The sequence below is a fragment of the Abramis brama genome, assembly GCF_963993115.1.
Source record: "Abramis brama genome assembly, chromosome: 20".
NCBI classification, from domain to species: domain Eukaryota; kingdom Metazoa; phylum Chordata; class Actinopteri; order Cypriniformes; family Leuciscidae; genus Abramis; species Abramis brama.
This window is the reverse complement of record NC_139982.1, coordinates 14,801,751-14,873,839: the sequence shown is the minus strand read 5'-3', so window position 1 is coordinate 14,873,839 and position 72,089 is coordinate 14,801,751. Positions and strand designations below refer to the sequence as shown.

Sequence of the window (72,089 nt, the reverse complement as noted above, 5' to 3'; positions counted from 1 at the left end):
TCCTACATGGATATCTACATAAAATAAGGCTTCTAAGCCGCCATACTCCTGTCCTGGTCTAAAAGCACCACGGAGGAAACAACCAAAGGCCCCCCCCCCCCCCTCAGGGAATTACCACCAAAAGGGACATGTGGGCACTAAGGCCGCCACGTACACCTTCAGTGTGGAAGGGGATAACCCTGCGGAAAAACAAACCAGCAGTAACTCCAGCACTGTACCAATCGGGCAGTAACTGGGCCCCACTGTCCACAGACCCGCAATAAGAAGGGAAAACCCATCACTAAATACATAGAGTTTCCTCGTGGAGGGAGCTCTGGAGTGAAATATGGTCTCCACAACCTCAGTTGAGAGACCAAAGTCAATGAGTTGGGCCCCCTCAGAGGCCAAACCCACAGGTTCCAAATCTCTGGGCTGGGGTGAAGGGTCACCCCTCCCACTTAAAACCGAAGGTCCCTCCTGACTGGAATCTCCAAGGGAGAGCCATCGAGGAGAGACACCGGGTCTGAGAACCAGTCAGCCCGGCCAGTAAGGTTCTACTAGTAGTAGACTTATTCCGTCCTGGCGGACCTTCTCCAGAACTCCTGGGAGCAGAATAATCGGGGAAAGATGTACAGACGTAGCCTCGGCCATGTCCATACCACAACATCCAGCCCCAAGGGAGCTGGGTGTGTGAGGAAGAACCAAAGTGGACCGTGCGTCGTATCCTGAGACGTGAACAGATCAACTTGTGCCTGGCCATAAACCCCCCAAATGTGCTCCACCACCTCGGTGTGAAGCCTCCATTCCGCGGGCCTCAGCCCCTGCCTCAACAGGATGTTTGCTCCTATATATTTATGTAAGAGGCCACTGATGTGTTGTCTGTACGGACAAGCACATGATGGTCACTCAGGACTGGGAGAAATGTCTCAACGCATTGAAGACTGCCATCATCTCCAGGCAATTTATGTGCCAAAAAGATGATGACTCCTCCACAGGCCCTGGGATGAGCGGCCTCCCATTACTGCTCCCCAGCCTGTGAGGGAAGCATCTGTCGAGATAGCAACTCGATGGCAAAGAGCTCCCAACACCGGAACCTGGGAAAGGAACCAGTATTTCCTCCATATAACCAAGGCGCGGAGACACCGCCGCGTGATCTTGATTGTACGAAGTGGGTTTCCCTTCGGGGAGAACCCTCTGGTTCTGAGCCACCACTGCGAAAGTCTCATGTACAGTAGGCCAAAGGGTATCACATTGGACGCTGCTGCCATGAGGCTCAACAGTTTCTCTAACTGTTTCACAATGTGTGACTGCTCATTTGAGATAGGAACCAGTATTTCCTCCATATAACCAAGGCGCGGAGAAACCGCCGCGTGATCTTGATCGTACGAAGTGGGTTTCCCCTCGGGGAGAACCCTCTGGTTCTGAGCCACCACTGCAAGGGTCTCATGTACAGTTGGCCAAAGGGTATCAGAATGGACCTGCTGCCATGAGGCCCAACAGTTTCTCGAACTGTTTCACAGTGCGTGACTGCTCATGTGGGATAGGAACCAGTATTTCCTCATATAACCAAGGCGCGGAGACACTGCCGCGTGATCTTGATTGTACGAAGTGGGTTTCCCCTCGGGGAGAACCCTCTGGTTCTGAGCCACCACTGCAAGGGTCTCATATACAGTAGGCCAAAGGGTATCACATTGGACGCTGCTGCCATGAGGCCCAACAGTTTCTCGAACTGTTTTACAGTGCGTGACTGGCCTAGCTTCAACTCTTTTGTGGCTGTGAGGATAGCAGCTACACGAACGGGCAATAGTGTGGCTCGCATCGTGACTGAATCCCATACCACACCAAGGAAAGTGGTTCTCTGTAAAGGAGAAAGCACACTCTTCTTGGCATTGAGTCTCAACCCCAATTTCTTCATCTGAGCGGGGATGACATCTCGATGCTGAACCGCTAACTGCTCTGATTCCGCCAGAATCAGCCAGTCATCGATGTAGTTCAGAACGCGTAGCCCTGCAGCCTGACGGGGCCAGAGCTGCATCTACGCACTTTGTGAACGTGCGGGGTGATAGAGCTAGACCGAATGGAAGCACCCGATAATGGTATTCTTTGCCCCCAAAAGAAAACCACAGGAACTTCCTTTGTAGAGGGAGGATGGAAGTAAGCGCCTTTTAAATCTATCGTGACAAATCAGTCCTCGGAAATGATTTGAGTCACGATCTGTTTGAGTGTGAGCATCTTGAACTTGAGTTTCATGACTGCACGATACAACAGACGGAGATCTAAAATGGGACGCAACCCCCCATCCTTTTTCGGAACAATAAAGTAGCGCTGTAAAACCCCGATTCTCTGTCTACTTCTTGCTCCATTACCAGAGCCTGCTTGGGATGTACTAACACGAGTAGCACCCGTTGTAACAAGGTGGAGGAGAACGAAACTGGATTCTGTAACCTCTCTCTATTATCTGCAGGACCCATGGAGATATATTCGGCAGATTCTTCCACTCTGTCAGAAAATCTACTAAGGGTACCAGTCTCTCGAGACTGGCCTCTGATGTTATTGTAACAGCCACTTCGGTGACCTGAAGCATCCTGGCAGGAAACAACCGAACTGACTGTTTTTTAACCCCCCTAAGAGGGTGCGAGTTTGACACGGTGTCGTGGTGACACTGAGCCATGTGCTCGCTGGAGACCGCTGCGCCCCGAGACCAAGGGTGCGGGGTTGGCAGAACGGCCTCCTGAGGGCACCGAGGTGGGGCGGGCACCGTATACTGAGGTGAACACCGCTCCAGCCCGGTCAGGGTTGCCCCCAGAGGTCTGACACCAGTGGCATCAGGACCTTGGCCGAAGCCTTTTTCACAGAAAAACAGTCCTCAGATCCATCTTCTGCTTTAAAGGCTTCTGTTGAGAATGCCATTCTGGTCCCCAATCTTTCTGAGGGGGAGCACAGGAAATGACACTCTACCTGTACAAGGAGTTTGTTAATGGCTAGTGCTGCTCCGCCCAGCAGCCCCATTTATGAAGTTATAAACTCCAAACTCATTGTATACAGGAGATTGAGATGGTTTTTAGAATCTTCAATTCCCTTACCTCAATGCTCAGCACATAATTTTACCATTTAATTCCTCCAAATAAAATGTAGTAAAAGATCAACCAGACAAGGTACACAGTCTGGATGAAATACTGAACTTATACATGAATCTAACTAATGAAAGTCAGATAAGCAAATTTAAATGCAGCCCACTTATTTAATTCCTCAGAATCAAACAGCAAAAGATCAACCAGACAAGTTAATAGTCTGTGGCTGAATATATATTTATATATAGGCCTAAGCTTATATATAAAAATAGTTTCAACATACAATAAAAGAATCATAAATTCGTAGCTTGCAATACACCATGTATCTCTTGCATTTGTATAACCACTTAACTCTTATTGCAGTCTTTCTTTTTTTTAATAAAAAGTAGCATGGGGAAACGCTTGATAGTGAACACAATGTTCATGAATGAACGTATCCAGTCCACTATTATTGTTATTGCAGACCCCGTAATCTACGCGCTGCCTCAGCACACGCGAGATCCGAGATCGAGTAACAGAATCTTTATTGCAGACCCCGTAATCTACGCGCTGCCTCAGCACACGCGAGATCCGAACCAAATAATCTTTATTGACTTTCTACCCTCGAGAAGAAAGCCATCGGGAGCAGAGCTAAACTCTCGATAGTGCAAAAGATACACGTCGGGAATTTATGAATGTCAGTCCCCTTATTTTACTAGAGCTGACCGTGCATGCTCCACTCCCAAACAAGTTAACACATGAATCGCGTGTGTCCCCACTCGTAATGAAGCGAGGGCAGGGAGGAACACACAATCCAAAGCTGTTTGCTCCCCATACTCCTGTCTAGATATATATAATATGCTTGTGGTTGTGGACATGTATCGATGCTCAGCACTCTACCTCCTCAGAGATAGACTGCTGAAACACCGGGCTCTCTAACCAGGACGGAAGAAGCCGTGGCGCGGGCTTCCGATCGCAGAGAGAGAGCGCTGGATCCCCCGGATAAAAGCAGAGAAAAGGCGGAGCCCGTCTCTAACCTCTCTGCGAGATCCATTTGCGAACCCACAATACCAACTTCCGTGCTGCCTCAGCAACACGGGGTCGGTACAGCGAGGAACGCGAGCCTGAACACCCTCCTCAAAGAGTGACAAGCGGGAACGGAGCGAGTACGATAGTAACTCGCAATGCTCGTAGTCAGCACCCTCGAGCGCTGACAGAACATGCTCCGTTCCAAACAAACAACACATACATCGTGTGTATCCTCACCCGTAAAGACAGAGGGCAGGGAGGAACACACGATAAGGTTGTTTTGTTCGCCATAATATCTATGCTTGTGACAGACAACAATAAATAACACAGACAGTATAACACAGAGCGCTTGCTGAGGCACAGAAGCTAGCGCGGTTCTAAACCGGATGTCCTTTATCCTTTCCTGGTCGTCACGTCACCCGCCCGTGACGCCCACTCTCGCCATTGGACTAGTTGACATAGGTGCTTCAGACGCAATCACGCAGGAGCGTTCCCAAAGCGTCATTGACGCATCGCGAGTTCCCTCGAAAGGGAACTGCACATTTCTTGTCTATACCACCCACTGCCACTTATACCAACGACGGAAATAAGTGCAGTTACCATAGCTTAATATTTGTGGGAGAGCATTGCTATAGATAGTGACGATATTGTATTGCAATATGTAGCACTTCAAAGTCAATACCAAATCAAAACTAGTTAGTACATTAGTTGCAATTGAAAAGGTTTAATGACAAATTATGGTTATGGTTACACTTAAAATAGTTACAAAATATATGTATGAAATGATGATAACTTATATTATTAATTGTACCCAGCATATATTGAAAATGTTACCTGAGAAAGAGAGAGAGAGAGAGAGAGAGAGAGAGAGAGAAAGAGATTTTGATTTTTCAAAAAACATTTATTACAGAAATATTTAAAAATATAAAAACATTAAAATGTAAATCACATCATATTTATAAAAAATGTGAAAAGTAAATTTCATTTTCCATAACAGAACACAATGCCCATCTATGACACCATATCTTTTCAAACACTTCTAGACAGTTCGTAGCTTTATAAAAATAAAAATCAAGTAGCAGTCTAGATTTGATCATAGCTGCAAACATCATTACAACATTATAATCGCCTTCTTGTTCAACTTTTTTCTTTCTGCTAACATATATTGCCATTTTTGCCTTGCCTACAATAAAATTTATCAATTGGCATTCATATTGTCGTCGGTATATTTAAAAACCAAAAATGAAAACTGGCACAGTAAATTTTTCATCAAAACAGATGAAAATTCTCTTCAACAAATCAAATAAAGGCTTAAGTCTTGAGCAGTTCATAAACACATGAAAAACAGTTTCTCTTTGAGAACAAAAAGGGCACTTTTGACTAACATTTGGATTTAAGATAGAAATAAAAGAATTAACAGCAATTATACCATGTATAATTCTCCACTGTAAATCTCCAATCCTTTTTATTAATGGTGGCTTGTAAAGTTAGCCTGGTAATACCAGACTCTGCTACTTCACTTTGCTTCGTAGACAGAGTCTGGAATAGCATAATAGAGAAGTGTTTTCTCTCTCGCGGGGGGGCGCTTGTCTGAAGTTTAAAATCATTGGTTACCCGTAAGCCAATCACATAACGTTTGGTTATGGCGTGTGTTATGCGCATGCTCAGCAGCATCTAACTTCCACTGTAAACACATGTATGATGCAAAAACAAAACCATTGAGCGAAATACCGGAGTGAACATGGCTGTGCGCGACTTTTGCAGATTATGTGAAGTAAAAATCTACGCATCCACGGTACAATCAGCATCTACGTCACGGCTCTCAGCCCGCCCTCTGTTCGTTGATTGGCCCGGCTGTTTTCAGGCCGGTGGAAAACTGAAAGATACGCTGCTATCTCAGATTGACTACAGAAGCGAAATGAAATTGAGCGGAAGTAGGAAGTCTGACGTAGTCAGGCTATTGTAAAGTGCCCTCCACTCTGGTTTTACATCTTTATCAACTTCAAAAATGGTGCGCCAAGGTGAGTCAACTCTTTCATGTAAACCTTTTTTGTTGAAAACTTTTACACAAGAATTGTACATTTGTTTCCCCACAACTTCATATAAATCCATATCTGATACATTTTCCAAAAAAACTCCCGAATATTCCCCTATATCTGGGGACAAAAAACACTTTGGAAAAGCATCTTTATCATTAGGCACAAGTTTATCAGCAAAACAATTTTCAAGCATGTTCAACTCTTTTACTGTAAATACAGATTGCAAATTCTGAAGAAATTTTTCAACAATTCGGACTGATTTAATACCTAATGAGGCAACCACATTTTTCACATTTTTAAAACAGGGACCAGTCACATTAATTAAACGCCCCAGTGTTACAATCTTAGATTTAATAAAAGCACCATATAATAGTCCACATGTACCTGATATATCCAGAAGAGCACCGTAAATCATGGGTTCTTCTAGGAATAGGAACCAAAAAAGAGAATCTGTACTCTCAGTTCTTTTCACTTTAAAAAGGTCCCATATTTTAAACAGATTTCTATAAAAAACAGGAAGCTTCGATGTGTTGATTCTTTTTGGATCCATAAAAAATAAATGTTTAATAAACAGAGTTCATCAACGGATTTAAGTATAGCACAGGCCACTAATTTCCAAGCCAAGTTCTCCAAACATAGAACCAGAGAACAGAGAACTTTGTGCGGCATTCTATATCCGCATAAAGGGTTAAAATATAAAATATACATTTTAGCGCTATTTAAAACTAGGACGGTATAATAATGTGGCGAGCAGGACGAGGCCGAGGGCCGTGAGAGAGCGGCATGAGGCCGGTGGCGTGATTACTCTGATGAGCGACACCTGCGAGACGCACCGGTCTCGAATCTCTCACGGAGGAGCGGAAGCATAAAGGAGGAGCGACGACAGTGAAGAGAGAGAGAGGACAGGCCTGATTTTATGTTGTGTTTTGTTTTTGTTTTGTGTGGCCAGCAGTCGTCCGTGAGGGGCTGCTGGCTTTTACTTTCATTTTGTATTTGGTTTATTTTTGTCATTAAAATATATTGAATGTTCGCCGGTTCCCGCCTCCTTCTTCCCATAACTATTGAACCTCGTTACAAATAATATAATGTAAATGTCTCACGTGAAGATGATGGTTTAAACCATCATTTTATCAAATCAAACCAATTCATGCGAATACTGTCGTATATGAACAAAGAGAAGACCTAGAGTTCACTAACATTACAGCTAACAGTAAGAAACAGATATCCGGGGGAAAGTGTAAAGATCCCATGCGTGCCAAACTATCTAAAATGGTGCCTTCGAAGGGCACTGAAGTTTTTAATCATTATCAACATATTTTTGATAAAAATAACTATAAAGAGTTCCAAATGACACTTATTTTTGAGCCCCACACTTTTAAGCGCTCCAAAGTTCTAACTAGAGCAGGGGGCAGAGTTAAAAAGGAACTTTGTCTAGCCATAATTTACTGAAGGCTATGGATGTTAGGTAAATGTTTATTAAATTAATTGACAATATGTATACATTCATTATTAATCTTATGCCTAATATGATGAAAATGGCTGTTATTTGTTTCTTCCCCTCTCACATTAAATCACATGTATTATATAGGCCTATTTTAAGTTCAAAATGGTGAAATAAGAAAAAAAGTTGATTAGTTTGCCTGATTATTTTTGTCATTGTTTAACATTTCTCAAAACAGCTGTCAAATATGAAATGTGTACTTGCACCTTATTTCGCACTTTATGACCGTTATCAGCTGGAACTCGCTCTCAGCGGCTCCTGTGAACATACTATTGTCCTAACATAGACTATTATTGTTATTGTCCTAACATAGACAATTGTTTTAACTCTGGTTTAACCTGCTGTGCGTCTGTTCACCGTCCATCATGTGCTACACCTGCAGCATCAGCCGGTTCATTGACTTTGAATTGGCATATGAATGTGTCTACAGGTGTATCTAACCCTAACAACTAATGACCAACATTATTTTTGCTATTGTACATACATTTTATTCTTCTAACTGCTTGTCTTTGGTTAACACAGCTGGAGAAGAACAACAGGGAGGTTGGAAGACACAGTAGAGGTACTACAGAATAAATATGGAGAGAAAACAGCATTAAAAAGGATCAAGTCCATAGTGAAAAAAATCAGAAAAAAGAATATCAAACGTAGGAAAAGATTTATATTTTACTTTGTTAGTAGTCAATATGTTTCTCAATCTTCAATAAGCTTTACTATAATGTTTACATGGTTTTGGTTGTGTATTTAATTGTTAATTTTTTAACAGATGGTGACGTTCAAACGCTGAGCGTTCAAACACATTCTGGAAACATGACAAATCAACAGCCTAACAACCTTCTACAACGACAGCATAATAATAATAATAATTCTACATCATTCGGACAGCCATTAATTCAGATCCCTAATCAGCTTAACTTAACAATTGACCAGAAGAATGGTGGGACAATAGTTACTACAATCATGGTAGAAAACACAATATATGGTGATGTTAACATCAGTGTGGTGAGTGTCTGATAATTTAAGAAACAGTTGCTTAGTTAAGAAATGATTTGTGTATGTTATATATATTTATGTATGATATATATATATATTTTTTTAAAAGTTAGTCCATAGGGTGTGGAACTTTGCATCACTCTGGTGTCTAAAAATACACCCACAGATACACCCAAATATACTATGAGATGGTATAAGTTAAGATACTATAAGTATGAGAATATCTAACTGTATATTGTGAACATTCCATTATCTGTTTATTTGGGGTCAGAGAACATCCTCAGCTCATACATCTCTTTAATTCTGTGCTGGATGTTAGTTAAAAGATGAAGGTATTAGTTAATAACAAACAAACAAAAACTTTAAATCAACATAATATTAATAAATAAAATATGGTATAATTACAGTTTGGAAATGACTTCCATAATATTTTATTTTAGTAAAGGTATGCCTGGATCACCCAACACAAAGTTGTGCGTTGTGAGTGAGACATCGCAGTGTTAGAGAAATCTAACATTGCGTGGTTGCGCTACGTCTGAAACTTAGTAATCAACATGCATTTATGAAGGACTGTCAAAATTTTAAAAATATTTTAATTTTGTATTTTTGATTGTATTTTAAAAAAAATTCTTAAAAATGTTGTGTCAGACGTATTGGGTAGCATGATTATCTTGTTTAATTGTGTATTAAGTCCATATTTATCAGGTTGATGTTTATAGAAATAAGCTAAATACATTTATAAAACAAAAAGAACAAGTTAATGTCAGACTTTGTGACACTTAACTTTTTATTCTAACTAGATTATCCTTTGAAAAGTGTAATACAGTATTTGATTTTTACACGCGCAGTGTTTTCGCCAACTGGCCTCTCATGTGTAGATTCATTCGGTTGAAAAATTTTGTCATTTAAATATCTGAAAAAATAGACTGTGCTTAATATCTGCTAACTCTTTATTGTGATGCTCCCCAACAGATATTCTAGTACTGACTATAATTAACTCAACTATATATAGGTAAGTATACTCTACTAACAATAATGAGAGTTTACTTTACACACTCTGACTCTCACAAGCGAGTATAGTGGACATGCAGGTGCAATACTACTATAGTCAACAGCACGTTCAAAAGGACCATCAAAATAGTGCTACCAAATTATGACTTAAAAACGTTTTAAGTATTACATTAAAAAGGCGTAATTGACAAAAATTGTAATTCTGAATTAAGTAATAATTATGACTTAAACAGTTGAAATTATGACTTAAAAAGTTGAAATTATGACTATGCGTCATAATTATGAGATGAAAAATTTAAATGATGACATACTAAATTGAAATTATGATAAAGTAAATATTCCATAGTGAAATTTTCTGAATTCAATATAATTGTATTTGTGAAAATGATTCAGTACTGAAACAGCATTTATGAGTTTTTACATATCTTCTGCTTGTTTCTGCAGTTCGTGTAGGCCTCTAAGACTATGAATAACTAAAAATGATTATTGATGAACTTGAATAACTTGAATTTATTGGCAATATAAAAAAAATTGTCTTCCCATACCGGGAGTCGAACCCGGGCCGCCTGGGTGAAAACCAGGAATCCTAACCGCTAGACCATATGAGAGGCGTTGATACTGCCCCGGCACATTTGAAAGGCTGCACTGCACGGTACAATATAATGCTGGATCATAGTTATGCAGGAGAAAGGAATCCTCGTCGCCAAAAAGCAAAAATTGTATTTATCGGGATGTAAATAAATATCGGGATAGCTTTTCCCAGGTGGAAAGAGCTAATGAAAGGGTGCCTGCTTTCTTCTCGACAGGTAAGTCAAAGTTACGGTCTAAATGATAAGCTTTTTTGTATTGCTTGGCTGTGTAAATCATTATATAGGCAGCATAACGGTAGAACATGTATAGTTAAACACGATGATGTGCTACCGCATTTGAAAAAGCGAGGCGCTAGAGAGCACTATTCGTTTAAATGCAGAATACAATTTCACCGCTAGATGGGAGAAATTCTTTTGGGAGAACTAACTTGTAGTAGGGTCTTTAACAAAAAAAAAAAAAAAAACCTCCACAATCGAGGAGGTCAAAGGGCATGATTCCTGCTATAGCTCTCCCCAAAGTCTGTTCATGCAGCCACCAGACAGATTTTAAACACCGGATATAAACCTCTACATATATTTTGAGTATATAACCGATAGTATATTCTCAGAAATATTTCCGCACTGATTAAGGAGATACAAGTAAAATGATCTTATACGTGTAATAGATCATAGCTACAAGTAAGATCACGCTTTGAATTAAGACGAGTAAAATTAAATATTCGCTCAAGACCAGCTTTACTTATCACGCATTGCGTCTCTGAAAATGTGTGGTGATTTTCCAAATGATGCAACTTAGTCTAAATAAGAGCAATGTGGAGTCCTCGGATTTCTTAAAAACAACACAACAACAAAACATTGTGACAAACTTTGACAACATGTTGTATGGACAAAAGATATAAGATCTAAGACGCCTAAGTACAGTTTTTCAACAATCTAAAGTTTTTGAACAGACGCTGTTTAGTAAAAATAATACATAAGTCTTCTAAGAAGATAAATAGAAAATATGATTTTAATAAAACTTTAAAGATTTGATTTAAACAGTCTTTTAATTTTGAATTTGAACAGTCTTTTAAATTAATTTAGTATAAAACTCTGGATGTACTCTGGAACGCAGACTAGATTTACTGTGACATTGTCACCCTATATCCTGAAGCTTCAGTTCATTCACCTCTCTGGAAATGCAAGTTTTTTATTTATATATTTATTTAGCTAAAACTTTGTTTACATTTTATTCAATTATTTATTTACTTATTTCATTTTTGAAAATGTACAAATGTAGTTTTCTGTGACGGTTATGTTTAGGTGTAGGCCTACGGGATTGAATATGCAGTTACGGTACAAAAATCATTATGGCTATGGAAAGCCCCCACCATAAAAATGTAAACCCCGCATGGACAAAAAATGCTGATTGAATCTTTTCATATAAATGAGATTTAAGATGCCTAAGTACAGTTTTTCAACCATCTAAAGTTTTTGAACAGACATTGTTAAATAACAATTATAATTTAGGTCACCGTTAAACAAAATCATTACAGTAATCTTCTAAAAGATAAATAGAAGATGTGTATGTATTCAAACTTTAAAGATTTAAACAGTCTTTTAAAAGATCATATTTAAACTTTTACGATTATGCTTTGAAATAAATTCAGAAAGATGGCGGCACGCTAATTTACCGGAACCTGACACACACATGCACACACACACACACACACACACCATTTGGCTGGTGCTTCATGAAATCTTCAGTCAGCAGACTTAGGCTAGATGAATTTTATTTTTATCTAAAACTGAAATTTCAGTAGATTTTTTATTTTATATACTTTTAAAGAACAGAATGTTTTTCAACTTTAGTTAAATTAGCAAGATAACCATTTTATTTTATACACTTATAATAAAGAACGGAATGTTTTATGTAATATGATTTTTATTCTTTTGTTTATCTAAAACAATTGGATCAATAAGATATTTATTTTATAAGCATTTCATTATAAGCATTTCATTATATACTTTTATAAAGAACTGAATGGTTTTCAACTTTAGTTAAATTAGCAAGATAACTATTTTATTTTATACACTTATAGGCCTTAAGAACGGAATGTTTATGTAATATGATTTTTTATTCTTTTGTTTATCTAAAACTGAATTAAATGGTTTCAGTAGATTTTTAGTAAGATATTATTCTATATTATTTGTGTGAAATATAAAACATGATTAGGGCAACTCTCTTTTTCTCACTTTCACTGTTACCTCAGGAATGTGGAGGGGATCATGTCAGAGGACGCGCGCACAAACTCAAACACACACACACACACACACACACACACACACACACACACACACACACACACACACACACACACTACTCTGGCTGGTGAGGCATTCAGGAAAAACAGTCTTTTTCTTCACACTTTTCCAAAGGGGTCCACAATGCTCTGGAATGCGGAGGATATGCTGACACATATCCTATATATATAAAACAGCGCCTTCAAAACCATCAGCAACATCACAGTGACAACATATACCCAGACAGAAACCCATATAACTGAACCTGACACCAACTTCAAACTTTCTGTCATACAAACACCCATCAAAATCACATGATCTAGGGATAAAAAGGTTCAAATAGGGCAAAACTTTCTGTCAAAATCACATGATCAAAGACTAGCAAGGTCTATAGGGCAAACCATAACAACATAGGCCGGAAAGACACCGGAAGGGCAACCTGTCAAAACACATGATCGAAGGGATAGGTAGGGTCAATAGGTCAATCCATAACAATACAGGCCGGAAGGGCGACCGGAAAGGTCAATGACAACCGGAAGCCATCAATCATTTTGACGCATGGTATAGCATAATAACTACTCACGGGGGCGGGAGTGGCGTTGTTATTTTTTTTATATGCTTTATTGTCAACAACAGGTAGCATGTACAATGCCATATCTCGTATAACAAAAAATATTTCCCATGCCTCAAAAAAAAAAAAAAAAAAAAAAAAAAAAAGGATAAGTGGGTACATAAGCATCAGTTTACAAACAGATATACGTTATACATATAACAGTTCCATAGGATATTACAATGTAATTTAAGTACAGAAAATATACTTTTCAGGTCAGCCCCATTCATTACATTTTATTTTTTATATTAAGTAAAAATGTTAAAAAAGGAGCATATATTAGGCTAATCGTTTTAATTGCTTTACTATTTTTAGATTTAGACATTGCATCTATATACATTTGAATCTCCTTTTCAAGCACCATAAAAAGAGGTTTGCCTTTTGTAAACTTGCATTTATGAATGTGAAATTTACATAAAAATAAAATAAAATTTATAATAAAACCAACGTCCTTTAAAGAGCGATCCTTGATATAATAACCCATAATAACATGTTTATAAGATAAAGAAAATGTTCTTAAAATATTATTAGCAATGAAAACCTCCACATTATTCCAAAAATTCTGGGTAAATTGGCAAGACCAAAACAAATGTGAAATTGTTTCAGTGGAGCATTCACAGAAAGAACATTTTAAATCTATATCAATTTTAATTTTTTGTAGGAATACCTTTGTGGGATAAACTCTATGAATTAATTTATATGAGATTTCTTTAACCTTATTTGTAAGGAGGAATTTTTGAGGTAATGACCAAACCTTAGTCCAATTTACATTATTAAAGAAACTGTTCCAGTAGAAAATGACATAAGGCGTAAAGATAATCTCTCTTAAAAATAAGGATCTAATTTTATAATTGTTAGGTTTTAACCCAGAGAAACAGATAGTGCCGACAGAGGTATGTTCAGGTCTAGGAGGACAGACAGAGAGTGTGGATTTACATACACTGCTTTTGAACAGCATATGTATACCTGCAGGTATGGCCTTAGTAAGCACCTTGAATTCTTTTAATGTAATAGGTATTTTGTATCTTGAGATAAAGTCTGCAAACGCAAATAAATTCCCTTCATTATTAAAAAATAAAAAATAAAGACTTATTTCTATTCAAAATATTAGCATTATTCCAAATAAGAAAACTATGAGGGGAGAAATTGTGTTTATAGATAAGACTCCAGGTAGCAAGTACTTGTTGATAAAATTTAGAAAGTTTGACTGGAAGTTTTTCAATTTTATAATTACACATCAAAAGAAATTCTAAGCCACCCACATGAGAAAATATAAACCGAGGAATTATATTCCAAATAGATAGAATTTTTAAGATATTGTCTTATCCAATTTATTTTAAAGTTACAGTTTAGAGAGCTAAAATCAATAAAATTCAACCCACCTTTATCATATGTATTCAGTACTGATTTTTTAATATATAGTGAATTTTGTTTTTCCACAGGAATTTTGTCAACATACTGTCAATTATAAAAGCTTTATAATAGTCTAAGAAGAGAATAAGAGTATCATTAGAGAGAAATTCAGAGTAATCTATAATGTCTAAGATGTGCCTTTTTTGTAGAAAGCCAGATTGACATTCATCAATTAAACTATTCAAAACACATTTTAATCTTTTTGATAAAACCAAAGCAATAATTTTATAATCGTTATTTAGCAACGTAACTGGCCGCCAATTATCAATTAACAAGGGATCTTTATTTGGTTTTGAAATTAAAGTTATAAGTCCTTGACACAAAGTCGGAGGAAGCAGGGCTCTTTCTATACTCTCTTTGAAAACTTCGAGCAAAAAAGGGGATAAAAGTTTGCTAAATGCTTTATAAAACTCAGCCGTTAACCCGTCTGTTCCCGGAGACTTATTATTTTTCAAAGAATTAATTGCATCAATGATTTCTTGTAAACTAAAAGGGGCTTCACATATATTGGACTCTTCATTATTAATCTGCTTCATATTATGTAAGGACTCTAAAAACTCAGATGTAGATTGTTGACAGAAATTCGAAGCATACAAATTACTATAAAATTCAGAACAAAAATTTGCAATAATTTTAGGGTCCTCCACAATATTATCTTTAATCCTCAATTTTTTCAATATGATTATTTTTAGCTTGTTGCCTCTCAAGTCTAAAAAAATAAGCAGAGCTCTTTTCGCCCTCTTCAAGCCACTTCCTGCGAGACCTAATAAAAGCTCCTTCAGCCTTTTGTCTGTAAATCTCCTCTAGTTTGAGCTTCTGTTCAGTAAGTTCTGCTTTATCAAATTCTGATAGTTCTTCTACTCTTTTGGATAATAAAGTAGATATTTTAAATAAAATGTTATCCTCTTCAGCTTTCCTCTTTTTTGGTTCTCAAGTTCCCAATTGCTACAATATTTTTTTTTCAATTTTTGCTTTATTCCAATAAGTCAAAATATTTTTTTTCTATGCCAGTGATTACTTCTTTATGTTGAAGTACTGATTTATTTAATTTCCAGTATCCAGACTTTTGAGTTAAATTTACAGAAGAACTAAAGGGGATACTTATTGAAATAGCCTTGTGATCCGAGAATGGAGATGGTAATATATCAGTAACAATATTAACTAAATCCTTAGATGTAAGCCAATAATCAATCCTGGACTGACTAGATAAAGAATTATTACTCCAAGTAAAGCATTGTTGTGTTGGGTGAGATTTTCTCCATGTATCAATTAAGGAAAATTTCTCCATAAATGTAATTACATAATCTGGACTTATATTTCCAGCCTGAGGAGGCCATCTATCTAACCTGTTGTCCAGGACGACATTGAAATCACCTCCAAAGATCAGATAAGAGTTAGGATATATGGCTAACATACGAGTCACCCGATCACCTAATCTGTCAAAAAAGGCATTATTTTCTTTTTGTAAGTTGAAACCATATACATTAAGAACAATACAGGTTGAATTTAAAATTTCAAGGACAAGTAAAATGTAATGTCCAGACGTATCACACTCAGAGCTTATTATTTTCCCTTTAAAGCGATTTTTCAAGATACAAACCCCAGCAGAGTGAGTAGTTCCGTGAGCTAACCATAAATCTAGTCCCCATTGTGACCTCCAAAAATGTACATCTTGACTATCCGAATGGCACTCTTGCAAAAAACAAAAATCTGTATTAAAGCGCTTCAAATACAAAAAAAAATGGCTTTCCTCTTAACAATGTTACGTAACCCTCTACAATTAAGAGAAACAATAGATAACGACATAAACCAAAACTCTATAGAAAATACACAGTTAAACCCAGAAGATTCCTATAAAAATAATTATAGCAAATCTTAGACGGTTGCAACAGGTGTATACCGGGATGAGAACAGCAATCCCTTTTTAATGCAAAGAATGTTTTTTTTTTTTTTGTTTTTTTTTTTTTTTTTAATTGCCTCTTTTATAAGTGTACAAATCAAAACATTTTAACTGGAGTTTCAGTCTTAATCAAGTCTTTAAACAGTATAAGGAGAAGAGTATCTCCCTATTTAAAGCAGAGAAGAAAAAATAATAATTTTGTATTGCCTCATTTATAAAATTACAAAATAAAACACTTGATCTGGAGTCTCAGTCTCACTCGAGACTTTAAACAGAAAGAAGGAGAGTACTTTTGCACTGAAAGAGGCCATAAACATTTATTTTCTTCCAGTTTCATTCACCTTAGCCTAATCACAGCATCCCTCGTAGTTTCAGTGGGTGGATGAATCTCAACGCCGTCAACAAAAGCACGGCCACCGACAAAGAAAGCTTTCTTGTTTTCCTTACGTGCTTTTTCGACAGCAGGCCATAATTTCATCCTCTTTTCTTTGTCGGCAGGAGACAAATCCTCAGAGATCCTCAGGTGGTTGTTCTTCAGAAAGTCTGCATCTTTGGCAGCACGCCAGACAGCATCCCTGAAAAAACGTGATGTGAACTGAAATATAATACCTCTCGGAGTGCTGCTTCCAGGTTTGATACGACCGAGGCGATGTGCAACATCCACGACGTCCGGCAGTTTATCTTTATGCTGCGGCAAGAGACACTGACATATTTTAATGACCTCGTGACGAACATCTTCTCCATTTTTCTCTTGAATCCCTTGAATTCTTAAATTCCATCTGCGGGAATAGCCCTCCAACAACGTTAGACATCTTTCATGCTCATCGGCACACTTTTCAGCTTGTTTCAATCGAGGTTTCATGGCATTGACGTCTGCGCAGATAAACTCAATCGTTTCCTTTAACTCTGTGATTTGTTTTGTGTTGCCACTGACTTCTGTTTTCATTTCATTTATTACCTGTGAATTTCTTTCCACCAACTTCTCTAGAGTGTCCGACCTATCCTTCACCAGCCGAGAAAGGTCCGAAATCTGCGAGAGGATGACTGATGTATCTTTATCCACAATTTTGCGTTGTTTGGGGGCTGGTGATTTACAGGGAGTTTCGGGGAGACACGGAAATTCCTCCTCCACCAGCATAAATTCTTCTGGATCATTACCCTGTTTAAAATAGTCATGCAAGTTGTCTTCAATCAAGTCGCTAGAGGAGACTTTAATCGCACTTTCGGTCGCCTGCAAACTGCTGCTATTTTTACTAGCCATGTTAGCATGTACAGTCGGTTCGGACTTTCCAGCCTTCTTTCCAGAACTTTTCCTTTTCTCTGAGCCCCCCATTGTGGTCTTTGGTGAATCACTGTAATATCAATTTGAGTTAACTTTCAAAATTTTCTTTGCAGTAACGTTATGAGGGTCCGTTTAAGTGATTAGGATTGCGAGCTCATCGAAACGCGTGCGTTCAAGGAGCCATCTTGAAAGTCCCCCCCAAGTCTTTCTCTCTATGGCTCCCAAGCTGATACTAAGAATGGGTCCTTTGCAATTCTGGCCACTGGGGGCGAATATACAGGAAGATTCCGGTTCTACACGGAGGCTATAGAATCTAGCGAACGTGTTAGGTGTCGCCCAGCCCGCAGCTCTACATATATCTGTCTGCGAGGCACCTTGAGCCAGCGCCCAGGAGGAAGCAACACTTCTAGTTGAGTGTGCTCGCAACCCGAACGGGCAAGGCATGCCTTGGGCTTCGTAAGCCAAGGCGATGGCATCAACTATCCAGTGGGCCATCCTTTGATCAAATTTCTTTTTTCCACATCATTACTCCAGTCTTTAGTGTCACATGATCCTTCAGAAATCATTATAATATGATGATTTGATACTCAGGTATGATCAATGTTGGAATAATATTATTTATCTTAATATTAGGTCTTAATATTTTTTTATAACCTGTGATACTTTTCTCAGGATGCACTGATAATTAGAAAGTAAAAAAAAAACAGCATTTATTAAAAATAGAAATCTTTCATAACAATACAAGTCATTACATACAGGTAGTGTAGACTGTTACAAAAGATTTTAAATAAGTTTCTTTTAGGATGATAAATGGCTTTACAAGCATGATGAATAGTGTCCATGAGAGGTTTGACCCTGAAAAGACGGTCATGTTCAGCTGTGCCCCTCTTTCTGTCATTATCCTTATCTGCTTCTGTGTGACTCATGTGCACATTCCATGAAATGGTGCGGTATCTTTCCCTAGACATAACTGTAGCTGGAAAGGGTACGGAGAAAACACTGCTTTGCCGCCAGTAGTCCCTGATGGAGCTTCACCATGGCCATGTAAAACAGCAGCCCAATGTAGCGGTACATCTCACTGATGCTGACATCTGTCTATTTATGTTTGCAGCCCTTTGCAGTTGCCTTGGCAGCCTGAGCATTGGTGTTGTGGCACAGAGTTGACACAGCATTTTCTGAAGAAAATAGTTTGAAAAGACTCATGGGCGAATGTGAGATGTAATCTCCATTAAAAATAATTACTGTCATGACTTTTGCAAGACATTGCACCATTTCATGCTTTTTATCTTCAGAAAGATCTTTCTTCCTCCTTGTATTGCATAATTGTAACTTGCTTAATAAGGTGGACTAACCTCTTTCGGTAGGTTTTGCATTTACCTAAGACCTGACAAACTGCTTAACAAACCTTTCTGAGATTGATACTACTTTTCCAAAAGGTATGAGGAATAAAACAAAAACACTTTCTTCGAAAAAACTAAAATCTAAGAGTTTTATTTCACTGAAACCCTACTGATATGTCACTTGCATAATAATAATTTGGAACACAATGTACACATTTGACAAAGACAGAACTTTTATTTATAAAAAAACAAAAAACAAGCAAGCAGCCCAGGTGAGAAAAAAAGTAATGCAAAAGTAACTTAATGCATTACTTTCCATAAATAGAAACTAGCACAATATATATGATTTTATTCTATTTTTTCCGTTCACAGAAGCGCTGCAGGTGCGTGATGTGATGATGAATCCTCATGATCTTCTGGAACTTTAAAAGGGACCTGGTTCTATTATCAGATGAAACTAAAAAATAGCTTTTTAGCAGGATAAAAAATACCCCATGTCCACGGTTAAATATACTGCTGGATCTTTAATGTTGTGGGGCCTATTTTTTGCTGAAGGTCCTGGATATATCTTGTTCAGATACATGGTATCATGGATTCTAGCAAATGCCAATAGATAGTGTGATAGAAATATTTTATGGAATTGGAATTTTCAACATTAAATGTACAGAGAAATGCAGACTAAGGATGCTCAGGTCAAAGGCCATATATACTTATCCAAAAAGTGCTTAACACAGTAAAACTAACAGTCATATGATTAGCTTAGATCATTACAAACCAATCACCAGAACAAATCACAGTGAGGAAGACTTGAGTGACATTGCTTTTTACTCAACTGTATGATATAAATGTACATATATCTTTCTATTCAGGAGACTCACTTGGTTGTTGTGGCCAGTGATCCCCCGGCCGTGAATAAAACTTCATTTCTGTCAGGACCACTACCGTCAAATATAATTGACAATTAGCATACAGTTTGGATTGGCGGTATGGTTCCGTTCTGGGCGAGAACTCCCTGCGCATCCATGCAGCCTAGCATGGATAAGAGCAGGGAGAGCAGCAATAATCCCCCAAAACAAAACCATATGCCAATATCCCCCAAAACCAACTGACAGCGCAATCTGGATGCTTTTGTAGTTACCGGAGTGAGCCAAGGCAACAAGCATGTTGCCAATACCTGAAAAGCTTGAGCAACAGCATGTTACCAACAATACCAGAAAGCCTTAAGCAACAAGTATGTTGCCCTTACCTAGATGGCCTAAATGAGTATGATACCAATACCCACATAACCATAGCAACAAGCATGTTGTCAATACCCGAAATGTTCATCGGTAAACATGCATATTGCAATGAATGACATACCACCTGAAATGAAGAAGTGAAAATTAGATATCAAATATGAATCAGCTGCTTGCTTGTTGTATATCCGCAGTCCAGTTCCAGTTTCTTTGAGTGATGCCTGTGAGCTAGAGATGAGAGATGGAGATTTAATTTTCAATTATCTTTTCATTGGAAATAAGTAGCCTACTGAAGTACACAATACTGAAGTAATCCTGGTGGAAACTTCTGGTTCACACAGAATTAGCAACACTGAATTAGAATTAGCTGGATGGTTTAATGCAACAAGCGTGATGCTGATGCTTGGATACATTTACTCACAAATATGTAGATTTGAATAAATTCCAATCACTAGACAAGTTATTTGTTGACGTGTACTGCGTACACGGTCACCTGTCAATGACGTCATAACCTTGTTATACTTGGTTGTAGTTTACTTCTGTAGAAAAGAGAAAAATTATAAAAAATTATATATGTACACACATTTTGTTATTATAATTTTTACACACTACCCCCACCATGACTGAGGCTGATAGAATGGTTACATCCTGATTTTAGCATCATATGTTGAGCACTATAGATTCAATCTCATGGGGGAAGCATCACCCCAAGCTGGAGCAAGCAAGGACACATGGCAACAAGCGTGTTGCTGTAGCCAATTTAACAATTGTATGGGATCTATTGGGGGAAGCTTACACCCCTAGCGGCAGCAAAATCTAATACAAGCATGTTGTATAATTGCGGAAATATTGCTAAAACTAGTGTAATTTGGCAGGGGAAGCATACACCCTAGCAATAGCTCCGACTAGCGGCAACAAACTAATACAACAAACATGGTGTGTAAATCACAGAACTATTGCTAAACTAGTGTAGTTTGGCAGGGGAAGCATACACCCTACAGCAATAGCTCCGACTAGCGTCAAGAAAACTAATACAACTAGCATGTTTGTATAAACATAGGACTAGTATTAGTGTAGTCCGGTCGGAGAAGCATATGTAACCGGCAGAATAATTGCCACAGCATGTTTGTCCTTCTGTTCTTACCGTATCCCTCTTCCTTTCAGCCACGCCCTCTAGTTAGCTTGCAAGTGGCTAGTCATTCATTAGCGTCAGTGGCATGTTGTATAAAACCGGCATATCGGGTGGCAAACAAAGTAATTTCTCGGCTCGTACATCCTCTTTACACTGGGTACGCTGTGTTGTTGCATATGAAAGTTATGTGTCAATACTCCATTTTGATCGCAAACATGTTTTTGTAGCTGGCTGTGTGTAAAGTGTAACTGTTTGACAACAGATGTCTGACTGTGTACCAGACGCTTCCGGGTAGCATATGGTTGATCTACCAAAGGTCTCGGCCGAAGACACTGTGTGCGCACAGTCTGTTATTGTCTATGGGGATACGAGTTGAGGTAACAGTGGCTGTATGCTCACAGCAGTATAGTAATGTTTGCCATGTAACGTGTTTGTGTATGGATGTTTATAGTAAGTTGATCGGCTATAATATGACGGTTTACTGTAAATCCTGGAGATGTGACTAACCAATAACCTTAATGCCTATGGGCTATTTTTGATGTGAACTATGCTTGTGTGTGATCATTTCATATAGGTTTTCATACGGGGAAGGTAACCAGGGTGTCCCATTTCCATGTATGTTGAGTGTGACATTCCAAGAGGTAAAAGGAAATCTTAGTTATTCTACCTGTATCACTTATTATTGATTGTATATGCATGTTTGTATATGGATGTTTATAGTTGATCTACTAAAGTTTTACTGTAAATCCTGGGGATGTGACTAACCAATAACCTTAATACATATGAGCTATTTTGGATGTGAACTATGCTGTGTGTGATCATTTCATGTAGGTTTGCATACGGGGAAGGTAACCAGGGAGTCCGATTTCCGTGTATGTTGAGTGTGATATTCCTAGAGGTAAAAGGAGATCTTGGTTATTGTACCAGTATCACTTATTATTGATTGATACCAGTTTAGGATATTTACTGTATATAATGGATTTTTAATTCTGTATTTAATGGATTTGTTTCTCCATTCAGAAAGATTGTCACTGCTGCTTTGCCTCCTGTGAATTTAATGTAATTGTAGCTTTTGCCTCATTTTGTTTTCTTTTCTTTCTTTTGTTATTTTGTGTTTCAGTAATAGGTGTGGTATTGGCTGCCCCAGTAGTTTGCTGTGGTAACGCTAACATCAGTTTTGCTTATTTCTTTATCTGGTTTAATAGTAACATCAATCCTTTCTTCTCTGTTTCGGAGAACCAGAGTGTTGAAGCTGTTTCGTGGGATAGGTCGCCGGATTGAGCCCTCCTCTTCACGCATTGCGCACAGTATTTGTAGTGGTAACGTGCACTTCACTATTTGCAGTGATCACTCTTTGTAGTATTTGTGCCTATGAGTGTGTGTGTGTGTGTGTGTGTGTGTGTGTGTGTGCGTGTGTGAATAGGCCGCAGATTCAGCAGCACGGGTGGTGTCGACCTCACTCCTTTTTCAGGACAGGTAACCTCTCCTAAACAGCTGATCCATTTAACTATTTTTTGCTTTCTTTTATATTCCTGGTGGCAGCCACTACCTCCCTCTGGCTGGTCTAGGGGGCTTAATTTGTATCGCCCCATACTATTCGGAGAAACAAACCCCAGACTGTTTTATTGAATTATTTGTTAATAAACATGTTTGTACTTTTATATTGAAATACTACGTCTCTGTCATTACTTCAGTATCTGTGTGTCAGAGCCCTCTTGTCTAAATCAAGGTGCTGGAGGTCTAGTTAAAGTACATCTTGGTGTGAAAGGCCCCAGGTGGCGTAGTCGAGAACCCTAGAGTCAATACCTTTGTCATATGACACCCGTAGGTCACACATACACCCTCTAGCTCTGAGTCAGATGCAGTGTGCACTGCGCAGCTAAGCAATGACATACAGTGTGCTTCCTCATTAATGAACATGATTACTGCTCCCGTCCTACGGATTCCTTCGGGTGTGGAGGTGAAGATGACGACTCGCATGATTCCACACTCCTTCACAGGACCATCAAGCTACAATGTTGTTAGTGTTGAATACCAGACCTCTGCGGTGAATGTACTGTGTATTTTGCACAAGTATGTTACCGATATCTAGATAGCTTTAGCCACAACCATGTGGTAACTTAAACACATTATGTTGCAATAATCAGATAGAATAAAGCACAGGCATTTTTCCAATGCAACCAGATAGCATAAACAATGCTTGATTACTATAGCATGTTGCTGAGGACAGTATGCACAAGCCGAAGTAACAAACACATATTCGATAACATTGATCTAGCAACCACCATACAGTACTAACAGTGTTGGGGTAGTTACTCAAAAAAAGTAATTAGTTACTAGTTACTTCTGTAAATTGTAATGAGATTACTTTACTAGTTACTGCATTTGAAAAGTAATTTCACTACTTATTACTTTACTTTCCCATTTCTTAATTTACCCTGTAGATACGGACAAACATCATAGCCCTATCATCACTTAGCCTGTCCACATAGTGTTTATAAATGTAGCCTATACAAAATGGCATGTAAAACCATATGAAAGAACAATTTCCATGTCTGCACAAAGAAATATGCCTCACTGTAAAATCCACAAACAACAGGATAAAGGACAAATGTCCGCGGTGGTAAGACACATAATCAGGGCTGGACTAGCTGGGACAAAAAAAAAAAAAAATCGGCCCTGGCATTTTGGCCATAATAATAATAATAGCACACTAATAGACATATATTGTAAAACAAATGCACTGAAAAATAAAGTAAACTTTCACAATTAGTTTTGTACTAATTTCTATACTTGAAAGAGATATAAGCACATGATCTTTTATTTTGACGGAAACTGCATCAAGCTTTTATTTTGGTGGAAAACATGGTTTACAAATGCGTCTCATTAAATTTATAGTAAATCAACTATGCAGATGTGGAAATAATGCGTTACTGGGTAAAGTGTTTTGAAAGTAACTGTTAGTTCTGCTTACCGCAGGCTCTACACCAGGGATGGGCAACTTCGGTCCTGGAGGGCCACTGTCCTACAGAGTTTAGCTTCAACCCTAATCAAACACACCTGAACAAGCTAATCAAGGTCCTCAGGATTACTAGAAAATTACAGGCAGGTGATTTTTTCAGGGTTGGAGCTAAACTCTGTAGGACAGTGGCCCTCCAGGACCGAAGTTGCCCATCCCTGCTCTACACTCTCTCATCTCTGTCCAGATCCTCCTCACTATCCTCATCATCAGCCACAGGAGCTGATGAAGGTCCTGCTGCTGCAGAAAACATTTTGACACATTTTACAGCGTCTGCTTGAAGGGCCTGTGTCTATTTTTCACGCTATTTCTCTGCACATTCCTTGCGTTTCTTCTCCATCTCTCAGACTATTTTGACAGATACACACTGACACACTGCACGCTCACTCAAAGCCCAAAGGGGGAGGTGTTTAAAGATGTGATTGGACCAGCCCAGTGTCAATCAAAAAAAGTTCCAATGGGCCAAGGTGTTTCATGGGCCGGTCAGCTATCAGAAAAAAAAAAAAAAAAAAAACGCAGACTTTTTTTTTAACTAATGCATTACACCGGCACGCACTTACTTAACCCAGCGCAGCGCCGCCAATTAAGCAAAACGAATGGGCCGCCGATGTACGAGTTTTATGGTCCATTAAGACAAAAAACAGAAAAAGAAAAAAGTATGAGATGTCAGCCCAAAAGGCACGTCAGCCCACTGGGAATCTCCCGGAAGTCCCGATGGCAATGTACTTGCTGCCTGGGCATAGAGTGCATTTCACGCGAATATTTTGTCCTTTCGAGCAATAAACTGAAAGTAATGTGAATATCGCCACTGGCCGAAACCCCCCTGTCTCCGTCTCCGTCTCCATTTCCCGCTCCCCTTCGCACCAGCAGCTACGTCACTCAAATCGATCTCTATGACAACGGTGCAAGCACACACACACACACACACACACAGGCATGCACGCACCACTTAAACAGATCAGAGCTTTACACGCAGGCAAACACGGCTTGGGTAACGCAGGAAAGCGCGTTCCTATAGTCTAGTAAGGTAGTGTAGTTACCGATATTTTTAGTGTAATGCGTTACTTTATTTCGTTACCCAAAAAAGTAATATTGTTACTGTAATCCGTTACTTTGTAACTCGTTACCCCCAACACTGAGTACTAATAGCAATGTTGCTGAAATGACAGCATATTACTGATGCCTGAAAAATTTAGCACAGCATGTGACAATGACACCAGGTATAAGCCTAAAACAAAGCCATGTTCCAAATAACGACTGGGCTAAATAACCTTAAAAATAAAATAACCATGTTTCAATAGCAACATCTTTTAAAGCAAGCAGTTCTCTTACGAGAGGTCTCTCGTACTGCGTAAGTATCTTACGCTAGGGGAAAACCTCTTTTCCACGAGATATTGAAGCCAAAAAATTATCCTATAATTTTGTATTAATGCAAAACGCGTTGCAGCAGCATGCAGACGTGGGCGAGACAGCTCGCGCGCCCATTGGCTGCTCTGCGGCAACTGCATCAGCCTACCGAGCGAGGCCTATAGTGACGTCAGACCAATGAGGGCGCTTCGCGCCCTAAACGGGCGTGGCTTAGGCCTATAAAAGGAGGCTCGGGGGCAGCTGATCCCTGATTTTTCATCTCTTCAGCGAAGCTCACGCATCGCTGGATCCGGAGAGAGAAGCCGCGCCGTCTGAAAAAGCCTTCTCAGCGGGAGGAGCCATTCTCTGAAGTCGCTGGCCGCGCCGCCTTCTATCGCCGTTCCCGCTGCGCTATCCGGCACCAATATCCTTCCTCTGCTTTGTGTTTTGTGCATGTGTGTGTGCGCTCGCCGCCGCGACACACACTCTCATTGCACTAAAAGAGCCGGACGTCTTTTTCAAGACGCCCCTCCCTTTACCTCCCCCAACCCGCAAGGTCTGCCGCCATTTCCGTCGTTTCCGTCGTGGATATCGACCAGAAGCCGTGGGGGATGATACCTGCTCTCCCTCTGTTCGAGCCGCGCAAACCACGCAGTTCACAGGGGATGTCAGGAGCGGACGGTCTCGGGGCTAGCTTTCTCTCTCCCTCTGTTCGAGCCGCGCAAACTGCGCCGTTCACAAGGGAGGCCGGAGGTTAGTTTTTCTTTACGTTACAAGAAAGCTACCCTGCCCCTGCGCCCCATTCACGCGTCACTCACCGGCGAAAGGAGAAAAGAGTGTTTTAGTCCCACCTAGGCCGGACTGACCTTCTATTTCTCACATATTTCCCAGTTCCCTGAATCAGGCGACTGAAAATATCAATACTGCAGCAAACAAGCCTGTTTTAATACAAGCACGCCTGCAAACAAACGCCGAAGAAAGCATGTTGACGCTCTCTTATATGCATGAAAGCATGTTGACGCTCTCGTGCATCTGGAAGCCTTTGGCCCAGTGGCGGAATCTTAGGTTTTTCGCACGAGAGACCGGTGTTCGAATCCCGGTCTGACGGCGGATAATTATGCCGTCAATGCTTCGCTCTGTCAGTTCCCTGAAAGGCGACTGCAGATGTGTATTTTGCAGCCAACGAGCGTGTTGTACAACCCGCCCGCCTGCACCCAAACACCGTCTCTACGGTTCCCGTGCGTCACTGGCGAAAGGGGAAAAGAGTGTTTGTAGTCCCGCCTCGGCCGGACCGACCTCCTTTTTCTCACACATTTCTCATTCCCCTCTGAAGTTCGGGCGACTGGAAATGTCAGTATTGCAGTGAACGAGCATGTTGTAATACACGCACGCCTGCAAACAAATGCCAGCATGTTGACGCTCTCTGATAATACTCGCGCTAAAAGAATGCTTATATGTCTTCCCCTGTAGCCCAGTGGCAGATTCTTAGGCTTTTGCGCGAGAGACCCGTGTTCGATCCCGGGTCTGCCGGCATTGAAAATTATGCCGTCAATGCTTCGCTCTGTCAGCTCCCTTGAAAAGCGACTGCAGATGTGTATTTTGCAGCCAACGAACGCGTTGTACGACCCGCTCGCCTGCACCCAAACGCCGTTTCTATGGTTCCCATGCGTCACTGGCGAATACTCGCGCTAACTGACTGACTATGTATCTTCCCCTGTGGCCCAGTGGCAGACTCTTAGTCTTTTGCGCGAGAGACGCGTGTTCGATCCCGGGTCTACCAGCAGTGAAAATTATGCTGTCAATGCTTTCATTATGTCAGTTCCCTTGAAGGCGACTGCAGATACGTATTTTGCAGCCAACGAGCATGTTGGACAACCCGCTCGCCTGCACCCAAACACTGTTTCTATGGCAACTTCTCGCTCGTTCAGTTCCAGATAAATGCGACTGTTCCAGTGTATTCTGCAGTAAACAAGTCGGAGACACAGCCCACTTGCCTGCACACAAACGCCGCTTTTACGGCTACCCAGAACCGATGGTGCTATAAGTGTAGAAAAGATGCCCACTGCCCAGTGCCCATCCCTACACACAAGCACAGCCCTTCACATAGGGCCCGCACTCATAAAATCGACTCAGGTCGATCGCGCACCCAACATAGTAAACGTGCTCACTGCCCAGTGCCCACAAACACTATGTTCTGCATGTCTCACGGTTTCTGTAAAAACGAAACCTGTGCGCATTCACTCTGCTCAGGCAGACAGTGCGCTCGAAGCAGTAAATGTGCCCGCTCCCCCGCGCCCACACTTACTCACAGACATTATAAGTCCTACGGGACTCGCCCAGCCCTCCCTCACTCGGTTAAACACCGTAGCGGGCAGCCGTTCTGCCCGCAGCGCTATTCACTACAGTTCTGTCGACGCCCTCGCCGTGTGACGGCGCGCGTCGAAACCACGGTAAAAACAGAAGTAGCACACCTACTTCGAGCCGAAATATCAAAACTGTTGAGCAAAGGGGCAATAGAGCCTTTATCTCAAGCTCAAAGCGAAGGGGGGCTGTACAGCAGATACTTCCTGGTACTGAAGAAAGACGGGGGTCTCAGACCCATACTAGATCTAAGACAGTTGAACAAAGCATTGGCGAAACGCCGATTCAAAATGCTCACGACCAGAAAAATCCTCGCGCAGATTCGACAGTCCTACCGTTCGGCTTGTCCCTAGCACCCCGTACATTTACGAAGTGCATGGACGCAGCGCTCGCGCCCCTCAGACTCCGGGGCATGCGAGTGTTGAACTATTTGGACGATTGGCTGATTCTAGCTCAATCTCACTCAGAGCTCGTAGAGCACAGGACCGTTTTACTCGAACACCTCGAGAATCTAGGTCTAAGAGTCAATTGGGCGAAGAGTTCTCTGATCCCCAGTCAGATGATATATTTTCTGGGCACAGAACTGGACTCGCAGTCTATGATAGCGCGGCTGTCATCACAGCGCGCACTAGACATTCAGGATGGGGAGCGCTGCTCGAGGGCAGACCGTTCTTTGGCCAGTGGTCAGAACGGGAAAAGCTTCAACATATAAACTGCCTAGAAATGCTGGCAGTGGACAATGCGCTGACGCGCTTCTGTCCTCAGATAAAGGGCCACCACGTCTTAGTCCGCTCGGACAACATGTCGGTGGTGTCCTACATAATCGCCAGGGCGGTCTCAGATCCCGAAACTTATACAGGCTGGCGGAACGCCTCCTGTTATGGGCTCAGCGCAACTTGCGCTCGCTGAGAGCAGTGCACATGCCTGGGCTACAGAATTTGGGGCCAGACAGACTGTCCAGGAACAACCTTCCGGCGAGCGAATGGTCTCTACACCCACAGAGCAAAAGTGGACCTGTTCGCGTCTCACGAAAACGCTCACTGTCCGGAATTTTTCTCCAAGAGCAAGAGTGCGTTGGCCCAAGCGTGGCCGCGCTGCCCGCTCTATGCTTTTCCCCCCGTCTCTCTCCTGCCTCAGGTGATAGAACGGATCAGGGAAGAGAGATGCTCAGTGCTGCTCGTAGCGCCGCTCTGGAAGAACCAACCATGGTTCCCAGTTCTGATGCAGCTAGCGGACACTGCCCCATGGCCAGTGCCAATGAGGAGGGACCTCCTCTCTCAGCCCAGGGGTTCGATTTGGCATCCTCACCCGGAGCTGTGGTCCCTTCACGTATGGGCGCTCAACGGGTACCCGCTGACCTCCCAGAGGGAGTGCTAAATACTATCACTCAGGCTAGAGCCCCGTCTACCAGACGGCTCTATTCCTCAAAGTGGTCGGTGTTTTCCGGCTAGTGCACAGCTCGGGGCATTTCACCCTTAAACTGTGGGGTGACGGAGGTTCTCTCCTTCCTTCAAGAGCTGCTGGATAAGGGCAGGGCCCCCTCCACGCTCAAAGTCTTTGTGGCGGCCATAGCATCGTTTTCTAAATCAACGCTTGGTCAGTCAATAGGAAGGAACGATTTAGTCATCCGCTTCCTCAGGGGAGCTAGGAGGCTGAATCCTCCCAGACCCCCTTCAGTCCCTGTGTGGGACCTTTCTACGGTGTTGGAAGCCATGAAAGGTGACCCATTCGAGCCTATCCAAACGATTAACTTCAAACACCTGTCTTTCAAAACAGTGTTCTTACTGGCTCTCGCTTCAGTGAAGCGCATACTGTAGGTGACCTACACGCGCTCTCTGTGAGCGCGGCGTGCATGGAGTTTGGGCCGAATGACTCGAGAGTCATACTCAAACCTAGGCATGGTTACGTTCCAAAATCCCTCAACACACCGTTTCGGGCTCAGGTCATTTCCCTGTCCGCCCTACCGGTCTCTGACGAGGAAGGGGACGCAAGCTTTCTTTGTCCAGTTAGGGCGCTAAGGGCTTATGTGTCTCGCTCGTCTGCTTTTAGACAGACAGAGCAGCTGTTTGTTTCGTTCAGCGGGCGTTCCAAGGGACTGGCTGCTTCGAAACAGAGCCTATCCAGATGGATAGTTGATGCCATAGCGCTGGCATACACTGCCAAGGGCTTACAGTGCCCGTTGGGTGTCAGAGCGCACTCCACGAGAGGCGTGGCCTCTTCGTGGGCTTGGTCTAGCGGGATTTCCTTGCAAGACATATGCATGGCGGCGGGCTGGGCCTCACCGTCTACATTTATAAGGTTTTATAACCTGGAGGTTCCCGCCTTACAGGCCAAGCTGTTGTCGGTGTAAACGAATCAGTGCTGTCTGTTTCGCTGATTCAGGACACTGAGGACGCTGAGCGCTGCACGCTGCCGACTGTATATGCTATGGGCAAATGCGTAAGACCCGCATCTTCCCACATCAGTTCAGGCCGGATCCCGCCCTGTCTGTGTGATGTCACAATAAACACTTGCGTCTATGAACGCTGCTGTATATGGATAGAGTGGTTCCCCCTCCTCTTTCCAGGACTCTCTTTGAGTTCCCTTGGTGATTATGCACTGTGAATCCTGGGCTTCGCCTTCAGGTTTATTAGTGTTAGATCCCAGCATGCACGACGTTTTGCATTGGGTCCCCTAGCGTAAGATACTTACGCAGTACGAGAGACCTCTCGTAAGAGAACGTACTCGGTTACTAACGCAACCTCGGTTCTCTCTAGAAGAGGGAACGAGTACTGCGTATCTTGCCGTGCATGCAACACACTCTGGTTCGCTTCGGCGATGAAAAACCAGGGATCAGCTGCCCCCGAGCCTCCTTTTATAGGCCTAAGCCACGCCCGTTTCGGCGGGACATGACGCAGTGGGCGCGAAGCGCCCTCATTGGTCTGACGTCACTATAGGCCTCGCTCGGTAGGAAGAGCAGTTGCCGCAGAGCAGCCAATGGGCGCGCGAGCTGTCTCGCCCACGTCTGCATGCTGCTGCAACGCGTTTTGCATTAATACAAAATTATAGGATAATTTTTTGGCTTCAATATCTCGTGGAAAAGAAGTTTTCCCCTAGCGTAAGATACTTACGCAGTACTCGTTCCCTCTTCTAGAGAGAACTGAGGTTACGTTAGTAACCGAGTACGTTTTTAATCGCCACTATATAGCCTTAGAACAAGCAGTGTTGCAATAATAGTTTTATTTTTTTTATTTTTACATATACACAGCTTAAATATACCACCATGTTGAATTTCAGCCTATAAAGATGCAAGCCCTTTAAAAAAACAATGCATTAAAATGAAAGCACTGTAAAATACAATACACTGTAGCTTTAAGAACGACGTGTTTCCAAGAACTAGATAGACCAAGCGTGTCCGAAGTGACTCAACTGAACTGTGACCGTTTACTGTCTTTTTTTAAAGCTGTGCCACAGCAGAATATTTCCGTTTGCACCATGCATTAATTCATATCAAACAGCTGCTTGAATCTGTGCTGCATAGCTCTAAAAGCACAGCGTGTGCAACGCGATCAGTTGCAAATGACAACACATAGTAACGCACATAGCCATATGATCGCATAAGCCTAGCAAGAGCATTTTAATTAAAACGACTAAGTTAGAATAGCCTAAGCCACACGTATAGCATTAGCAACAAGCATGTTGCCTAAACCCTGATAGATTTTAGCAATGAGCATTACTTAGCTTAGCTTGTGAAGACTTTCAGAGATGAATGGAGAATGAATCACGTCGAGTCCTGTGTCAATAATGCAGCGATGCGAACAGCAATGCAGACTGAGGTCACTACCAAATCAGGCAACTTATGATCAATGCGGCAAATCTCGTGTTCAAGTTTAAGATGAATCTGAGGTGAAATCCTTGTGGGGAACGAATTCCTCTTGCTAAATTCCCGATAGCACGATTCCTTGTGAGATGATGTTGTTTGCCTGCCGAATTTCGCCATTTAATTAGCTCCTGAGAAACGCGATAGCTGCTGATACCCAGGTGAAAAAGACGTACTATTAAATATATAAAAAATGTACTTGAGTATGTTTTTAGTACAATACAAATATACTTTAATGCATTTTTAATACATTTAACAGTACGTCTTTTTCACCTGGGTAATACTGAAGGAGCTTATGTATATGGTGATAGGCGTCCTATTCATAGGTAGATGTGGATCAGCTGAGGGTCAGCTGATGCGAGCTTGACTAACGTGACCTGCCAGAACTAACGCTACGCTTGATTTCTACAAAGAAGTCGTGCCTGGTATATGCTGCGCATGCAGCTGAGAAATAGATTCTACACTCAAAAGACAACATCTGAAGGATCTGGAGAGATTATATATGAAGGAATGGTCTCTGGTCTCTTGTCAGGTGTTCTCCAAACTCACCAGGCATTATAGGAGAAGACTCAGAGCTGTTATCTTGGCAAAATGAGGTTGTGAAAAGTGTTTAATAAAAGGATGCCAATCATTGTGGCCGACGTGTTTTGGAGATGTGTGATTTTCACTTTCAATTCTTTTACTTCAATGAAATGTTAGATTTTTTTTTTAAACCATCTTCAATCATATTTATCAGAGCAACACATCCCTAGATGAAATCAACTGCAAATTAAATCAATGATATCAGAGGATGCATAAACAACTTAAAACCAGCATTGCTCATTTATTATAAACCAGTTTGTCTTTATTTCTTTCACATGGTTCATGTACAAAAGTTGTTGAAGTATGTTTGAAGTCTCCATTATGGGGTTACTGTTCCTTTTAGTTGAAATCTTGGCCCTTGTCTTTGGTTAAATTAATTATCTTTCAGCAATTGTTGAAAGGGCATTTTCTACAATAATTCATGCTCTGCAATGACATAGCTTTCACTATGTGCACTTAAAAAACAACAACAACAACAAAAAAAAACAGCTAAACATCAGTTCAAAAATAAAATATATTGTTTAAATTGTTACTGCTTTTAGTTTTTCTTTAATATAATGTTAAAATGCTTTAAGAACTAAATTGATCCATGTATGCTTGATTTTAATAAAAAGAATATTAATTACATAGTTACTGTTAAAATGCAAAACAGAATTGTATTTGTAAGTGTTGTATCACTCTGAATATGTAGAGGAGAAGTAGAGAAGTAGAGGACTAGGTTTGACTCTTTGGAGCATAGAAATAAACTTTAGGCCAAATAGTGTGAATCAGCTAACAGCCAGCACATGTATTGTACTCAGAACATTTAATAAACAAATACTTCAAGAGCTAGGTAATGTATTGATGTCTCGTTCCAACACAACCCTATCTGAAATGGAGAAAAGTAATATTTAGTCCAGGTTGTGCATGAAAGGTCCAAGAATAAAAAGAAAATAAATAAAATAAAGTGTCCAAAAGTCCTCCTGGTTTCTTCGCAAGTTGATGTGTGTGTAGTTTAAAGTTAAATTATATGTAAGGCCTTTTTTCCCTACTACCCGGGTAGTGTGCGTATAAAGTAACAGCTTAGCTGTAATTGAAAAGAATTCCATGATGCAAACAGGTTCGGGTTGAACGTCAGTACAACGCACAGTAGGCCCTTCACCAAATCACGGTCTGGCTCGCCATAGCTCACATAAGCTCACAGTTGATCATTGTCACAAGATGGAATCAGGCAACAACAACAACAAAAAACAATCTACACAAAACACAATTCACAGTTAACATCTCTCAAAATTCACAAATGCTTTTCATTCAATAAACTCCTCACGTCAAGTCAAGTCACCTTTATTTATATAGTGCTTTTTACAATACAGATTGCATCAAAGCAGCTTCACAGTGATAACATGAAAAAATACAACAAAGTTTGTTTCTAGAGGAAAATTGTGTCATCGTCCACCTTAAGTAAGGCAGATCAATAATATTGTTGAATATTAAATGTCCCCAACTAAGCAAGCCAAAAGCCAAGGCAACAGTGGCAAGGAACCAAAACTCCATCAGGTGACAGAATGGAGAAAAAAACCTTGGGAGAACCCAGGCTCAGTCGGGGCCAGTTCTCCTCTGGCCAACGAGCGAACAGTGTATGACTATGATCCAGGCAGCATTACAGGTCAGAAGTTCAGACTGGATCAGAACATTCAGAATATTTATCCTCTTCCATCTGGTTGGAGGTCGGAGTCATCGCGCCGGTATGGAGACGAGTTTGTTGAGGATCCTGGCCAATGGCTGTCGTGTTGATGAGGCCTTCACAGGGCTGATGAGGCTGGCACTTCAGGGATGCGTCAAGGATGAGTCCAGGTGCAGGTCCACCATCTGATCTGGATACGGCCAGGATCCGGCTGACTTCAGGAAACACAAGGGAGGGACTGGCTGACACTTCAGGACTGCGTTGTCATCGTGTCCAGGCGCAGGTCCTTCATCAGATCTGGATACGGCATGGATACGGCGGACTGCGGGTAAACCTCGGATACACAGAGAGACTAATATTAGAGTAGATGCCATCCTTCTTATGATGTAACAAGTACATCAGGATTTATAGGGAGTGTTCCCGAATGCTGTAATGTGTCTATAAGTCTATAATGTGTTATGTGTATGCTAGGCCAAAGAGATGTGTTTTTAGTCTAGATTTGAACCGACAGAGTGGAAGACCGGTCCAAAGTTTTGGTGCTAAATGGGAAAAGGATTTACCGCCAGCAGTCGATTTTTTTTATTATTTTTTTTTTATTATTGTCATGCTTCCTAATGATATCTCCCAAGGGTAGCATGTACAGAGTGAACAACAACGGTCCTAGTACTGAGCCTTGTGGTACACCATACTGAACTTGTGACCAATTAGACATCTCTTCATTTACTGCTACAAACTGATAACGGTCAGATAAGTATGATTTAAACCATGCTAATGCAATTCCACTAATGCCAACATAATTTTCGAGTCTATTTAAAAGAATGTTGTGGTCAGTAGTATCAAATGCAGCACTAAGATCAAGTAACACTAATAGAGAGATACAACCACGGTCAGATAAGAGCAAATCATTTGTAACTCTAACGAGAGCTGTCTCAGTACTATGGTACGGTCTAAATCCTGACTGAAAATCCTTGCAGATAGCATTTCTTCTTAAAAAGGAACATAGTTGTGAAGATACAGCCTTTAGTATCTTTGACAGAAAAGGTAGATTCAAGATCGGCCTGTATTTGACTAATTCTGTAGGATCAAGTTGTGTTTTTTTAATCATAGCCAGCTTAAAAGTTTATGGTACGTATCCTAATGACAAAGATGAATTAATGAAAATAAAGAAGAGGATCTATGACCTCTGGAAGCATCTCTTTCAGTAGATTAGTCGGTATAGGGTCTAACATACATGTTCTCGATTTGCCATTCGTCAGTGAATAAAGCTAATTAAAAATTAGACTTTACAAATTTATAAACCCACTGTTAACATTTCTCTTTGTGAGCTTTGGTTAGGAGTGGCAGAAATGAAACTTTATGCACAACTGCCAGCCTGTATGGTGAGGTTATTTAGACTCCAGAGACACCAGCAGCTTCAAATACCTATAGCTTTAACACAATTATTTTGTTTGATAGAAACTTCCCTTAATGAGCCATTAACTGACCGAGTTCTTCTGCATTAAATCACTCACAAATATTTGCCTTGGCAGCCTGAGCATTGGTGTTGTGGCACAGAGTTGACACAGCATTTTCTGAAGAAAATAGTTTGAAAAGACTCATGGGCGAATGTGAGATGTAATCTCCATTCGGTTTTGTCAAAAAATTAATTACTGTCATGACTTTTGCAAGACATTGCACCATTTCATGCTTTTTATCTTCAGAAAGATGTTTCTTCCTCCTCGTATTGCATAATTGTAACTTGCTTAATAAGGTCGACTAACCTCTTTCGGTAGGTTTTACATTTACCTAAGACAAACTGCTTAACAAACCTTTCTGAGATTGATACTACTTTTCCAAAAGGTATGAGGAATAAAACAAAAACACTTTCTTCGAAAAAACTAAAATCTAAAAGTTTTATTTTACTGAAACCCTACTGATATGTCACTTGCATAATAATTTGGAACACAATTTACACATTTGACAAAGACAGAACTTTTATTTATAAAAAAACAAAAAACAAGCAAGCAGCCCAGGTGAGAAAAAAAGTAATGCAAAAGTAACTTAATGCATTACTTTCCATAAATAGAAACTAGCACAATATATGTGATTTTATTCTATTTTTTCCGTTCACAGAAGCGCTGCAGGTGCGTGATGTGATGATGAATCCTCATGATCTTTTGGAACTTTAAAAGGGACCTGGTTCTATTATCAGATGAAACTAAAAAATAGCTTTTTAGCAGGATAAAAAATACCCCATGTCCACGGTTAAATATACTGCTGGATCTTTAATGTTGTGGGGCCTATTTTTTGCTGAAGGTCCTGGATATTGTTGTAAACTCAGAATCGAAGACCAGGAGACTTGGTTGTTTCTTCAGCAGGATTGTTTATTGAAAACACGAGCTGTCGGTAGCTGCAGTCGGCAAGTCTGACTAAGTGAACGTTATCTTACAGTTTATATAAATTTAGGGGCAGGAACCAAAACTTTGTGATGAGACAGGTTTCGGAACCTGTTCGGGACTGAGAGTGCTGCCCACCCTAATTCACTCAGCATATCTATTCAAATGCTGAGACCCGAGAACAGGACTGACAGGACTGTCTTGCTAAAACACAAACTCCAAGAGTTTCAGTAAAACAGGAATTTATACCTAACCTTAACATGCTAAATTCAATGTAAACCTAAATTAAACATTTTAATAAATTTGGAATCCCACAATATCTTGTTCAGATACATGGTATCATGGATTCTAGCAAATGCCAATAGATAGTGTGATATAAATATTTTATGGAATTGGAATTTTCAACATTAAAATGTACAGAGAAATGCAGACTAAGGATGCTCAGGTCAAAGGCCATATATACTTATCCAAAAAGTGCTTAACACAGTAGAACTAACAGTCATATGATTAGCTTAGATCATTACAAACCAATCACCAGAACAAATCACAGTGAAGAAGACTTGAGTGACATTGCTTTTTACTCAACTGTATGATATAAATGTACATATATCTTTCTATTCAGGAGACTCACTTGGTTGTTGTGGCCAGTGATCCCCCGGCCGTGAATAAAACTTCATTTCTACAAAGAAGTCGTGCCTGGTATATGCTGCGCATGCAGCTGAGAAATAGATTCTACACTCAAAAGACAACATCTGAAGGATCTGGAGAGATTATATATGAAGGAATGGTCTCTGGTCTCTTGTCAGGTGTTCTCCAAACTCATCAGGCATTATAGGAGAAGACTCAGAGCTGTTATCTTGGCAAAATGAGGTTGTGAAAAGTGTTTAATAAAAGGATGCCAATCATTGTGGCCGACATGTTTTGGAGATGTGTGATTTTCACTTTCAATTCTTTTACTTCAATGAAATGTTAGATTTTTTTTTTTTAAAGCCATCTTCAATCATATTTATCAGAGCAACACATCCCTAGATGAAATCAACTGCAAATTAAATCAATGATATCAGAGGATGCATAAACAACTTAAAACCAGCATTGCTCATTTATTATAAACCAGTTTGTCTTTATTTCTTTCACATGGTTCATGTACAAAAGTTGTTGAAGTATGTTTGAAGTCTCCATTATGGGGTTACTGTTCCTTTTAGTTGAAATCTTGGCCCTTGTCTTTGGTTAAATTAATTCTCTTTCAGCAATTGTTGAAAGGGCATTTTCTACAATAATTCATGCTCTGCAATGACATAGCTTTCACTATGTGCACAAGAGCTAGGTAATGTATTGATGTCTCGTTCCAATACAACCAGGGTGAAACCAACAGCCATCTGAAATGTAGAAAAGCAATATTTAGTCCGGGTTTAGTCCAAAACCTCGGGATAAACAAAGACACTAAAATTAGCGTATATGCCATTCTTCTAATGATGTAATGAGTACATCAGGATTTATGGGAAGTGTTCCCAATTCTGGCTGACCTAATCTATGCATCCTAACATTGAATTATAGAATTCTATAATGAGTTATGTGAATGCTAATCCAAAGAGATGTGTTTTTAGTCTAGCTTTGAACTGACAGTGTGTCTGCTTCCCGGACAATGTTAGGAAGACTGTTCCAAAGTTTTGGTGCTAAATAGGTAAAGGATCTACCGCCAGCAGTCGATTTTGATATTCTAGGTAATATTAACAGGCCGGAATGAAGGACTATAATGTGTTAAGAGCTCGCTCAAGTACTGCGGAGCTAAACCATTTAGTGCTTTGTAAGTAATCAGCAATATTTTAAAATGTATGCGATGTTTAATAGGGAGCCAATGCAGTGTTGACAGAACCGGGCTAATATGGTCATACTTCCTGGTTCTGGTAAGAACTCGAGCTGCTGTGTTTTGAACTAGCTGTAGTTTGTTTATTAAGCGTGCAGGGCAACCATTACCAGGGCAACCATATCTAGCCTTGAGGTCATGAACGCTTTAACTTATTTTTCCGCATTTGTCATTGAGAGCATATGGCGTAATTTAGATATATTTTTAAGATGGAAAAATGCGGTTTTACAGATACTAGACACGTGACTTTCAAATGAAAGATTGGTATCAAAGAGCATTGTGTTAGTTGTACAAACATGTATGACAAACAATTTTAAGGAGGTGCCATAGAGTATAAATTCCCCATGCTGACACAGTCAACTACATTGCTTAGAGGTTCATTCATCTTACAGGTAACTTTCACTGACCTCTCACATTTATTGTTGATTCTTGTCTCGTGATAGTGTTGTTGTTTTTTCAGTGTTTTCCAGGTACTTCCTTTACAGACAAAAAATGGCAGACAACCAAGGTTGGTAAAAATTCAATTCTTTTTCACTGATAAAATGTAAACATCTCACATTTTTAATTTAGTTAATTATTGACACAATTCTGAGCAAAACCATCACGTTGCAACTTTCACATTTGTAATTCTACAGAAATTATGGTCGCAAGTAGCCCTGAGTTTATTAAGGAGCTTCTTCCATCTGCTCAGCGGACAGCTCTGCTCTACCATCTCTCCTATCTCTGTTTGGCTAAGTTCCCCAAGTTGGAGAGGGTTCTCCGAGAGCGTGCTGTTGAAACTCAGCTTCTCTTTGGGTCTTCTGAGGCGCTTCTGCTGAAGGTAAAGCCAAAACAAAACACTAGAATTTTTTGTGAAAAGAAAGAGGACATAGATGCCAATAAATAATTTGTGTCAGTCTAAGAGATGAGTAAGGATGCATTGTAATACATATTGCACAAGATCTTTTTGAATAATTTTAAAGATTAAGATAAAGATTTAAGATAATTTTAAATACTGGCAAGAAATGCTGTGTTTAGATGAATATTTAAATACTGTATCTGCTACACTCTATCTCTACATTACACAACAACACCACAGTAAAAATGATAATGAGAAAAGAGCGGTTAAGAAAGCTTCTGCTCACAGAATTTTGTGGATGTGTTTTCACTAGAACTGCAATTCAGTAATTCTACTCAAGTTTATTTGTAGTGTTTTATACAATCAACAAATCACTTCATTTTGACTGAGTGAAGGAATGAATGGGACAGCAGAGCTCTAGAGAAAACTACTGTTATTAATGACAGGTAGAATGAGTTTACCAGCCAGCACAAACTTTTCACAAACTACCAAAATGAACCTTCTGAGAACTGTCCGTCTTGACTACACTTATTTCACTCTTGATTGGCACTTGAACTGAACTTGAACTGGTCACGAGACACAAGACAGTAGGCAATGGTGTCAAAACTATCATAGAGCTTTTATATTTCATAGACTGATTGATTGATTTTGACAAGTTGTTTTCTTATGTAAAGTATGAAACTCCATTGTGGATCAACAGTGTAAGTATTTCTGCTGTCTTTCAGTGTGCGGTGACAAGTAAAAACCTATATTCTACGCTGCTGCCGGCACTGAAGGTTGCTGTTGAAAAGGATAAAACCATTGTGGCTATTAAGTCCCTGGAAAAAGCCAGAACATGGATCTCTGAAATTGTTGACAAAGTGGAACAGATGGTAGACAGGTAAAATGTTTCAAAATGTTGCTAAAATTTTAATTCTAGAATTAGAAAGTGTAGTAAGTTTAGTTGAATTTACCATATATGGAACACGTCTCAGTGTATATCAAGAATATTTACTGTGCTGTAGCTCACGATTAATCTGAAAACTGTTATTGCCAGTTATGAGAAACACAACCGCAGTGTGGCTTCCTGCACCAGTGATGTAATTCATGAAAAGACTGAGACGGAAAAAAAAAAACAACAAGTTTCTGTGGAGATGGCTGCCCATGAAAAGGCGGTGAGAGATCTGGAAGAGGAACTGGAGAAAAACCTTAAGGAATTTAGAGAAATTGAGGAAAAGATTCAACAGAAACAAAATGAGATGTATAATTATGGCAATGCGTCAAAACCAAAAACATTGGGTTTCTTTGATGCCTTATCAATAATTGTCGCTGGACCCCTTAACGTTTTCATTGGAATGTTTGAACTTTTAACTGGAATCCCTCAAACTTACCTCCCTGAAACATACGTAGGTGATAATGCTGCTGCGGAAATCCAGGCTCTGTCCAGCGAATTGACTCAACTCTCCACTGACAAGTCAAGTCTGATGAGCAAGGAGTGGAGCATCCATGTCAAGCTGACGGATATGCAGCTGAAGTTGGCAAACCTGAAAATAGAAAATGGTAAGATTCTTTCACTAAAGGAGTTTCCAATGTGCTCGAAACGGTCCCTGATTTACATCATCATAATTAATGTCTGCTTCATATTATTTCTAAAAGGTTCAATACCCGACCCTGTCCATCTGAAGGACGTCCAAAAATGCCTTTCCCGAATCCAAAACATTCTGGTTCAGCTTCAGAAGTTCTGGGAATCAGTGGGTATAATACTGGAGGGTCTCAAAGATGAGACTTTTGCTAATGAACACTTCATCGAGGAGATTGAATTGAAGCAGACCTTTCTGGACTCTATTACTCAAGCACAAGGGGTAACTTAGACATAGAGAACATATTCAGTTGCAGGATTACAGAAATTGTTTTCACCTTGATTGTATTCTTTTTTCTGTGATTCATTTTGTACCTCAAATCTTTCAGCATTGGAAGGCCTTCGGTGAAACCTGTCTGAGTGCAAGGAGCATCTTTAGCTTACAGACTAAAGATGCGTATAAGTTCCTGGAGATCAGCCCATCTTCACTGACACCAGAGGAATGGAAAACAGAGTATGAAACTGTCATAGAGGATCTGAACAAAATAAATCCTGATCCCTTTAAACCCGCAGGACCAGCTCCCATTGCTCCATAATTCACAAACTTAAGAAGTCTTTACAGTATTGATGTCACATGATTTAGTTCCTCTGAAAAAAACAACAACAAAAAAACAAGAAATTGCATAGGAACAATTTAACCCAGTTGCTTATAAATACGACTGCTTTTTGATTGTTGTTTGTTGCATTTTTTATTTAGATGTCGTGTGCATCCCTGGGGAGAAATTAGCTCTCTTCCAGTTCAGTTTATTAACTGAGATTATTTTTGCTTATATTACTCTGCTGTATTATCTTAACTTGAAAAGCTCGGATGAGAACAAGTTATTTTTTACATCTATTGCTTGAACTGCTTACAAGGTAAATAGCCTGTGTAATTTTCCACTCATACAGGACTGCCCTGTTGAGATTGGATAAGCTGAAGTATTATAACCTGTAACCTTTTGATGATTTGCTACAAATATTAATCATTGTGTAACCAGTATTTTTTATATTTTGTTCAAATAAATTTTTATTTTATAAAGACAAAGACTGTTAAGTTTTTTGACCTCATATCTCCTGACCTAAAACCTTACGAACGCCCATGGACACACCTAGGCAAAGTAATGAAAGGAAATAAGAACAAGGGAAACCAGAAACAAATAACCAGTGTCCCCATTGTATATCCACATTATTTTGCAACGCTAAAGTAAGCTATTTTCTGTGAATGTGCGAGAGTTACAAATCATTAGCCACAATATGTAAATAAATAGAAGAACAACAAAGTAAATTTATTTGCACTTCAAAATAGTGTATTTTATTATTATGAACATACATTCAAATAATGTTGTTAGAAATACCAGTTTGGAGTTACAAGAAGTTTAAAAAGCTAAAAATAACTGGTTTATATTAAAAAAAATATAATTTAATATTAATATACCAATACAATATGTTGATATCCACCATAATACAAGTGGTAAATGTAGAAAGCCACATGATGGATTCAAGGTCATCACAAGTGTTTTTAATTAGAGACAAATACTAATAAATACTGTCATACACACACATTCAAAGCTTACATTTGTAGCATGCACAGATCTGTTATATATTATTTGTGACAGTGTGTATTGTGGCAGGGCACACACAGAAACATTTTTTGCAAAAGCAACATCGAAATCAGTCTAAAACAGTCTAGCAAAATAAATATTTACGAGGTGGCTAATTTGTACAAATTCATATGACCTAACTCGTACAAATTCTTACAATTTTTACTAAATTGTACATATTTTCGTACGAATGACCTACCCATCACTGGGGTTTAGACAAATTGCATGAATTTGTACGAATGAGGTTGTACGAATTTGTACGAATTAGCCACCTCGTACTCACTCTTACGAATTTGTACGAATTGGTTGTGAGATAGCATTGGGAATTCAGCACTCTACTCAAGTTTATTTGAAAATGTTATACCATACAGATCACTTCACTCTGATTGAGTGAAGGAATGAATGAGAAAGCGAACCCCTAGAGCAAACCCACCTATTACGTAATCATCATGGACTAATGGCAGTTCGAAGGAGTTTACTAGCCACCACAAACTTTTCTGGAATGTTGGCATTGGTGAGCTGTTTCGAACTACTGAAATGAACTGAACTTATTTCAATAAGATTGCAGCCTAATCTTTGAACTGTTCACGAGACACTATATTTCATTGATTGATTGATTTTTACTAGATGTTTCCTATGTAAAGTATGAAACGTGGATAAACAATGTAAGTATTTCTGCTGTCTTTCAGTGTGCGGCCACTGAAGCTGAAGGTTGCCGTTGAAAAGGATAAAAGCATTTTGGCTATTAAGTCCCTGGAAAAAGCCAGAGAATGGATCACTGAAATTATTGACAAAGTGGGACAGATGGTAGACAGGTAAAATGTTTTAGCATAAGAAAGTTTAGTAAGATTTGTTAAATTTTCCATATCTGGAACACTTTCAATACGGCCACTGCCAAAAGTCCTCTGGATGAAACAGAACGTCATCATGTAAATCAAGTGTATATCAAGAATTTTTACTGATATGAGAAACACAACCACAGTGTGGCTTCCTGCACCAGTGATGTAATTCTTGAAAAGTCTGAGACAGAGAAAAAAAGCACAAACTACTAAGGAGATAGAGGCCCAGGAGGAGGCGGTGAGAGATCTCGATGATCAACTGAAGAACAACAATGAGGAAATTGGACAAATTGAGGCAAAGATTTCAGAGAAAAACCAAGAGCTGTATAATCATGTCAAAGAGTCTTCTAGCAAAAGTAATGGTCTGGCTATCTTCGCTGCCATTGTACCATTTGTTGGACCCATTGTTAAATCAATTAATGATGCTAAAACTGCCAATGAAGCAGCTGCGAAAACCCAGGTTCTGTCCAGCGAAATGACTCAACTCTCCATTGAGAAGTCAAGTCTAATGAGCAAGGAGTGGAGCATCCATGTCAGGATGACTGATATGCAGCTGAAGTTGGCAAGCATGAAAATAGAAAATGGTAAGATTCTTGGTGACACTTTATAATAACTTTTATTAATTAATCATTAAAAATCATTGCATAATGTTTTACAGATCAGTAGTTAATATATATGCACATAGCTAGACATATGAGATAATGTGCCTGTTAATGTTTAATGAACTTATTCAACATTACATAATGATTAACAGATTTTTTTTATGTAAATCGAAATGCTGATATTTTATTAAACTTTCAATCAGCATGATCAAGCACTTTTTAAAAAATCTACAAATGACTGGTTTACAATGACTAAATTGATAAATGATTAAAAACATTATATAATGCTTAAATATATATAGTAATTTTAAGCACTTCACACACTATTCATGTTAACATATTATTCAATAACTCATGACAGTCTGTAAAAGTCACACATTTGGTCTTCGTTTGTTGTGGGGTGTATGCAGGCTAGGGTTCTAGTTTTTTGACTATTTTTTCAAATGAAGATTTCCTGAATTATAAATCGATTAAATTTAGCTTTCAAAAAATGTAACAAACGTTACTGTTTATAAGTAGCACTTCCTAAAACTTATCGGACTTTTAAGAACTTTCTGGAATTTATCAGAGAGAGAGAGAGCACGCTTTATGAGCAAACTACTCAACTTGATACATGATATTTGTTTCAGTAGCAATATATAATGTTACACAAGATAAGTGAAACTACCTCCCAGAAGAACAAGGCTATCTGGACCAATAATCTAGTGAGATTTCAGCAATCAGAAGAAGAGGAAGTGTGCCTTTAGAAGAATCTTCACTACAAGACAAGGGCATAATGCCACTCCAAATGCAAATTATTGGACAATACCAGTTTCATTAAACTTTAGAAGTCACAAAAATATGGAAGAATGAATTGAAATGGAAAATTCTATTTATTCTTCCATAATTTTGTGACTTCTATGGAGATTTCCACTATTTGATCCATTCTTCCTTTGATTTCTGCTCCAAGAAACTGGTCCCGTCCAATAATTCTCATTTGGAGTGGCATTCTGCACTTTTTTTCTAGTGAAGATTCTTCTACAGGATTCCTCTAAAGATGGACCAGATTCTTTCACTTAAAAGATCAATCATGCTCAACACATTCCCTGATTTACACCAGAAGCCTCAGAGTGATCTCTCATAATTAATGTCTGCTTCATATTATTTCTAAAGGTTCAATACCCGACCCTGTTCATCTGAATGACGTCCAAAAATGCCTTTCCCGAATCCAAAACATTCTGATTCAGCTTCAGAAGTTCTGGGAATCAGTGGGTGTAATGCTGGAGGCTCTCAAAGACGAGACTTTTGCTAATGAACACTTCATCGAGGAGATTGAATTGAAGGAGATCTTTCTGGCCTCTATTACTTCAGCACAAGGGGTAACTTAGACATTGAGAAAATGTTCAGTTGCAGGATTACAGAAATTGTTTTCACCTTGATTGTATACTTTTTTCTGTGATTGATTTTGTACCTCAAATCTTTCAGCATTGGAAGGCCTTCGGTGAATCCTGTCTGAGTGCAAAGAGCATCTTTAGCTTGCAGACTAAAGATGCGTATAAGTTCCTGGAGACCAGCCCATCTTCACTGACACCAGAGGAATGGAAAACAGAGTATGAAACTGTTATAGAGGATCTGAACAAAATAAGTCCTGATCCCTTTAATCCCGAAGCACCAGCTCCCATTGCTCCATAATGTACAAACTTAAGAAGTCTTTACAGTATAAACAGAGTACTCGACATACCTATAATGTTTCAGGCTTACTGCTTTGAATAAAACATTTATTTCTGATGCTGTTTTAATAAAACCTTTTCATTTCAAATAATTTTCTAATAATGAAATTTATTTTCATTGGGGTTGTAATACAGAGGTTGTTCATCCAAATGTATAATAATAAATCAATAAATGAAAGCATGAGAAACCAAGACTCACCACTAATATCATAACACGGACAACACCAAAGCATGAACAAGAGAACATGAGTGTATAAATACTTGTGGAAATTTATATAATGTCTTATTGCTTGTCAGATAATTTATGATACTGCCCAATGACATGGTCTCTGGTTCTAAAAGTTCAGGTAGACAAAATAAAAGACAACATCAAATATTGCAATCATTACATAAATAGCATGACTTAGCACTGTAGCTAATGCTAATAAAGAATACAGAGTAATACTGACCACTTTAGCCTACTTCTCAACCAACGTTTTCCCTGCAATCTTTGCAATCTTCACAGTCAAAAAAAAATATATAATTCTTCAACTTACACACAGTTGTAGCAAACACCACGAAGCATGGAGTAATAATAAAGAAACAAACTAGTAGGTAACATCACCGATTCAGGTGCGCTTTGGTCTCTGTGAGTAGCTTACGGAGCTAACAGGTGCTACTTCCGGTTTTTAGTCATAGCATAGGAAATAAAGAAAATATTCTCAATTTACACATTTTACCATAATTACTTACTGACAATGCTTTCGAAGGCATGAACATTAAAGAAAAACTGGAGCAGCAGTCACATGGAGCTTAAAGGGGTTCATGACATTTTCTTAGATCTTTTGACATAAATAAGGTCTTTGTACCATTAAAAAACCCTACAAGTTCCCTTTCGAAACGTTTACTCGTACTGCGTCGCTGGACGCTTTGGGGAAAATTCCTTTTTCTCAGATTTATTGAAGCCTTTTATTCAGTTCAGAAGAAGCCCAGCAGTGGACCAAGTAAAAGTAAAATAAATTACTATTATGTTCTGTGCTCTCCGCTGACTCTGCAGCTGAGAATGACGCTCCTCCCCTGCAACTATCAGGTGAGTATAACAGAGTTATATCTCTAAAATATTAGCATATTTTCGCCAGCGTTTGTTTCAAAATGCCGCACCTTTGAGCACGCCACTTGACGGGCACGAGTCTCGCCTCACTGCGTTCATTAACCGCTTTCTCTAGAAACGGCTGCTCCCCTCGTTGTCCACCATTCTCTTTCTCTCAGGCATGAGACGAAGAAACAATGGGCCTTTTCCCCTCTCAGAACCTTTCAGAGGATGCTAGGCCTAATGGCCTCCTCATCATCAGTACTTCCGCTGGGCTTGTTGCACTTGTTCTCTTCTGTGTCGAGTCCCTCACACAAATATCCAAGATGTTTTTTTGAATCCATTTATTTGAAAAAGCATGTTACATACAATACAAACACAAACTACATAACATTTAAAATTATACTATATTCATCATGATTTTGGCTATACAATTTTTACATAAATTCATCATTTAGTACCAGAGCAATTCTATAAATCAAACTACAGACAAGATGCTAATTTAAAAATAAATGTATTCTCATTTTTTACACAATTAGTTTTTCTTTTCAGGTTGCTTGTCTTTTATATTATGCATTTGCTGATTCCATTTATATAATCTTTCCACTTTCAAAATGTTTAGTGGAAAGAAAATTGATTTAAAAAACAAAAGAAGAAAAAAAGAAGATGTTTACAACATGGAATGACATATGTGAATGTCATTCATAAACTTTACAAGGAAACTAGTGGGAACGCCCACTAGCAACCACAGCGCTAGTCAGAGACAATTTGAATTCAGCTTTATAAAACACTATAAATGTGTATGTTGAATGTACTCCTATGTACTGCAAAGGAATGGCAGATATCATTGGCTAATGTGCACCGATGGCAGTTCCTATTTTGGTAAGATCTGCTATGGCAATGTCATACCGCCTTTTCCATTCCTCTGGTGACAGTGAAGATGGGTTGAACTCCAGGAACTTATACGCATCTTTATTCTGCAAGCTAAAGGCCTTCTTTGCCGTCAGACAGGATTCACCAAAGGCCTTCCAATGCTGAAAGATTTGAGATACAAAATGAATCACAACATAGAAAATGCAATGAAATTAACTGTCATAAACTGCAACTGAACATTTATTCAGTGTGTAAGTTACCTCTTGCGCTGAATCAATATGCATCAGAACAATCTCCTTCAGTTCATTCTCCTCAATGAAGTGTTCATTAGAAAAGGTCTCGCTTTTGAGAGATTCCAGAAATACTAGCACTGATTTCCAGAACATATTATGCTTAAGCAGAGTTTGTTGGATTTGATAAAGGTACTTTTGGACATCGCTCAGACGGACAGTTTCGGGTATTGAACCTTGAAAAAAAATATGAAGCAGAAAATGATTATGAGAGATCACTCTGAGGTTTTTGACATTGGCACACAGAGATCTTGAAAGAATCTCACCCTTTTCCGTCTTCTTGTTTGCCAACTTCAGCTGAACATCAGTCAGCCTGACTTGGATATTGTGCTCCTGGCTTTTCAGGTTTGACTTCTGAGCAATGAGTCGAGCTTTTTTATTAGCAAGAGCCTGGTTTTGTGCAGGTTTAGCTTGAAAAATGGATTTAAGAATGTGTCCAACAAATGGCAAAATGACAGCCAGGAAACTCAAACCAAACATTATTCCACGAGGAAATCTGGCCCGACACCGGTTTATCTTTGATTCAGTTTGTCCGATTTCCTCTAAGGTTTTCCTCAGTTCCATCTGAAGATCTCTCACCACCTTCTCTAGAGCCTCTATCTCCTTAGTAGTTTGTGCAATTTTTTTTTCAGCCTCAGCCTTTTCAAGAATCACATCACTGGTGCAGGAAGCCACACTGCGGTTGTGTTTCTCATATCTGATAATGACAGATTTCAGATAAACCATAGGTTCAATCACAGTAAACTTTGTAAACTTCATATTTTATAATGCTTTTGACATGTAACACTTAAAGGCAGGGTAGGTAGAATTTTTCTAAAAAAGAAAACATTCCAAATTTGTTTAAACTGTCTTTATATACCAATACATAATTAAAATGTAAGTACTCTGAAAAAGAAAATATAAAAATCGAGTGACTGTAGACCTTTTAATCTGCAATAAACACAGCTCATTATTTCCATTCACTCCCACCCCCTCCCTTCTGAGCTCCTTCCAAAGCGACGCCCCCAAAACACATGAACGCGCGACGCCAAACGCTCAGGCTCAGCTGGAAGACGCATTTATTACCTGAGACGAGTGGAGACGAGTGGAGGAGCGCAGTACATACAGTGACATCATGTCAGAATCACATGTAATAAAATACCTAACTTTATCACTATGAATATAAACAAATAAGATTTATTTTAGTACTCACTATCAAGCTAGCATATCGATAATGGTAAAGTTTCATTCGGTAACAAGCTATATTTATAAGGCAAAACTAAAAACAGGTTGCATTGATACACGTTTTTCCATTACCATCAGTTACACTGTGATGAAGGTGAATTTCGTGTAAGATTCATAACATATACGGGGCCCTATCTTGCACCCAGCGCAACTGACTTTGTACAGCGACGCATGTATCATTCCTATTTTGCACCCGCGCAAAGCGCGTTTTTCCCTCCACAGAAGCACGTCGCTAAACTAGGGAATGAACTTGCGCTCATTGGGCGGTTCAGCGCAAAAAAGGAGGTGTGTTCCGGCGCAAACGTTCCTTCATGCTATTTTGCAGGTTTAGAAAACAATTGCGCCACTAACCAGGAAAAAATAGTTTAAAGTCAGTGGCGCGTTGCGCATGTTATTCATATGCTATTTTAAGGGCGCATGCTTGGCCATAATCAATGTAGCGTGTGCACAACGCGCATACACTTTGATTCTCTCATCTACACAGAAGCAGCAGTTTTCATTTTTGCAAATCATGCATTATTACGATAGATAGATAGATAGATAGATAGATAGATAGACAATTTATTATAAAAGCATACATCTAGCTTACACATTTACCAAAATTATCATACGCCTTTTTAACCGAAGTTAATTTGGGTGGGTTTCTCCATCCCCAACCTCCCTGACGAGAGCGTTGCTCTCCTTGGCTGTGAACCGCTCCTGGCGCGCGTCTGGCAAATCCGCCGTTTTGATAGGAATCCGCTTTAGAACAAACGCGCCTGCTCTTAAAGGGAATGTGAGATGACGCTCTGATTGGTTTATTTCACGTTACGCCCAAACCACACCTATGAATAATGAAGCTCTTCAGACCAACCCATTTTAGATTTGCGCCTGGCGCAAGAGTCATTTATCCCGCCGGGAAACTAGCAACAGCGCCAAGACCCGCCCACAAAGTCACTTGCGCTTTGCGCTTTGACACTTGCGTTTCAGATCGTTAAAATAGGGCCCACGGTGTTTTACATGTAAGAGTTTCCATGATGAAAACATTGTTGACTCTAATGAAGACTAACGTACACTCCGAGTCCGGAGACAAGTACCGCATCGTCGGTTCGAGGACAGGTCCGGGGTTGAGGGCGAAGCAGAGGAGGTCGTTCAAGAGTGCGGGCAGGGTCCGAGGAAGTAGTTTTTGCCTTGTTTGCCTTCGCTGACTGCATATGCAGGTGCTTTGAGCTGAATATTTCCGGGAACGGTGACATGTGATGAGTGCACGCAGGGCAGCGCGCGCAGTGGGGCTCGGGCACGAGACATGAAGGCATCTGATTGGTTCTTTACATTCGCACCGAATGGCAGTGATTGGTCAGAGTTTTTACTGTCCTGCAGCTGCTACAGAGGTCTGATTTTTAGCGCAATTTTCCAACGGACAAAATTGCGATTGTTAACTCATGATTTCTGTTCTGTCTGTGCGCACCAATCTTGCACTTCTATCTCCTCCTCAACCAGACCACCTAGAGACTTCGGGTTTTCGGCATTATGTTAAGGAAGGTCTAATCTCGGGAACGCACAAAAAAAAAAAAAAAAAAAAAAAACATAAAAAGATTTACTATCTCTTAGTGTTGTGATCCCATGACGTCAGAAAATTGCGCTAAAACACTCACTGAGTTTTTATTACTTGTTTTCATTCCTTTTTCTGAACACATAATGTATTGACTACTCTCAGGATGGAAGGACCATTTCACCCAGTATAAAAAAAAGTGTTTCTGAACAGGATTACCTACCCTACCTTTAAGCTCTATTAGTCGGGATTAGTTTAAGATGAAGAGGTGGGGTAAAGTGATTATTACCAGAGCTTCACAGTGATTTTAGTCCTGTCCGAATGTACCATCTCAGCAATCATTATGGTAAATGACAGTAAAGATTACGGCGACTTTTACCTTACTGTATGTAAAAATGTCCGGAAAAATTGGTAATACTAATCCTGTGCGAATAGACCAGATGTAAATATGTACCTAAATATTCTGTGATTTTCTGTTTAAAAGTAGTTTACCACAGTTTTTCAAGTATGGAAGAGCTTGAAAAAGCACTCAGTTGTGTTCTAGGCGGTGGGACAAGTCAGTGGCAAAACTCAAGTGTTTCTGCTTACCATTCAGATAAAGAAAGGTTAAAAGCACTTGTCAGAGGCACAAAGCTTCTTTTTGCTTTAGGTAAGAGCGTATTACCAACAGAATCCAATCAGAATTTATTTAATTTAATTAATAAATCGTTAGACTGGACCTAACTGATATATATATAGGTTATATATATAACTTGTATGCGTTTACACACATGATATCAGGAAGCAACGTAATATCACGACAACAGGAAGGTAACAACTGTGCGTAAATTGAGTTACCCCTCCCACTTCTGCTAGTTTTACTGAGACTTCTTATCCCGTGTGAATTGGCCATTAATATTACAGATGTCCTGTGGTAAAATTACATTACTCCATCTACCCTTGTAAAACTAATCCCGTCTGAATAGGAAACATTTCCTAAAATATTACCTGTCAACCATCTCTTCCACTCCGTTAACAATTTCTGCGATCCATTCTCTTGCTTTTTCCAAAGACATCATGGTCTGAATGTTTTCATTATTTTCAACAGCGAGTTTCAGATGAGGGAACATTGAGGAAACCATTTGGTTACTTGTGTCCACACACTAAAAGACAGCAAGATTTTTTACATGTTATGTCCTTGCATGTGCCCCCTTAGATTTTTGAGCCAATTTAAATAAATTATTTTATATTAAATTCTATGTTTTTTGTAGGTACAAAATTAATAGTGCCCCAAAGTCATCACCTTTTGGTGATTTCGCCATTTGAAGCCAAAATATGCAGGTGGTTGGGGGAATCCATCCAAAATTTTAAATAAACATTTATAATAATTAAAATTAATTTATCAACACAACCAAAGAGAATTGCACTGTATATCATTGTCAAATGCATCAAATACTACAACAATGTGTCCTGTCATGTCAAACATTTATCATCAAACATTTACCTTATCTCCACCAGAAGACAGAAAGTCTAACAGAGTTTAATAAAAATAAATTTATTTAGCAAATCAGACATGTATTATATTCAATAGACGTTGTTTTTCTGCTGCTCCTAGCAACTACTGGACCTACTGAAAATGTGAGAAATGATGTACTATTTCCAAATTATATATTTTTTTTATTTATCCTAAAAGTACAAAAATCTATAAAAACCATGAAAGCCTGTGTGACCTTGAATTTAAATGTTCTTCAATCATGCATGAACTGAAATTTAAGTTATTACAGTGAAATATATACATTTATTCAATGCATTATTAAAAGCTACACTGTCATTTCTATTAATTTCAATGCAATTCAGTTCTACTCCTTCAAATTTTTGTTTTGTACCTGAATTCAAATTTATTACAAATATATTCTCTATTCCTTCTGTTGGTTATATTAGCTTATTTTGAGAGTTTTAAAAACTCTTTAGTTTGACTTCAATAAGAGAAAAGTCAGAAGATCATTGACTTTACCTTCTGCAGAAGAGACTCAGAGGAGGCAAAGAGATTCTGGGTTTCAAGAGCACACTCTCTGAGAACCCTCTCCAACTTGGGGAACTTAGCCAAACAGAGATAGGAGAGATGGTAGAGCAAAGCCGTACGCTCAGCCGATGGAAGAAGCTCCTGAAAGAAGCTGAGTTGATTTTCTTCCATCACTTCTGTAGAATTACAAATGTAATACTTACTACATGATGGTTTTGCACAGGCTTGTGTCAAATACCACAACATTAAGCATGTAAATTCTTTAAGACAGAGATTTTTATTGCACTTTATTGATCAAAAACAATTCATAGACCTTAAAAGGTTCATACTCACCTTTATTAACGGGCATTACTCTGCTGGAAGACATCTTCACTCTTCTTAGTCTGTAAAGAAATTGCAGTGCCTGAAAAAATAAAATAAAAAATGAGACAAGAATCACTTCATTAATGATGGATGGAGCATGTCAGTAAACGATACCTGTAAGAGGAATGAACTTCTAAGCAATGCAGTTGTTGATATCAGCATAGGCAATTTATACTCTATGGCGCCTCCTTAATGTTTGGAACGAAAATACATACAGTAAAACTGTAAAACTGTCAAATAACAGAGGGAGTATCCTTTGGGGATTAGCAGGCATCCTTAAAGGGATAGTTGGCACAAAAATGTAATTTTTTTTAGATTTACTAACAATGAATATTTGATATTTCCATCTGTTGGATCTAACTGTCTGTCTGTGAGAAAACTGAGTGGGTGTTGTTTATAAATGTAATAATTTGATTGCTCTCTGCCAGTGGTTCCTGTACAAGCCTGTTGATGACACTTAATTAAAAAAAATAAGTTTTCACAATTGCACAAACATGCCTTGCTTTAAGCTAAGTCAAGAGTACATAAACAGCCTTAGTTAAAATGGCCAGGATAGTGGTTTAACCCATAACACCTTGCAATTAAAGGCTGCAATGAGGCCCTCTACTGGTCCAGGCATGATCCACTAAGGTCTGTCCATCAGCATCATCTGTCAAATTCTTTTCATTCACACAGTGGCGGAGCCAGAGGGGTGTCCGGGGTGACAAAATTTGATTCGCTACTGGTAGTTGCTGATGCTGATTTTATTTGTATTTTTTTACGTTCGCCGGCAGTGCGCACAGTTTTCAAACGGACGAGCAGAGGACGAGAGAATATGGTTGCAAGATACGAAGAATAAGAAAACATCATATTTGAAGTAAGTGTTTAAGGTTTAACATCAAGGTTGTTTGCTCTTAATTAATTTTATGAGACACTGTGTGAGTTAATAAGGCTGCAATAGGCTACCAGTCAATCAGACTAGAGATCGGTTCACAATTTAGCATAACAATCCGTATAATTACACCTGTGCTAGTAATACACAGACTCAAAAAAAATAACTCATTGGACAATTTCCATCCAATAAATATGTGTAGCCCCAACTCATAAAAAACTAATTCATGCAATGAAATGTAATTAAGTTGGTTCAACTCAATTTTGACCAACTTAAGTGAGTTGGTCCAACTCAATTATGAGCAACTTAAATGAGTTGGTCCAACTCAATTTTGATCAAATAGTTTAGATGAAATGGATACATTTATAAAATTAGTTGTACGCTTCTTAAACTTAAATTAGAACATTTCATTGAAAAATCAATTAGGAAATCCTTGTTTTGTACCCCATAGAGACAAGAGACAAATTTTAATCGAGATGTTTTTATTTAAAACTCAATAGTGCAATAGTTATTTAATGTGAAAAGTACTTAGAAAAATGCAAGTACACATTTTAAAGCCTTTTTCCAAACATGTGCAAATGTCTTTGTTCTGTTGAACACAAAGGAAGATATGTTAAAGAATATGGGAAACTGAACAGTTCTGGGCCACCATTGACTTCCATAGTAGGAAGAAAAAACAACTATGAAAGTCAATGGTGGCCCAGAATTGTTAAGTTTCCCATATTCTTTAACACATCTTCCTTTGTGTTCAACAGAACAAATACATTTATACAGGTCTGGAACAACCCCAGGATCAGTAAATGATGACAGAATTTTCACTATGATGAGTGAACTATCCCTAAAGACAAGAACGACTAAGTATAAATACACACAAAAAGTGTGTAAGAAAAAGCATGTAAGAGTTAAAAAAAAAAAAAAAGTGTGGTGTGTGTGCGTGCATAAGTATGTTAATGACTCAATATACAACAATGTATTCTCAAATAATTCTCATTGTGTTCTCAAAAAAAGTGCACATCTCATGCAAACAGCTTGATTAAGTTGCTGGATATTTGCATTCAGCCTATGTCCATCCAAGTTCATTAGGATTTTCTGTATATACTCGACGGTGTACTTGAGGTTGTCAGGAAAATTAAGATCAAGAGCATAAATGAGACCGAACAGCATGATGAATGCCAGGATCACGCAGTCTAGGTCGCTCAAAACCTTAATGCCCTTGATCACAACTCCTATGTCTTCTGTACAACCTCCATGACTGTGTTTGGGATTTCATTTTCTGCATCCTCAGTGGCCTGGACAAAACACAAAACACTTTGGTTAAGCCCAGGTGAATTTGACCCTTTATATTTTAAAAGTAATCAGCAAATTGCATTGCTACTTTTCACTTTTACTATTTCATTGTTGGCTGCCATTTACTTCCATTCTATGGACATACACATCTGAAAACTTCTACAAATTCTACTGTGTTCAGATGAACAATGAAAGGCATACACATGGAATGAAAAAAGTTATTACCCCTGCAAAATGATTACTATTAAAAATATTATTTTATTAAAATGAATAAAACAAAATATTATTATTCCACTAATACATATTTTGTGAAATGAAAATGAAAATTGAGCATTTAATAATAATCAATCATATATTATTTTATAAAACATAAAAGTATTAACATAATTGTTGTTATATATATTTAAAAAAAATCACTTACCACATACTCCTTGAAGAAAGAGTCTGGATCTTCAGTCAGGTAGATCATCAGGCCTTTCAGGATGCACTCTCTCCTGATGTTTATGTTGTCGCACTACAGCAGGGGGAAAATCAAGACTGAAATTAGCCAAATGCAGAAAGCTGTACAATAACTAGACAAAACAGAAGACATTGCATGCATTTATACTAACAGAGTCTGTGATCGCCAGGGCGTTTTTGATCTTTTGCCCCTTCACTCCTCCTTTGCTCTTGAAGATCTGCATCAATTTATCTGAAAAGTGGTCCAGCTGTAGGAACATTGATTGCAGTGGCTTCGTAGTGATCTGCATGAACTCTGCGTTCACCTTCAAAATGGGCAAAAAAAAACCAACAACAAAAAAACAATTTGTTTTGTTTATCCTTCTTACTATGAAAAGAACCTAATAACGACTAAAATAAAACACTACATAACATGTTTACTTACTACACTCTGCTGAAAAAGAGCTGGCCATTGATTCTTGAACACCTCTATCATGGGCATTGGCTGACGACAATGGGTTTGAAGTCTATTAATGAAGGTGGAATGTGGATTGTGTTTCCGGTATCTGTGGGTGTTAAATGTCCTGTAAATATTACTTTCAAATGCACATCCTACAAACATACACTGAACTGTTTCATTATGCCTGAGATGTCCATTTATGTGTTGAAAATAATCTTTCTGTTGCTAGCTCCTTGCATGAACACACATGACACTGGAATGTTGTTAATTCTTCTGGCTTTGGAGTTTCCTGTTTAGCGTGTATTTTGTATGTGTGATTAAGAAGCTTACTCCATGTACTAAACGTGGGCAATCTGTGTATGGACATGGATAGCGAAAACTGCCCCTAAAGCACACATGAGTCTGCCTAAAATGCTGCAGCAACAAATACCTGCTAGCTAGTTTCGATGGACACATTCTTTGCACTGCCACATTCACAATCCTAAAAAGAAGAAGAAAAAAGTATTATAAGATACCATATTTAACAAATGACACAAGTAAATCAGAATATTTGAATATGACTTACTATAACTAGGAGGTTGCTGTTCACCTGGTCATTCATAAAACTGTGAAAGAGAAGATGTTGATTAGGAGTGGGAACCAGTACTCATATGAAAATATGCTTTTTGTTTACATGGTTCTGTTTTACCCAACTCGTTCACTTAAAGGATTAGTTCACCTCAAAATGAAATTTCCTGATAATTTACTCACCCCAATGCCATCCAAGATGTTCATGTCTTTCTTTCTTCAGTGGAAAAGAAATTAAGTTTTTTGAGGAAAACATTTCAGGATTTTTCTCCACACAATGGACTTCAACGGTAACCAAATTGTTGAAGTCCAAATCAATGCAGTTTCTAAGGGCTCTGAAGTGCTTCAAAGGGCTCTGCACGATCCCAGCTGAGGAATAGGGTCTTATCTAGCGAAACGATCAGTCGTTTTCTAAAAAAAAAAATCCTGAAATGTTTCAAAAAACTTAATTTGTTTTCCACTGAAAAAAGAAAGACATGAACATATTGGATGGCATTAGGGTGAGTAAATTATCAGGAAATTTTCATTTTGAGGTGAACTAATCCTTTAATATAACACACTATACAATTCTCTCACGTAATTAAATTGATTTTAAAATAATTTAAAATGTTTACTTGGTACAATTGTCTACCAGCAATATTCAACCCAGTCGCATGAAAATGCATATAGCACGCATTGTGTTTCATCGTGCAATTGATACGGATGCCTATTTGTTTTTTTGAGGTTTTTTGCAAAAAACGTTGCAAAAAACCTAAACGTCTGACAAATGTCCTATCTTGTAGGACTATCTTGTATAATCTGTTTAGAAACAAAACCCTTGGATATCCCTATTGGATATCGCATGGCCCATGGGGGCGGAAGTGGCATTGCAAGCCGACACTAAGAACTGGTCCTTCGCGATACTGGCCACTGGGGGCGAGTATACAGGAAAATACTGGTTCTACACGGAGGCTATAGAATCTAGCAAACGTGTTAGGTTCGCCCAGCCCGCAGCTCTACATATATCTGTCAGCGAGGCGCCTTGAGTCAGCGCCACACTTCTAGTTGAGTGTGCTCGCAACCCAAACGGACAAGGCACGCCTTGGGCTCCGTAAGCCAAGGCGATGGTATCAACTATCCAGTGGGCCATCCTCTGCTTGGAGACAGCCTTTCCCTTCTGCTGGCCTCCGTAACAGACGAAGAGCTGATCTGAGGTCCTAAAGCTTTGCGTTCTGTCCATGTATAACCGCAATGAGCGGACGGGACAGAGAAAAGCCAGGGCTAGGTCTGCCTCCTCCGAAGGCAGCGCTTGCTGGTTCACTACATGGTCCCTGAACGGAGTAGTAGGAACCTTGGGCATGTATTCGAGCCGGGGTCTCAGGACAACGCGAGAGTTGGTCGGCCCGAATTCTACGCTCGATTCGTCGACCGAAAATGCTTGCAGGTCCCCTACCCTCTTGATTGAAGCCAAAGCAGTCAGGAGCACTGTCTTTAGTGACAGGATCTTTAACCCTCTGGGGACCAAAAACGCGCCCGCGCGTTTTGCTCGTTTTTTTTTTTTTAGCAATGTAAATTAAGTTCATAATGCTCTGTTAATTTTGAACTTTCATTTTCGTGTTATACATCAATCGATCCTGTTCAGTTTCTATTTTTTTTCTGTGTACTCACAATAAAAATAAAGTGTTTTGCTTTTTGCCAAATAAAGAAAAATTAACATGATGCGAGTTCTGCACTCTCTCTGTCAGTGAACTCCAATTTGAAACGCGTTCGAAAATGATCTGTAACTCCGAGAAAATTCAGTCAAACAGGCAAACATACCCACGGGCATAAAGCTTGAGATCTCATCTTTTAAATGAAGTAATTTATATAAAAAACAAATATTCTCAGCTTCTGTAATCTGTATGAAAAGAGAGTGATTCCAGTCGAGCTCATTCACTTTAATTCGTTCACGCCTACTCACGGAGCGCGCTATTCACAAGATAATGTGTCAAGCCATCTATGCAAAACAGGCAAACGCCCCCAAGCAAATGCATTAAACGCTTCAAGTTTCATCATTCAGTCACCTGCGCGTTGGGAAGATGGCACGATACACCGGTGCAGAAGCCCTTCAGCTCGTCCTGGATACTAGCGACGAAGAGTCCACATTTGTGACCCGTCACGGAAACCAGGGACACAAGTCGGCAGCACAACTTTCGAGCAAAATGAGAAATAAGCGTTTTATTTCAAAATTGGTGATTTTCGTTTTTTTGCAGAATCTGTTAGTTGAGATCACGAAGAAGCCTCTCCATGTTTGAGATAGCAGTATTGGTATATTTAAAAGCGTACATTTTGAGTTTGAAATCGGCTTGTTTTTCGGAGATTCTAACACGCAGTAGGGGCGTGTCATTGTTGGTGTGTATTTCCATACTGAATAAGCCGGTGTGACTACTTATTATGCAGCGCTCTGGCCGGCTCTATCTGATTTCAAAATTCAATGAAGATGGATGCCAATAACATTACAATGTCCAGCAATCGATTTAAATAGTAGGTTACATGGGGTTTAATTTGTCGTTAAATGAGATGTAGCCTAATACATGTTGTCAGTGCCAATGCATAGATCCGCCTATTTAACCAACGTGTATCTTAATGGTCCAGTGGTAGAGCTTTTGCCAGCAGTGTCAGAGGGTCTGAGTTTGAATCCGCCCTTGTATAGGTTTTTTTTTTCTCGTATAGTTTTTTTTTCTCTAATCAAAACGATTATGTTCATCAGTGGTTGTATATCATGCAGGGACACGCAAACGTTTGCATTATGTTTTGTGGTTTCACCAGAACGAATAGAGAGTATCCGCAATGCAACGGATTGAAGCGCGCGTCGAGTGAAGACAGTGTGGTGTGTGCACGAGCCACATGAGAAAACACCATATCTGCGCCACTGATCGCAGCGGCAACGAGCACTTTGATCACTTGATTTAAAAAAAAAAAAAAAAATCAGCGCTAGTATCTTATTTAAAAAACGAACGAATTGAATGCTCTGCCAGTTAACTGGAGATGTTTTATTTATTTGTAGAATTGGTACATTCGTGTCGCGAGATGTTTTAAAAAGTGGTGGGAACATGTCCCATCCGTCCCACCCGCAAATTATGCCTATGCCTATTTCCATAGTTTATTGCTTATTATTTATCATTAGCAAAAGTTTGTTTCATGTTGCACGAGTAGGCTACACCGAAGAAAATTCCTAGTCTGTGAAACCTTTCATTGACAATGGCAATAAAATCTATTCTGATTCTGATTCATACTTGGATTCATAGCCTACATATATATATATATATATATATATATATATATATATATATATATATATATATATATATCACATAGCACATCCTGTTTTTGATTTGAACATTGTCTAGAGTTTATCTTATTTTTTATTCAGTGTACACAAGAGTTGCCTTTACAGGCCTTGCCTTTACATTATCGGTAGATTCCTTTTGTTTATTTATCGCTCACAATTGCTTTGTTTATAGCCGACTGATTATTTTTTTATTTTGCTCACATTTAATTTGCTTAGAGCAACATTTATAATTTAGAACATTTAGTTCCTCCACACAGAGGAATTACAATAAAACAGATTGAAAAACAAAACCTTTGAATGTCCTCTCATTCTTTCTTCAGGCTGCCTCACTTGATGGCCCATTAGCCATTGGGGGGGGTGTCTATGTCACACCCCTGGTCTGAATCTCATTAATATTGATAGGCCATTACCACTCCCATGCATAGACCTCTTCTGACAAAAAAACTGTCTTACAATGTTTAAATCAATGTATTGTTTTATAAGAACGATTAGGCAGGATGATTTTCACATCATTTTGAAGCCAGAACTCGAAGCGAAAACATCCATTAGTCAAAAGTCTTGTGGACACATATTTAGTATGTGTTTTGTGGTCTTATTTCAGCAACTTTCATTTTTATTTTTTTCAATAACCACGAAACATTATTCTCTTAAAAATACAAACATGTACATACATGTTACTTACATATTATGGTAGCCTCGTTTGTGCTATATAGAGTGAATTCACACCTTTGCCATTAACATGTTTATAAATAACTGAAAAAAGCACAAATGTCAGGGCATGTCAAAACATCCCAAGGGCCCCAAAAACACCTTGGTCTAAGGTGATTTTGGGGCCCTTGAGATGTTTTGACATGCCCTGACATTTGTGCTTATTTCAGCTACTTACAACATACCATTGGCCAACATGTAATTTTGCTGTATTCAGCACAAACTCTGCTACAATAATGTGTGAGCAAAATGGACGTAGACCTACATGTTTGCATTTTATAGAGATAAAAAAATATTATGCATGGTTAGTAAGTTTTGGGGAAAAATTGTCACCGAAATAAGGCCATATAACACTGAATAGCTGTTGTCCACAAGACTTTTGAGTTACCATTCTTGTAGGCTATAATTTTTACTACAAAATTATGTGAAAATCATTCTGACCACTCTTTCACAAACAACAATATAACAATTTAAATTTTGTAAGTCAGTTTTTGTGTTAGCACTGCTGTATGTGTGGGAGTTTTGATGTCCATGAATATTAATGTGATTCACACCAAGGGAGACAAAAGACACTCCCCCAATGGCTAATGCCCCATCAAGGTGCTGTGAGGCAGCCTGAACAAAGAATGAGAGGAGATTCAAAGGTTTTGTTTTTCAATCTGTTTTATTGTAATTCCTCTGTGTGGAGGAACTAAATGTTGTGCCTCACAAGACCACTGTGCTACATATATGAACATAGGCTATAGTACCGGTCAAAAGTTTGAACACATTACTATTTCTAACATTTTTGAAAGAAGCCTGCATTTATTTGATCAAAAATACAGAAACAACAGTAATATTGTGAAATATTATTACAATTTAAAATAATGATTTTCTATTTTAATATACTTTAAAATATAATGTATTTCTTTGATCAAAGCTGTAGGCTTTCCACATCATTAGTGTTTTCAGTGTCACATGATCCTTCAAAAATCATTCTAATATGATGATTTTATACTCAGGTATGATCAATGTTGGAAATAATATTATTTATCTTAATATTAGGCCTTAATAGGTCTTAATATTTTTTTTTTATAACCAGTGATACTTTTTTCAGGGTTCACTGATAATTAAAAAGTTAAAGGTAGGGTCGGCAGTTTTTTTCTATTTTTTTTTTTTTTTCAAATTTGTTTAAACTTTCTTTATATACAAATACATAATTAAAATGTAAGTACTCTGAAAAAGAGAGTATAAAAATCGAGTGTCTCTAGTCCTCTCAGGGCGCAATAAACACAGCTACTTATTTCCATTCGGAACGAATGAAATGATTGGCTGGGCGACTGTCACTCTCCCTCGCTACCATGGCTACCACCCCTGCTGCTAGGGAGCTAGGAGCTGCCCACATGCGCGCACCCGTTTGACTCGAGGAGAGGAAGAGGCACGGAGAGAGGCACGGAAGCTAGGAAGAATCACAATAATGGCAGAGTAAGAGCAGTCAAAATTCCCAGTACCTGCATATACAGTCAGCGAAGGCAAACAAGACAAAAAAAGGAACTAGTAAGGTAGAAAGGTAGGCTACTTGTCTTCGGAGTGTAACGTTAGTCCTCATCAGAGCTAACAGTGCTTTCATCGTGGAAGCTCTTACATGCAAAACACCATATATGTTATGAATCTTACACGAAATTCACCTTCATCACAGTGTAACTGATGGTAATGGGAAAACGTGTATCAATGCAACCTGTTTTTAGCTTTGCCTTATGTTACTAGCTCTCAATGAGTATGTTACTTCCGAATCAAACTCAATATATTTTAAACTTTACCAGTATCGATATGCTAGCTTGATAGTGAGTACTAACAGCCATGTTAGTTGTTTATATTCATAATGATAAAGTTAGGTATTTTATTACATGTGATTCTGACATGATGTCACTACATGCACTGCACTCCTCTTTGCTCGGCGCTGGCAAAGCGTCCTCCAGCTGAGCAGTCGGCATCGCGCGTTCATGTGTTTTGGGGGCGTGACTTTGGAAGGAGCCCAGAAGGGTTGTGAATGGAGTGAATGGAATATGTAGCTGTGTTTATTGCAGTCCTGAGAGGACTACAGTCACTCGATTTTTATATTCTCTTTTTCAGAGTACTTGCATTTTAATTATGTATTGGTATATAAAGACAGTTTAAACAAATTTTGGAAAAAGTTTTTTAGAAAAATCCTGCCTACCCTGCCTTTAAAAAGAACAGCATTTATTCAAAATAGAAATCTTTCATAACAATACAAGTCATTACATCCTTTCAAAAAAAGAAAGAAAGGTAGTGTATACTGTTACAAAAGATTTTAAATAAGTTTCTTTTAGGATGATAAATGGTTTACAATAGGGCTGGGTATTGACACAAATTTCACAATTCGATTCGATTTCGATTCACAAGCTTACAATTCGATTCGATTTCGATTACGATTCGATTCAATATCGATTATTTTGGATATCAGGTACAATACATTGCAAATTTTCTCAAGGAAAACAAATCTCTTAACTATTATTGTAAATTATGGGAGTCAGTTAGCCTATAGGCTTCATTAGCCTACTAATATTGAAGGTAAAAATTAACTGATTTGTATACAAACACTTAAAATACACTTTTATTTATTTTTATAATAATAAAGTTATATGAAATTATATAAAAATTTAAATGGTGGCTGTCATAAAAAAAACTTTCCAGATTTATTCAAACATGCATTAAATATTGAAGAACATAAAAAATTATAATGAATATGTAATATGGTGCATATATTTAACAAAATGCTCCTCTCTAGAGTTAATTTTTCTAGCTGACTAACGAGTTTATGGTCACTGGATATTGTTTTCTGAGGTAAATGTGACGTTACATGACATTGTTTACTAACGTCAAGTCAAGTCAAGTCAAGTGTATTTATATAGCGCTTTTCACAATACAGATTGCATCAAAGCAGCTTCACAGCATTAAACCAAAATAACACAACAAGGTTGTTTCTAGTGTAAATTTATTGATTGATAAAATTAAATTAATATCCCCAAAATATCCCCAACTGAGCAAGCCAAAGGCAACAGTGGCAAGGAACCGAAAACTCCATCAAGTGACCTAATGGTGTCCTAAAACTCCATCAGGTGACCCAATGGAGAAAAAAAACCTTGGGAGAACCCAGGCTCAGTCGGGGGCCAGTTCTCCTCTGGCGTTTATGAACTAGAGGCCAGATTGTAGTTTGAACAGTAAGATTTAAAATGTTATATGAATGCCTGGCTAAAGAGATGCGTCTTTAATCTAGTTTTAAACTGGGAGAGCGAGTCTGAGCAACGAACAGTATCAGGAAGGCTATTCCAGAGTTTCGGAGCTAAATGTGAAAATGCTCTCCCTCCTTTGGTGGATCTGGATATCCTAGGTATGACCAAAAGCCTCGAATTTAGTGATCTTAAAGAGCGCGATGGATTATAGGGCGATAGAAGATCCATTAAATAGACTGGAGCTAAGCCGTTTAGGGCTTTATAAGTCAGTAGTAATACCTTGTAACTGATACGGAACTTTATAGGTAACCAATGCAGTGATGATAAAATCGGTGTTATATGATCATATTTTCTTGATCTAGTAAGAACTCTAGCGGCTGCATTTTGGACTAACTGTAGCTTGTTTATTGAGGATGCAGGACAACCAGCTAATAAAGCATTACAGTAATCTAGTCTCGAGGTCATGAATGCATGAACTAACTTTTCTGCATCGGAAACTGATAGCATATTACGTAGCTTAGCAATGTTTCTAAGGTGGAAAAAGGCTGTTCTTGTAACATATGAAATATGATTTTCAAAAGACAGGTTGCAATCGAGTATAACACCCAGGTCTTTTACTGTAGAGGATAAAGTAACAGGACATCCTACGATGTTAAAATTGTATTGCGAGAGGTTTTGTGGGCGGTTTTTTGAACCGATAAGTATTACCTCTGTCTTGTCTGGATTTAATAAAAGAAAATTACGCGTCATCCAATCTTTGATATCTTTAACACATTCTGTCAATTTGGATAATTTAGCGTTTTCATCCGGCCGTGATGAAGTATATATTTGAGTGTCATCAGCATAACAATGGAAACTAATTCCATGTTTCCTTATAATATTTCCAAGTGGCAGCATATATATTGAGAATAACAGAGGGCCTTTCGGACGTCTTTCCGAAATTTTCCGTCTTTTTTTAGGCCTGTAACCTTTTAACGTCTTTCCACGGTTGAAACACTGATTGAGCGATTCCATGTGACATGATACGGACTTCGATAAGTTGTACTCTATCTTTTAACACACTTTCAGATGCTCATTCATGTTTATTTCACACTGTAACTGGTATTATTAAGGCGGAAGAGAAGGAATGTGCGCTCCGCGCTGCGGCTGCTCTTGAGCTGAGCTGCGCCAGAGCGATCTCACGCCACAGCGCCAAAACGTCTCAGGTTACGAATGTAACCTATGTTCCCTGAGAACAGGGAACGAGACAATACGTCATCTTGACGCTATGGGGAACGCCTCAGGCGTGACAGGTGTCTGAAATCAAGTATCAACTCACAGCAATCATGTTGACCGGCGACAGCCTGTGCATCATCAGCTTGAATGATGAGCGCGCGACCTGGATGTATAAAAGGGAGCCTTGCACACATGACAACATCCTATCGTCTGAAGGGACTGTTGCAGGCAGGCCCCGAGGCATGGCAGGGAGACGTATTGTCTCGTTCCCTGTTCTCAGGGAACATAGGTTACATTCGTAACCTGAGATGTTCCCTTTCGAAGGGAACTCGACAATACGTCATCTTGACGCTATGGGGAACGATATACCAACTCCACCATGCTGAGGGGAGTGCATGCCCAAAGGCAGTGACAACTGTCTGAACCAGTAATTCAGAAAACACTGGAACCACTCACCCTTAGGTCACATCGGGCTGTCAGTGACAGCACTCCCTACCGGTCATAGCCCAAGCTAATGAACCAAGAAACCGCCAGAACATAGATAATGGGGGGTATATCTGGGCCAGCTCAAAGGCTTAGGACCACAGCTTCCAATAGAAGGGGTCACTTCTAGGGAGTGTGGCTAGGGGACCCAAGGGACCCCCAGCCAGTCACTATTCAGGGGAGCGTGCCACCTGAAATACCACCAGGCTGGCCTGGTGATCTATACTAAGACACACAGTCTGGCCATAGCCTGTCTGTCCGAGACAGAGCCTCTGGAAGTTGCCTTGGATAAGGCATCCAGAAACCAAAGGCCTGCGAAGCTGGCAGAAACCATTCAGTTCCGGAACACAGAGACAGGATCTCCCGGAGAGTGTGACTCAACCTCAAGAAACGACGGAAGTCGTCCACTCAATCCACGGGTCTACCCAGTGCTCGCTCCGAACACTGGGGAAGTAAGAGAGGGTTCAAACCAGGAAGGTCTACTGAGACCTAAGACCTGATGACCTCCTCATATGGGGAGCTCCAGTACATGAGGGCTCATATCAGGAAGGCCGGTGAGGCCTGTAACCTGGCGACCACAGTATGTGGGAGCTCATACTCAGGAAGGCCTGTGAGGCCTGAAACCTGGCGACCACAGTATGTGGGAGCTCATACTCAGGAAGGCCTGTGAGGGCTGTAACCTGGCGACCACAGTATGTGGGAGCTCATATCAGGAAGGCCGGGTGAGGCCTGTAACCTGGCGACCACAGTATGTGGGAGCTCATACTCAGGAAGGCCTGTGAGGCCTGTAACCTGGTGACCACAATATGTGGGAGCTCATACTCAGGAAGGCCTGTGAGGCCTGAAACCTGGTGACCACAGTAAGTGGGAGCTCGTATTCAGGAAGGCCGGAGAGGCCTGTAACCTGACAGCCACACAATGTGGGGCTACCTTCAGAAAGGCCTAATGAGGCCTGTAACCACAGAATGTGGGAGATAGCTTGAAAGGGAAGCGCCTGTCGTAAAACATTGCGACAGAAGACGCATCTAGAGTGGGACCCAAGGTGAAGAACCGGAGTCTGAGCCACGTAAAAAAGGGAATGAAGCGGACAGCGCATAACCCTTACCATAAAAATGGATTTTAGAAGGTACACGAAAAGAAAGTGTGTGTACTTAGCCAGTCCAAATCCAGGAAGGCCTGGTGAGGCCTCTAACCTGGCGACCACAATAGGTGGGAGCTCATATCAGGAAGGCCGGGTGAGGCCTGTAACCTGATCACCACAGTAAGTGGGAGCTCACATTCAGGAAGGCCGGTGAGGCCTGTAACCTGGCGACCACAGTATGTGGGAGCTCATACTCAGGAAGGCCTGTGAGGCCTGAAACCTGGCAACCACAGTAGTGGGAGCTCGTATTCAGGAAGGCCAGAGAGGCCTGTAACCTGACAGCCACACAGTGTGGGGCTACCTTCAGAAAGGCCTAACGAGGCCTGTAACCACAGAATGTGGGAGATAGCTTAAAAGGGAGGCGCCTGTCGTAATACATTGCGACAGAAGATGCATCTAGAGTGGGACCCAAGGTGAAGAACCGGAGTCAGAGCCACGTAAAAAAGGGAATGAAGCGGACAGCGCATAACCCTTACCATAAAAATGGATTTTAGAAGGTACACGAAACGAAAGTGCGTGTACTTAGCCAGTCCAAATCCAGGAAGGCCTGGTGAGGCCTCTAACCTGGTGACCACAGCATGTGGGAGCTCATACTCAGGAAGGCCTGGTTTACTTCGACAACAGGACGCATCTAGAGTGGGACCCGAGGTGAAAGACCGGGGTCTGAGCCACATAGGAGGGGACCGAAGCGTACAGCGCATGACCCTTACCATAAAAATGGATTTTAGAAAGTACACAGGACGTTCAGTCGTGTGACTTACCATAAGCATGGGTTTAAGAAGGTACGGAGCGTACGTACCAAAAAGAAAAATAGATGAAGTAAAGGTGCATGTACTTCATCACTCTATATTCAGGAAGGCCTAGTGAGGCCTATAACCTGACGACCACAGTAAGTGGGAGCTCATTCTCAGGAAGGCCCCTGAGGCCTGTGACCTGACGACCACAGACTGTGGGAGCTCGTATCCAGGAAGGCCGGTGAGGCCTGTAAACTGGCAACCACAGCATGTGGGAACCCATGATCAGGATGGCCAGATGAGGCCTATAACCTGATGGACACAATGCGTGGGAGCTCACATTCAGGAAGGCCTGATGAGGCCTGCAACCTGACATGTGGAAGCTCACAACCAGTGAGGCCTAAACCCTAGCGACCACAGTGAGTGGGAGTTCACATTCAGGAAGGCCTGGAGAGGCCTGTAACCTGACATGTGAAAACTCATAACCAGGAAGGCCTTTAGGAAGCCTGAAGCCTGGTGACCACTGAATGTGGGAGCTTAACACTCAGGAAGGCCTGTGAGGCCTGAAACCTGGCGACCACAGTATGTGGGAGCTCATACTCAGGAAGGCCTGTGAGGCCTGTAACCTGGCGACCACAGTATGTGGGAGCTCATACTCAGGAAGGCCTATGAGGCCTGAAACCTGGCGGCCACAGTATGTGGGAGCTCACATTCAGGAAGGCCAGGTGAGGCCTGTAACCTGACATGTAGAAGCCCATCATCAGGAAGGCCGGTGAGGCCTGTAACCTGGCGACCACAGTATGTGGGAGCTCATAACCAGGAAGGCCTGGTGAGGCCTGTAACCTGGCGACCACCGTGTGTGGGAGCTCATATTCAGGAAGGCCTAGTAAGGCCTGTAACCTGATACCCCAGTATGTGGGAGCTCATAACCAAGAAGGCCGGATGGGGCCTGAAACCTGGCGACCACAGCATGTGGGAGCTCATACTCAGGGAGGCCTATGAGGCCTGAAACCTGGTGACCACAGTATGTGGGAACTCACATTCAGGAAGGCCGGATGAGGCCTGTAACCTGGCGACCACCGTGTGTGGGAGCTCATATTCAGGAAGGCCTAGTAAGGCCTGTAACCTGGCGACCACAGTATGTGGGAGCTCATAACCAGGAAGGCCGGATGAGGCCTGTAACCTGACATGTGGAGGCTCATAACCAGGAAGGCCTGGTGAGGCCTATAACCTGGCGACTACAGTATGTGGGAGCTCATATTCAACCACAGTATGTTGGAGCTCATACTCAGGAAGGCCTAGTGAGGCCTATGACCTGATAACCACAGTATGTGGGAGCTCATATTCAAGAAGGCCTGGTGAGGCCTATAACTTGATAACCACAGAATGTGGGAGCTCATATTCAACCACAGTATGTGGGAGCTCATATTCAGGAAGGCCTAGTGAGGCCTATGACCTGATAACCATAGTATGTGGGATCTCATTCAACCATAGTATGTGGAAGCTCATATTCAGGAAGGCCTAGTGAGGCCTATAACCTGATAACCACATTACTCCTTGACAGTCAATTCCTGGGAGCTCACCTCAGGGAGGCCCAAGCGCTGTCCGGTTGCAAAATGGGGACTGTCTGGTCAAGGAGGCCTGTTAAGACCTACTACCTGACCATCGAAAAAATCTTTAGATTTACTTTCTTACCCATAACATTTTGCCCCAGACTCTAAAACAGGAGATGTGGTCTGAAAAGAAACAGAAATATGTTAATTTCACATTTTACAAAAAGACCAGAATTACACCTGCTCTTTTTGTTCACTGCTCATCATTTTAATTCCTCAATTAAAATGCAGCCAAAAACACTGGATAACGCGATCTGGATGATAGGCTGAATTACTAAATATCTAACTTCTTAAAAGTCAGATAATATTCCATCATTTTAATTCATAGAATTAAATGCAGCCATAATCACCAGACAATACTGTTTTAATATTTATTTATACGTTCTCGTAATCTACACACTGCCTCGGCAAGCGCGAGAAACGAGCCGTTAAAATATATTTGGCTTTCATCCCTCGAGAAGAAAGTCAACAGGTGCGAGGTTGAAACATCCGACAGCACACGGATTTTTTCTTTCTCACGCGCGCCGAGATATTTCTTAATGAACACTGCCAGCACCCTCAGGAACTGACTGTGAACGCCTCGTACCCAAACAGTATTGTTTCACAGATCGCGCGCACCACGGGGCTCAGATGCCGAACCCTCCTCCCTCGAGTAAAGGGTCCGACGAGAGCGGAGCATCTTTAAATGAAAAACGCTCACAGTTTGCACAAGAGGCCCTCGAGAGCATCCCGCGCGCTTCAGCGATATTCTCAAAACAGACAAACAGTCCTTGAAGACGAAAAGATGTTGTCATGTGTGCAAGGCTCCCTTTTATACATCCAGGTCGCGCGCTCATCATTCAAGCTGATGATGCACAGGCTGTCGCCGGTCAACATGATTGCTGTGAGTTGATACTTGATTTCAGACACCTGTCACGCCTTAGGCGTTCCCCATAGCGTCAAGATGACGTATTGTCGAGTTCCCTTCGAAAGGGAACGGCAATTATGTTTTTGAATTTCGTAAGAAAATGGACGTAATTTGAAATCTGAGACTTCGTTTCATATCAATAATAACAAAGCACAAAGATTATTGTGATTTATTGGATGGGATGCGCGCAACAATGTTCCATTCATTCATCAACTGAAAACAGGATGACTAATCGATTCTTGGGATTTAAGAATTGATATCGTTTCGTAAAAATGAGAATCGATTAAAATCGAGAAATCTATATTTTTTACCCAGCCCTAGTTTACAAGCATGATCAATAGTGTCCATGAGAGGTTTGCCCCTGAAAAGATGGTCATGTTCAGCTGTGCCCCTCTTTCTGTCATTATCCTTATCTGCTTCTGTGTGACTCATGTGCACATTCCATGAAATGGTGCAGTATCTGTCCCTAGACATAACTGTAGCTGGAAAGGGTACGGAGAAAACACTGCTTTGCCGCCAGTAGTCCCTGATGGAGCTTCACCATGGCCATGTAAAACAGCAGCCCAATGTACATCTCACTGATGCTGACATCTGTCCATTTATATTTGCAGCCCTTTGCAGTTGCCTTGGCAGCCTAAGCATTGGTGTTGTGGCACAGAGTTGACACAGCATTTTCTGAAAAAAATAGTTTGAAAAGACTCAATGTGAGTCTACAGAGCTCAGTTGCGGTCCAGTTTCCAGTGCGGGCAGGAATCGCACAGTCTGTGGAACCAGTGTTGCCAACTATTTTCAAAGGAAAGTAGCTAACGCCTCCCTAAAAGTCGCTAAATGTCGCTAGATGACGTCATACGTCAATTAGCATATTCATGACGTCATCGCGGCGTACTTGCGTTCTGCCTGCCTAATATTTTTTCTCATTAAAATCATGCTCACCTACTGTATTTTAATATAATATAATATAATATAATATATAATATAATATAATATAATATAATATAATATAATATAATATAATATAATATAATATAATATATAATATAATATAATATAGCCGAATGCCCAATAAAGCTGTTCTCATTTACTATATTTTTTGTCAGACAATAGAACGAGTAGCTATTGAATGACTATTTTTTATATGTGTAAAATTATCTGAATTAAGAGAGTTCGGGAACTGGGTGAACTAAAGCACTGTGATAGTGAGTATTACAAGTATTAAGCACAAGAAAAGAAAGGAAAATAAAATGGTCAAACTAAATTCTTTAAATATAAAACAAAAGATAAGTGATAAGTCCGTGGAAACAACACTGCTCATTCACGTCTGTTAGCTGCCGTGCTGCTGCTCCTCTCTCAGCCATTCACTGAACAGGGTAGATGCAGATGTGTGTGTGACGGCAGGAGAAAGCAAACCTCGCGCTTGCAGGACTGTGCTGCAACATTTGAAGGTTACTGAGGTTTGTCCAAAAAGTAGCTAGATTTGTCGCTAGTCGCTTTTTTGAAAAAATGTCGCTAAAGGGGTCTGAAAAGTCGCTAAAAATAGCGACAAAGGCGCTAAGTTGGCAACACTGTGTGGAACCATGTCAACATCAGTCTCTGTTTTCCATGACAGAGTGGACTGCCTGTTGCTTGCCTGCTTGTTAGCCTTGGCTCTCTTCGGGACAGGTGCTTAGACATGTTCATTGTCACATCTGTAAAAAAAAAACAAAAAAAACGTGAGCATGCTGATAACACAATAAAATAAACTGTTTTATCATTATCAATCACTAATGGCCATGGATAAAAAAACAACGTTTTTTGTAATTTCACACAAGAATGGGTACTTGTATATTATGACGATGTAAACACAATTAGGCTACATTTCATCTAAAATATTACATCTGTGCACTTACTCAGTATGATTCTCGATCGCAATGAGAACTGAACAACACCTGCGTGCCCCTCTGTGAGGTGCTGGTGTAGGCGAGCTTGATGCAGCCACATAAAAAAAAAAAAAATCTGTTAGCATACATTATCCATGGACAATTAAAAACTGATGGGCAATTAATGGGTATGGACGCACAATGTATGCATATATTTGTTGATGGGCCATAGGACGGAGAAATATTGATGGGCCATAGACCGCGAGTATCC

General features: G+C 39.8%; 3 protein-coding genes across 4 annotated transcripts; 1 reads left to right on the top strand and 2 right to left on the bottom strand.

Annotated features, from left to right (window-relative positions):
* The first annotated feature begins 38,812 nt into the window (after positions 1 to 38,812).
* LOC311071573 (uncharacterized protein) lies at positions 38,813 to 41,928 on the top strand. 2 transcript variants are annotated; one of them, XM_084095974.1, is made up of 7 exons: positions 38,813 to 38,849; positions 38,918 to 38,965; positions 39,093 to 39,277; positions 40,021 to 40,175; positions 40,332 to 40,834; positions 40,931 to 41,136; positions 41,243 to 41,928. In XM_084095974.1, the coding sequence occupies exons 2-7, from the start codon at positions 38,950 to 38,952 to the stop codon at positions 41,447 to 41,449; spliced, it is 1,272 nt and encodes a 423-aa protein (XP_083952100.1). In that variant the 5' UTR covers positions 38,813 to 38,849; positions 38,918 to 38,949; the 3' UTR covers positions 41,450 to 41,928. The 2 variants fall into 2 exon arrangements, with proteins under 2 accessions (XP_083952100.1, XP_083952099.1); XM_084095973.1 differs by having other exon boundaries at positions 38,820 to 38,965.
* A 5,120-nt stretch (positions 41,929 to 47,048) lies between these two features.
* LOC311071234 (uncharacterized protein) lies at positions 47,049 to 53,133 on the bottom strand. The gene is made up of 7 exons (XM_084095515.1): positions 53,110 to 53,133; positions 52,966 to 53,035; positions 52,624 to 52,808; positions 51,618 to 51,772; positions 48,142 to 48,572; positions 47,846 to 48,051; positions 47,049 to 47,746 (listed from the first exon to the last, which is right to left on the bottom strand). The coding sequence occupies exons 2-7, from the start codon at positions 52,997 to 52,999 to the stop codon at positions 47,564 to 47,566; spliced, it is 1,194 nt and encodes a 397-aa protein (XP_083951641.1). The 5' UTR covers positions 53,000 to 53,035; positions 53,110 to 53,133; the 3' UTR covers positions 47,049 to 47,563.
* Positions 53,134 to 54,624: 1,491 nt separating this feature from the next.
* On the bottom strand, positions 54,625 to 56,648 carry LOC311071206 (uncharacterized protein). Its single transcript, XM_084095435.1, has 6 exons — positions 56,617 to 56,648; positions 56,482 to 56,532; positions 56,037 to 56,157; positions 55,765 to 55,917; positions 55,575 to 55,667; positions 54,625 to 55,155 (listed from the first exon to the last, which is right to left on the bottom strand). Exons 2-6 carry the CDS (start codon positions 56,505 to 56,507, stop codon positions 55,093 to 55,095), a joined length of 456 nt encoding a protein of 151 aa, XP_083951561.1. The 5' UTR covers positions 56,508 to 56,532; positions 56,617 to 56,648; the 3' UTR covers positions 54,625 to 55,092.
* Positions 56,649 to 72,089: the final 15,441 nt, after the last annotated feature.

What these genes read in the sequence shown, in the direction of transcription:
- LOC311071573 (XM_084095974.1), top strand. An exon ending in CTGAGGCGCTTCTGCTGAAG is followed by an intron (nt 39,278 to 40,020) that starts GTAAAGCCAAAA and finishes GCTGTCTTTCAG; the next exon opens with TGTGCGGTGACAAGTAAAAA. An exon ending in GTGGAACAGATGGTAGACAG is followed by an intron (nt 40,176 to 40,331) that starts GTAAAATGTTTC and finishes TGTTATTGCCAG; the next exon opens with TTATGAGAAACACAACCGCA.
- LOC311071234 (XM_084095515.1), bottom strand. Translation starts at nt 52,999, where the DNA reads ATGTCTTCCAGCAGAGTAATGCCCGTTAATAAAG. An exon ending in GTGGAAGAGATGGTTGACAG is followed by an intron (nt 48,573 to 51,617) that starts GTAATATTTTAG and finishes TGTCATTATCAG; the next exon opens with ATATGAGAAACACAACCGCA. An exon ending in AAACAAGAAGACGGAAAAGG is followed by an intron (nt 48,052 to 48,141) that starts GTGAGATTCTTT and finishes TTTTTTTTCAAG; the next exon opens with GTTCAATACCCGAAACTGTC.
- LOC311071206 (XM_084095435.1), bottom strand. Translation starts at nt 56,507, where the DNA reads ATGTGTCCATCGAAACTAGCTAGCAG. An exon ending in CTCTTTTTCAGCAGAGTGTA is followed by an intron (nt 55,918 to 56,036) that starts GTAAGTAAACAT and finishes CCCATTTTGAAG; the next exon opens with GTGAACGCAGAGTTCATGCA. An exon ending in CCCTGGCGATCACAGACTCT is followed by an intron (nt 55,668 to 55,764) that starts GTTAGTATAAAT and finishes CCCCTGCTGTAG; the next exon opens with TGCGACAACATAAACATCAG.